This window comes from Hyperolius riggenbachi, chromosome 10 (genome assembly GCF_040937935.1).
Source record: "Hyperolius riggenbachi isolate aHypRig1 chromosome 10, aHypRig1.pri, whole genome shotgun sequence".
In the NCBI taxonomy this organism is placed as follows: domain Eukaryota; kingdom Metazoa; phylum Chordata; class Amphibia; order Anura; family Hyperoliidae; genus Hyperolius; species Hyperolius riggenbachi.
The window spans coordinates 220,521,631-220,593,719 of NC_090655.1; the positions used below are offsets into that span (position 1 = coordinate 220,521,631).

Consider the following 72,089-nt stretch of genomic DNA (forward strand, 5'->3'; position numbering starts at 1 on the left):
CAATCCTCAGAGGAGCTCACAATTTAATCCTGTCATAGTCTAATGTCCTACCATATTATTAGGCATTTAAATAGCACTTAAATCTGCTGCAGCAATTCACAGAGTAAATTATTATGCCACTGGCTGTCCTCAGAGGAGCTCACAGTCTACTCTAACCCAGGGGTGGGCCAACTTTTGACTCAAGGGCCACATTGGGGTTTTCACGTTTGACTGGGGGGGTTGGACCAGAACAAGGAGTGCTGCGCGCATAGTGCGCCGTGGCAAAAAAATGGTGTGGCCACGACAGGATGTGGGCTGAGCTAACTTATGTAACATAGTAACACAAATACAGTGGACCCAAGTTCTCTCCTAAAACACAGGTAAAGTGACCCTAAAAGTAATTAGACAGTGTTCCACCACCCACAAATAACAACCTAGGACAGCGAAGTACGTATGCCAAGCGCATGCGCATAGAATAGCTGTCTGAAAGCGCACTGGACAGCAGGAGCACACAATACAGGTATGAACAGACAAGTGATTTTGGGGAGCATTTGGATAGACAGTGCTTCTAAATATGGATGTTTGGCAACCCTGGTCAGCCATCTACCTCAGAGGGGTAGATTATTATGACATTTTTCATATGTCCAAATCTTGCCTTGGTGGTGCAGTGAGGTTTTATTGTAAGGTGCATTTATTTCCTATTATATAATTCACTGAGAAATGGCTGATATAATTTATGGATCTCCTTTATGAAACAATAATAGAAAATACATGCACCTCACAATAAAACAAACGTTTTGTGTGCAATACTAGACTGCAATAGTACACTAAGTTGCACAGCATTACTTTAGGGCAGATTTTCATCCATTATTAGCATTGTGTGAGACTTGCAGCCCTGCCTTGCTTGTCAGGGCTCTGCATTATGTCACACACACCATAAGCAGAGGAATTCTGTGTCATCTGCTCCTGGCTGCAGAGGTCATATACCCCCGGAGCAGACGACACAATCTCACAGGAATTAAACTAATTTATACCTGGCTGGCTGGCTGAGATCTAATGGCCCATACTCACGAGGGACTTTTGTCGCCTCAACACACGGCGCGCGCGTGTTGCGGCGACAGGTCGCTCGTGAGTATGGGCCGCCGCACGCGCGCGCACCCCGAACTGTCGCCCGCCGCTCTTGTCGCCATGCGATTGAAAGTTTCAATCGCATGGCGACAGTCGCCGCCGCACCTCCCCCGCAACTGTCGCTAGTCCGCGTGAGTACGCGGACTAGCGACAGCAACCTCCATTGTATCATATGGAGCTTCCGGCGGGGGGAGGAGGAACGTCGGCGACAGCTTCCGTCTCGCCGCTGGTCCCTCTTCCGCGTGTGTACGCGGAGGGACCTGGCGAGAAGCTGTCGCCGGCCTGTCGCTAGCACGCTCACGTGTGCTGGCGACAGGCCACTTCTGCAGCCCGTGAGTACGGGCCATAAAGAACACGGCTGTGAGCAGTAAGCAGTTCTCACTCCTGACCTGTTGTGCTACTGTCTGGCTGCAACTGTATAGACGGAGTTTGTGGAGGGCGAGCTCTGTCTGCTGGCTGCCTCCCTCATTGGCTGGAGGAAGGCACCAGCATAAAAAAGAAAGCTCCTGATTGGAGGGTGGAAGGGGAAAGAAGCTCCTGATTGGTGGGCGGGAGGAAAGGGGAAAATAGAAGCTCCTGATTGGTGGGCGGGAGGGAAAGGGAAAAAGAAGCTTCTGATTGGTGGGTGGAAGGCAAGGGGAAAATAGAAGCTCCTGATTGGGGGGCAGGAGGGAAAGGGAGAAGGTTTTGCTTAACAGGGCAGCTGCAGGGGACCTGGCTGCGTATAGCAGCAGTGCCAGCGAGTTATTTTAACGGACGCCTGTCCCAAAAGGACGGGCAGTACGGACAGGGGAAATTTCAGGTCTTTATTACGGACTGCCCGTCCATAGACGGACGGTTGGCAACATACACATCTGAGCTCGTTTTCTGCATTTTAACGCAAAGTCAATACTTTGCGTTAACCAAGGTAACATGAAAGTCCATAGACTTTCATTTTACCTTTCACATCGGACGCTGTGTTTTGGTGCGTTGCGGTTTGACGCACCCAGGAGTTTTTAATCATCCGGAGCTGGAGTTTTCCCGTCGGGTGAATTAATAACTACTGCCGCTGATTGTGTCGCACCACAACATCCGGACCACACGCCGCAGGCCATAACGCGTGCTGGAGAATGGCTCCTTCACGCATACTAGATGTGAAAGAAGCCTAAGACCTGTTGTTCAAGTGATTTGTAAATTCTCCAATATTTTCTCTCCCCATTTTATTACAACAGCTCAGACTCTTTTTTTTTTGTCATATGAAAAAGCTTTATTAGTCTGATGCAAAAAAAAGAAAAAATACAAATGGACGTGTTATGCATAGATACAAAAATGTGCCTGCAAGTTTAACTGGCAAATCTTGGACTTTATAAACAGTACAAAAGAAGTTCTTGAAAACATTAACAAAACTCAAGAATGCAATAAATCTATCACTCTGTGGGTGTCATATATAGCTTATCCATTTACCTGTTGGTTGAAGAAAGAAGTCTTCATCTTTTCATACATTCTACAATTCTGTTCATCACATCGCACTGTGAGTTTTAGACAAAGCTACTGAATAGGTGGTATATTCACAACATTCTCATATTCTACTGTATCCATAAGGCCCATGTGAGATAATATTTGGTGTACATATCTTTTTGCATGTGGGATAATACTTTGAACTTTATGACATTGTTATTATTATCAAACCAATCTTTGGTAGAAGGGATAGTGTGCCCAGACTCTCTACAGCTATAAGTCCAGAGCTGTGTGGTTTCTCTCATGACTTTAAAGGGCCCCGTTATTGCCAAAATATCCTCCACACTCCCAACAGTCATATGGTTTCTTTCTGGTGTGGCTCTGATGATGCTCTCTAAAACTTTTACCCCCACCCCTGATAAGGGACAGGATTCTTATTGCTGTGCCTCATCCTGTGCCTGATAAGCTCAGAGCTCACAGAAAATCTCTTTCCATATTTAGAGCAAGTAAAACTTTTGTCCCCGGTGGAGACGACAGTGTCGGACTGGAAGGTGGAAAAACTGAGGAAATCCACCAGCTGGCCAAGCAGCAGAAACCCTATGTTATCACTCCCAATAGAAACCTGTAGCAAGTCTTCACTGCGAGCCGCAACACCTGATTATTGTTGCTGGGCCAGCAAGTGGATTTCCTCAGCTTTCCCACCTCCCAGTCCAACACTGGGAGAAGACTATGGCTTTTATTTTAAAACCTTTCCCACACTGCGATCAACTATCAGGTCTCTCTCCAGTGTGGCCTCTTATATGGTATGCAAGGTCACAGTTAGGAAAAAAGAACATTTGCCACATTCAGAGCATTGAAATGTCTTCTGTTCGCCATGTTGAAATGTGCAATCATCTCGCCTTTCTGAATAAAAGACTTCCTACAATCTGGGCACTCAGATGGGTTTTCTCCGGTGTGAGTTCTCCAGTGGATAGTAAGGTGGGTTTTATATGTAAATACTTTGTGGCATTCAGAACATTTTATGTTGTTTTTTTTATGCGAGCCAAGACTAGATGTGGGTTTCTTCAAAGGACCTCTACTGACTGTATGGGCTGATATCTGAGCGTTATTTGTGTGCCTGGATATACTGGATGCTTGAGTTAATGTATACACAATAGAATGGTGATGATCTAGAGCTCTCTTACCATGAAACTGCTTCCCACACTCTGAGCAGGCATACTGCTTGTCACCTGTGAGAATGAGCATATGTGTTGTCCATGTGTCTTTTGTAGACATTTCCCACATTCTGTCCCATGTGACTACTTTCATGTACATTATGACTAGAAGGCATCTACATCCACATCTGGTGGAGGTGTTGGTTGGTGGAGTCTTCCTGGAGGCAGATTGAACTCTTCTATATAAGAGATCACCATTCCACTGGGACTTGGGACAGTCTGGGGATCAGTATAATTACATAGCCACAGCAGCTGAAACTGAATAATTAGACCTAGTGGAAAACCCATTACCACATTCATGGCACTCAAACGGTTTTACTCATGTGTGACTTCTCTCATGTACATGAAGACCAGACTTAGTGGTAAACCCCTTCCCACATTCACGGCACTCAAACGGTTTCTCTCCTGTGTGACTTCTCTCATGTACATGAAGCTCAAACTTAGTAGAAAACCCCTTCCCACATTCGTGGCACTCAAACAGTTTCTCTCCTGTGTGCATTCTCTCATGTCTAAGAAGATTAGCCTTAATGGAAAACCCCTTCCCACATTCACGGCACTGAAATGGTTTCTCTCCTGTGTGAATTCTCTCATGTACACAAAGATTAGACTTACAGGAAAACCCCTTCCCACATTCACGGCACTCAAACGGTTTCTCTCCTGTGTGACTTCTCTCATGTATAAGAAGTTCACTGTTCTGGCTAAACTTTTTCCCACATTCATGGCACTCAAACGGTTTCTCTCCTGTGTGACTTCTCTCATGTTTACGAAGCTCAGCCTTAGTGGAAAACCCCTTCCCACATTCACGGCACTCAAACGGTTTCTCTCCTGTGTGACTTCTCTCATGTACATGAAGCTTACCCTTAGTGGAAAACCCCTTCCCACATTCAGGGCACTCAAACGGTTTCTCTCCTGTGTGACTTCTCTCATGTAAATGAAGCACAGACTTAGTGGAAAACCCCTTCCCACATTCACGGCACTCAAACGGCTTCTCTCCTGTGTGACTTCTCTCATGTAAATGAAGCTCAGCCTTAGTGAAAAACCCCTTCCCACATTCACGGCACTCAAACGGTTTCTCTCCTGTGTGACTTCTCTCATGTACACGAAGATTAGACTTACAGGAAAACCCCTTCCCACATTCACGGCACTCAAACGGTTTCTCTCCTGTGTGACTTCTCTCATGTAAATGAAGCTCAGACTTAGTGGAAAACCCCTTCCCACATTCACGGCACTTAAATGGTTTTTCTGTTGTGTGACTTTTCTCATGTCTATGAAGATCAGACTTCCAGGTAAACGTTTTCCCACAGTCTTGGCACTCACATAGTTTTGCTTCCATATGATTTTTTTCATGTTGACAAAGGTGACTTTTAAGGTGGAAACCTTCTCCACATTCAGAACTCTTATAGTGTTTCTCTTTGCTATGTGTTGTCAGGTGGCTGCTAAGATGTGACTTTATAGAGAAACATTTCCCACACTCAGGGCACTCATGCAGCTTCTCTCCGGTATGGACAAGGTGGTGGGCTTGTAGTTTGCCTTTGGTGGGGAAGCTTTTTGTGGCTTCAGAACATGAAAATGGTTTGACTTCCATGTGTGACAGTTTATGAGTATGGAGTGCGCTATTTGTAGCATAACTTTTCCCACACTCAGTACACTGGAAAGGCCTTTCTCCTGTATGATATCTCTGGTGGGTTATAAGCTCTGCTTTATAATGAAAGCCCTTCCCACACTCATCACAGTGATGTGGCTTCACCCCAGTGTGGATACGCTGATGTCTCTGAAGAGCTGGTTTTTGAGTGAAACGTTTCCCACACTCTGAACATTCATAAGGCTGCTCTCCCGTATGAAGCTTCTGGTGGATAGTTAGTTGGGATTTACTTATGCAGTGTTTCCCACACTCATCACAGGAGAATTCCAGCTTTCCATTGGATGTTGTCTTTTGCTCTTGCTCCTCTGTGTCAGAGTGGGAGTCCAGCTCATCATTAGAGGGGTTGTACTGTGACTCATTGCTGCTGTCATCCTGTTTATCTGACGTCACTAATCTGTCAACTGTCACGTTCTGATCTTCTGGTCCCTGGTCACCATGGATGGAATCTGGGAGGTGTTCTGTTTTCTTGGAGGTCCTTTTGGAACGTGTAACAAAGGCTGTAACAGAAAACAACAAAATCACATACAACAAAACCCTCGATAATATATTTTTGTTTCTTTGTTACTTTTATTATGCTACAAGCAGATGTGAGATTTTTTTTTACGTGTTAAAGTTAAACCATTAAACCTACTGTATTTTTTGCTCTTTAAGGTGCACTTTTTCTCCTCCAGAAGTGAGAGGAAAAAAATCTCTGCATCTTATAGAGTGAATGCTGAAACTCTGCAGGGTCAATGTCAATACGAAGAGTGGATCCTACAAGCAGAAAGAGTGACACTTAGCTTCAGAATGGTGTGAAGTAAAGGCTGTGTAAATAGTGCAGGATGCACTTTCCCCTCCTGCTCTGCTCCTTTCTGGCTGTCTATTTAGTCCGGTGTAGTGTCTGATTACGCTGCCTGCTGATTTGCGCTGCCCCGCATGCGCAGTAGGAGACTGTGCGGCCACATTTCCTATAGAATGATGCTGCTGGAGGTAAAATACTAAATATCTCCGCTCCCACACCTCTTACACTCCCCAAATTTTCAGGGTAGGGAGGGGACCCCCCGAACGACCTCTATGCCAAATTGCAGCCCCCGAGACCCGCTGGTTCCCGGGATAGGTTTCTCTAATCTATCTCCTGAACCAGCGGTTCTCGGGGGCTGCAATTTGGCATAGAGGTCGTTCGGGGGTCCCCTCCCTACCCTGAAAATTTGGGGAGTGTAAGAGGTGTGGGAGCGGAGATATTTAGTATTTTACCTCCAGCAGCATCATTAACTTCACACTGAGCATGCGTGCTACTCAGTGTGGAAGGGAGCTTCCGAGCAGCGCAATCAGACATTACACCGGAATGGAATTCAGAGGGACTTCCAGTAGCCCCCCTCCTTCCCCAGAAAATTGTAATGACAGGAGGAGAAATGAACAGAGTTCAGAGCTTTTGTAAGCTGGATGTGCTGGACATAGTCCTCCATAGTAATGCCCACAGCGAAAAATGTTCTGTGTAAATGTCATATTTTCTTGACATAAAAAAATGAAAAGATGAAAAAAAGCCTTTGTATTGCTATTTGCTAGTAATTACAGCTTGGTGTATTTGCCTTCTTAAAACAGAAGGACATCTGCAATAATTCAGCTATAAGTGAACATTTGTGGTTACCCACAATGCACTACTACTGAATATGCAAATTATCCCTTTTCACCCTTGGTAAGCCAAGCAAGCATCCAGAACCGCTGGTGTATAGCAAGCCTATAGCTTGAAATTTTACACAGCCATGTCAAGCCCACATGTAGACAGCCTGTTTCGGACTTTTGGTCCTCATCAGTACATGGCAGGAATTGATAAGGCTGGTCCCTTTTATCCCCCTATACATTCCTAGTAGTTTGGGTCACCCTGAGCTGCTTGGTTACTCTCTAGTAATTACAGGAAATGTATGTGGCATTTAGAATTTTAGTTAACCTTGATAGTTGTCGTTTAAAGGGGCAGTTTAGTGAAAATTATTATTAACCATTAATGACATATCAGTTATTTAAAATAAAGTGCATATGTTTCTCCATAGACCTTATGTTAAAAAAAGTATCACTTAATTTGCTTTCCAGAGAGCTGAGCTCCTTAATTTGCATACTATGCGACGTACTTCACCGATACCAGACACTCCAGCTGATTATAACGCTGACTTATGCCGGGCATACACGGCATGTTTCTCTATTCAATTATATGACGGATGGAGCCAGCGGCTCGATGGCGGCGCATCCCAGCTCCTGCGCGCGGATCGATTGCCGCTCGTCCCCGCTGGAGCGGCTAATGAGCCGCTCGTTTCTGGGCATTGTTCTCGCCGCCGGTATCGAGCACAGTATCGATCCGGTGGGGTATCGGACACGTCGGATATTATCAATCGAGCCATCAGGCTCGATTGATAAGCCTCCCTTCCTGCCGTGTATGCCCAGCATCACACACTACAGAGAGCCCCGTGCTGTTCTCTGTAACTAGCTAAGTAAATAAACAAACAGGCTGCTACATATATAACTAATTAGCAGCCTGCTTTATCTATTTACTTAGCTAGTTACATAGGAGAACAGCAGCTCTCTGTAGTGTGTGAGTCAGGTTATAAATCAGCTGGAGTGCCTGGTATCAGTGAAGTCCGTCTGTCCGTCCCGTCGCATAGTATGGTAATTAACTACTTGCCGACTGCCCACAGCCGATGGGCGGCGGCAAAGTGGACGCCGAAAGGACTGCAATACGCCCATCGGCGTTGCGTCCTTTCGGCATGCCTGGGGAGCGATCGCGTCACTGATGACGCCCAACCGCGGCAACATCCTGCCAGCCATACGGAAGTGCCGGTGGGATGTTAACCCCCGATCTGCCGCATGCAAAGCGTATAATACGCTTTGTATTGTATACAAAGCATATTATGCAGGCTGCCTCCTGCCCTGGTGGTCCCAGTGTCCGAGGGACCACCAGGGCAGGCTGCAGCCACCCTAGTCTGCACCCAAGCACACTGATCCCCCCCCCCTGCCCCCTGATCGCCCACAGCAACCCTCAGACCCCCCCCCTGCCCACCCCCCAGACCCATGTTTGCACCCAATCACCCCCCTAATCACCCATCAATCACTCCCTGTCACTATCTATCAACGCTATTTTTTTAGGTTAGGTCCTAACTGCCCCCTGGGGCCTCCTGATCACCCCCCACACCCTCAGATCCTCCCCAGACCCCCCCCCCCTTGTATTGTATACATCTATTCTCACCTGTCAATCACCTGTCAATCACCCATCAATCACCCCCTGTCACCACCTGTCACTGCCACCCATCAATCAGCCCCTAACCTGCCCCTTGCAGGCAATCTGATCACCCACCCACACCATCAGATCGCCCGTAGCCCCGACGTCAGATCACCTCCCAAGTGCATTGTTTTGCATCTGTTCTCTCCTCTAAACACCCACTAATTACCCATCAATCACCCATCAATCACACCCTATCACCACCTGTCACTGTTACCCATCAGATTAGACCCTAATCTGCCCCTTGGGGGCACCCAATCACCCGCCCACACGCTCAGATTGCCCTCAGACTCCCCCTTATCAATTCGCCAGTGCATTATTTACATCTGTTCTTCCCAGTAATACCCACTGATCACCTGTCAATCACCTGTCAATCACCTATCAATCACCCATCAATCACCCCCTGTCACTGCCACCCATCAATCACCCCCTGTCACTTCCACCCATCAATCAGCCCTTAACCTGCCCCTTGCGGGCAATCTGATCACCCACCCACACCATCAGATCGCCTGCAGACCCGCCGTCAGATCACCTCCCAAGTGCATTGTTTACATCTGTTTTCTCTTCTAAACACCCACTAATTACCCATTAATCACCCCCTATCACCACCTGTCACTGTTACCCATCAAATCAGACCCTAATCTGCCCCTTGCGGGCACCCAATCACCCGCCCTCATGCTCAGATTGCCCTCAGACCCCCCCTTATCAATTCGCCAGTGCATTATTTACATCTGTTCTTCCCTGTAATAACCCACTGATCACCTGTCAATCACCCCCTGTCACTGCCACCCATCAATCAGCCCCTAACCTGCCCCTTGCAGGCAATCTGATCACCCACCCACACCATCAGATCGCTTGCAGACCCGACATCAGATCACCTCCCAAGTGCATTGTTTACATCTGTTCTCTCCTCTAAACACCCACTAATTACCCATCAATCACCCCTGTCACCACCTGTCACTGCTACCCATCAGATTAGACCCCTATCTGCCCCTAGGGCACCCAATCACCTGCCCACACCCCCAGAACGCCCTCAGACCCCAGCCCTGATCACCTCGCCAGTGCATTGCTTGCATCTATTCCCCCCTCTAATCACACCTTGAGACACCCATCAATCACCCCCTGTCACCACCTGTCACCCCCTAGCACACCTACCCATCAGATCAGTGTAAGGAGCGGCGGGGATACGACCACCGCCGTCTCCGCCGCTCAGCTCGGAACCCTGCGCGCTGGCTTGTCGCCGGCGCATAGCATCAGACCTTTACGCGTCTCGCAGGCGCGTGAGCTGACCCGCAGGTCGGCTGACGTCACAGGGAGCGCTCCTTACTCCTGATTGGCCGAGCTGGCGGGGGCGTGTTTGGGAGTCCCCTGCCAGCATAAAGACAGCGAGCTGCCACTAACTCGAAGTCTGTTGTTGCGAACACATCGTGCTAGCCCTCAGACCTTAGACTAGTATCCGGGTGTTGAAACCAAGGACTTCACACCAGACTAGGAATTGTATTTTGTATTTGATTACCTGTGTATGATTCTGGCTACTCTCTGACCCTGCTATTGCTAAACGATTCTGTGCCTCTGCCTATCTGTCTTAGTTGCTGAACCTTTGCCTGATATTCACTACTCTCTTGCCTGCCGATCTTGTACTGTCTCTGCCTGCCCGTTGCCGATTCTTGCCTGTCTGACTACTCTACTCACCAGTGGGCCCTAGCCACTGGTGAGGTGCTCTTTCTGATAGTACCCACCAGCTCCTCTGGTGAGGTCTCATAAAACCAATCAGTTACTGTTGCACCAAGCACTATACACCTTGCATCCTGTTAGCTATACTTGTATTATTGGTGATACTGCAGATCACCACATAATCAGGTATAGCGTCTGTATTATTGGTGATTCTGCAGATCACACATGATCAGACGTCTGAGTTGCAGCATCCGATCGTTACAATCAGGCCCTAATTTGCCCCGTGTGGGCTCCTGATCACTCGGCCAAACCCTCAGATCCCCCTCAGACCCCCTTCCGATCACCTCCCCAGTGCATTGATTGCATCTATTTTCCCCTCTAACCACCCCCTGAGACACCCATCAATCACCTCCTGTCACCCCCCTAGCACTCCTATCCATCAGATCAGGCCCAATACAACCTGTCATCTAAAAGGCCATCCTGCTTATGACCGGTTCCACAAAATTCGCCCCCTCATAAACCACCTGTCATCAAAATTTGCAGATGCTTATACCCCTGAACAGTCATTTTGAGACATTTGGTTTGCAGGCTCCTCACGGTTTTGGGCCCGTAAAATGCCAGGGCAGTATAGGAACCCCACAAGTGACCCCATTTTAGAAAAAAGACACCCCAAGGTATTCTGTTAGGTGTATGACGAGTTCATAGAAAATTTTATTTTTTGTCAAAAGTTAGCGGAAATTGATTTTTATTGTTTTTTCACAAAGTGTCATTTTTCACTAACTTGTGACAAAAAACAAAATCTTCTATGAACTCACCATACACCTAACGGAATACCTTGGGGTGTCTTCTTTCTAAAATGGGGTCACTTGTGGGGTTCCTATACTGCCCTGGCATTTTAGGGGCCCTAAACCGTGAGGAGATGCTTCAAAATGGGAAAATTCATTTTTGGCACCATAGTTGTAAACGCTATAACTTTTACCAAAACCAATAAATATACACTGAATGGATTTTTTTTATCAAAGACATGTAGCACAATAAATTTGGACAAAAATGTATACAGAAATTTTACTTTATTTAAAAAATGTAAGCACAGAAAGTAAAAAAAATCATTTTGTCTTTTTTGATGAATATAATAAAAACTAAAACTCGCAGTAGCAATCAAATAGCACCAAAAGAAAGCTGTATTAGTGACAAGAAAAGGAGGTAAAATTCATTTAGGTGGTAGGTTGTATGACCGAGCAATAAACCGTGAAAGCTGCAGTGGTCTGAATGGAAAAAAAGTGCCTGGTCCTTAAGGGGTAGAAAGACTGTGGTCCTCAAGTGGTTAAGGAGCTCAGCTCTCTGGAAAGCAGAATTAAGGGATATCATCTACTTTCTTTTAAGACAAGGTCTATGGAGAAACATATGCTCCTTATTTTAAATAACTGATATATGATTAATGGTAAATAATAATTTTCACTAAACTGCCCCTTTAACCACTTGAGGACCTAGGGCTTTCTACCCCTTAAGGACCGGCCACTTTTTTTCCATTCAGACCACTGCAGCTTTCACGGTTTATTGCTCGCTCATACAACCTACCACCTAAATGAATTTTGGCTCCTTTTCTTGTCACTAATAAAGCTTTCTTTTGGTGCTATTTGATTGCTCCTGCGATTTTTACTTTTTATTATATTCATCAAAAAAGACATGAATTTTGGCAAAAAAATGATTTTTTTAACTTTCTGTGCTGACATTTTTCAAATAAAGTAAAATTTCTGTATACATGCAGCGCGAAAAATGTGGACAAACATGTTTTTGATAAAAAAAAACCCATTCAGTGTATATTTATTGGTTTGGGTAAAAGTTATAGCGTTTACAAACTATGGTGCAAAAAGTGAATTTTCCCATTTTCAAGCATCTCTGACTTTTCTGACCCCCTGTCATGTTTCATGAGGGGCTAGAATTCCAGGATAGTATAAATACCCCCCAAATGACCCCATTTTGGAAAGAAGTCATCCCAAAGTATTCACTGAGAGGCATAGTGAGTTCATAGAAGATATTATTTTTTGTCACAAGTAAGCGGAAAATGACACTTTGTGAGGAAAAAAAAAAAAAAAGTTTCCATTTCTTCTAACTTGCGACAAAAAAAAATGAAATCTGCCACAGACTCACCATGCCCCTCTCTGAATACCTTGAAGGGTCTACTTTCCAAAATGGGGTCATTTGTGGGGTGTGTTTACTGTCCTGACATTTTGGGGGGTGCTAAATTGTAAGCACCCCTGTAAAGCCTAAAGGTGCTCATTGGACTTTGGACCCCTTAGCGCAGTTAGGCTGCAAAAAAGTGCCACACATGTGGTATTGCCGTACTCAGGAGAAGTAGTATAATGTGTTTTGGGGTGTATTTTTACACATACCCATGCTGGGTGGGAGAAATATCTCTGTAAATGACAATTTGTTAATTTTTTTTACACACAATTGTCCATTTACAGAGATATTTCTCCCACTCAGCATGGGTATGTGTAAAAATACACCACAAAACACATTATACTACTTCTCCTGAGTACGGTGATACCACATGTGTGGCACTTTTTTGCACCCTAACTGCGCTAAAGGGCCCAAAGTCCAATGAGTACCTTTAGGATTTCACAGGTCATTTTGAGAAATTTCGTTTCAAGACTACTCCTCACGGTTTAGGGCCCCTAAAATGCCAGGGCAGTATAGGAACCCCACAAATGACCCCATTTTAGAAAGAAGACACCCCAAGGTATTCCGTTAGGAGTATGGTGAGTTCATAGAAGATTTTATTTTTTGTCAAAAGTTAGCGGAAAATGACACTTTGTGAAAAAACACAATTAAAATCAATTTCCGCTAACTTTTGACAAAAAATAAAATCTTCTATGAGCTCACCATACTCCTAACGTAATACCTTGGGGTGTCTTCTTTCTAAAATGGGGTCATTTGTGGGGTTCCTATAATGCCCTGGCATTTTAGGGGCCCTAAACCGTGAGGAGTAGTCTTGAAACGAAATTTCTCAAAATGACCTGTGAAATCCTAAAGGTACTCATTGGACTTTGGGCCCTTTAGGCGCAGTTAGGGTGCAAAAAAGTGCCACACATGTGGTATCGCCATACTCGGGAGAAGTAGTACAATGTGTTTTGGGGTGTATTTTTACACATACCCATGCTGGGTGGGAGAAATACCTCTGTAAATGGACAATTGTGTGTAAAAAAATCAAAAGATTGTCATTTACAGAGGTATTTCTCCCACCCAGCATGGGTATGTGTAAAAATACACCCCAAAACACATTGTACTACTTCTCCCGAGTACGGCGATACCACATGTGTGGCACTTTTTTGCACCCTAACTGCACTAAGGGGCCCAAAGTCCAATGAGTACCTTTAGGATTTCACAGGTCATTTTTGTTTCAAGACTACTCCTCACGGTTTACGGCCCCTAAAATGCCAGGGCAGTATAGGAACCCCACTAATGACCCCATTTTAGAAAGAAGACACCCCAAGGTATTCCGTTAGGAGTATGGTGAGTTCATAGAAGTTTTTATTTTTTTGTCACAAGTTAGCGGAAATTGATTTTAATAGTTTTTTTTCACAAAGTGTCATTTTCCGCTAACTTGTGACAAAAAATAAAATCTTCTATGAACTCACCATACTCCGTACGGAATACCTTTGGGTGTCTCCTTTCTAGAATGGGGTAATTTGTGGGGTTCCTATACTGCCCTGGCATTTTAGGGGCCCTAAACCGTGAGGAGTAGTCTTGAAACCAAATGTCGCAAAATGACCTGTGAAATCCTAAAGGTACTCATTGGACTTTGGGCCCCTTAGCGTACTTAGGGTGTAAAAAAGTGCCACACATGTGGTACCGCCGTACTCAGGAGAAGTAGTATAATGCGTTTTGGGGTGTATTTTTACACATACCCATGCTAAGTGGGAGAAATATCTCTGTAAATGACAATTGTTTGATTTTTTTACACACAATTGTCCATTTACATAGAAATTTCTCCCACCCAGCATGGGTATGTGTAAAAATACACCCCAAAACACATTATACTACTTTTCCTGAGTACGGCGGTACCACATGTGTGACACTTTTTTGCAGCCTAGGTGCGCTAAGGGGCCCAACGTCCTATTCACAGGTCATTTTGAAGCATTTGTTTTCTAGACTACTCCTCGCGGTTTAGGGCCCCTAAAATGCCAGGGCAGTATAGGAACCCCACAAGTGACCCCATTTTAGAAAGAAGACACCCCAAGGTATTCCGTTAGGTGTATGGCGAGTTCATAGAAGATTTTATTTTTTGTCACAAGTTAGTGAAAAATGACACTTTGTGAAAAAAAAACAATAAAAATTAATTTCCGCTAACTTTTGACAAAAAATAAAATCTTCTATGAACTCGTCATACACCTAACAGAATACCTTGGGGTGTCTTTTTTTCTAAAATGGGGTCACTTGTGGGGTTAATATACCGCCCTGGCATTTTACAGGCCCAAAACCGTGAGTAGTCTGGAAACCAAATGTCTCAAAATGACTGTTCAGGGGTATAAGCATCTGCAAATTTTGATGACAGGTGGTCTATGAGGGGGCGAATTTTGTGGAACCGGTCATAAGCAGGGTGGCCTTTTAGATGACAGGTTGTATTGGGCCTGATCTGATGGATAGGAGTGCTAGGGGGGTGACAGGAGGTGATTGATGGGTGTCTCAGGGGTTGGTTAGAGGGGAAAATAGATGCAATCAATGCACTGGGGAGGTGATCGGAAGGGGGTCTGAGGGGGATCTGAGGGTTTGGCCGAGTGATCAGGAGCCCACACGGGGCAAATTGGGGCCTGATCTGATGGGTAGGTGTGCTAGGGGGTGACAGGAGGTGATTGATGGGTGTCTCAAGGTGTGATTAGAGGGGGGAATAGATGCAAGCAATGCACTGGCGAGGTGATCAGGGCTGGGGTCTGAGGGCATTCTGAGGGTGTGGGCGGGTGATTGAGTGCCCTAGGGGCAGATAGGGGTCTAATCTGATAGGTAGCAGTGACAGGGGGTGATTGATGGGTAATTAGTGGGTGTTTAGGGTAGAGAATAGATGGAAACACTGCGCTTGGGTGGTGATCTGATGTCGGATCTGCGGGCGATCTATTGGTGTGGGTGGGTGATCAGTTTGCCCGCAAGGGGCAGGTTAGGGGCTGATTGATGGGTGGCAGTGACAGCGGGTGATTGATGGGTGGCAGTGACAGGGGGTGATTGATGGGTGGCAGTGACAGGGGGTGATTGATAGGTGATTGACAGGTAATCAGTGGGTTATTACAGGGGAGAACAGATGTAAATATTGCACTGGCGAATTGATAAGGGGGGGTCTGAGGGCAATCTGAGCGTGTAGGCTGGCGATTGGGTGCCCGCAAGGGGCAGATTAGGGTCTGATCTGATGGGTAACAGTGACAGGTGGTGATAGGGGGTGATTGATGGGTAATTAGTGGGTGTTTAGAGGAGAGAATAGATGGAAACACTGCGCTTGGGTGGTGATCTGATGTCGGATCTGCGGGCGATCTATTGGTGTGGGTGGGTGATCAGTTTGCCCGCAAGGGGCAGGTTAGGGGCTGATTGTTGGGTGGCAGTGACGGGGTGATTGATGGGTGATAGGTGATTGGCAGGTGATTGACAGGTGATCAGTGGGTTATTACAGGGAAGGACAGATGTAAATATTGCACTGGCGAATTGATAAGGGGGGGTCTGAGGGCAATCTGAGCATGTAGGCGGGTGATTGGGTGCCCGCAAGGGGCAGATTAGGGTCTGATCTGATAGGTAACAGTGACAGGTGGTGATAGGGAGTGATTGATGGGTGATTGATGGGTAATTAGTGGGTGTTTAGAGGAGAGAATAGATGTAAACGCTGCGCTTGGGTGGTGATCTGATGTCGGATCTGCGGGCGATCTATTGGTGTGGGTGGGTGATCAGATTGCCCGCAAGGGGCAGGTTAGGGGCTGATTGTTGGGTGGCAGTGACAGGGGGTGATTGATGGGTGATAGGTGATTGGCAGGTGATTGACAGGGGATCAGTGGGTTATTACAGGGAAGGACAGATGTAATTAATGCACTGGCGAATTGATAAGGGGGGGGTCTGAGGGCAATCTGAGCGTGTGGGCGGGTGATTGGGTGCCCGCAAGGGGCAGATTAGGGTCTGATCTGATAGGTAACAGTGACAGGTGGTGATAGGGGGTGATTGATGGGTGATTGATGGGTAATTAGTGGGTGTTTAGAGAAGATAACAGATGTAAACGATACATTTGGGAGGTAATCTGACGGCGGGTTTGCGGGCGATCTAATGGTGTGGGTGGGTGATCAGATTGCCCGCAAGGGGCAGGTTAGGGGCTGATTGATGGGTGGCAGTGACAGGGGGTGACAGGGGGTGATTGATGGGTGATAGGTGATTGGCAGGTGATTGACAGGTGATCAGTGGGTTATTACAGGGAAGAACAGATGTAATTAATGCACTGGTGAATTGATAAGGGGGGGTCAGAGGGCAATCTGAGCGTGTGGGCGGGTGATTGGGTGCCCGCAAGGGGCAGATTAGGGTCTGATCTGATAGGTAAAAGTGACAGGTGGTGATAGGGGGTGATAGGGGGTGATTGATGGGTGATTGATGGGTAATTAGTGGGTGTTTAGAGGAGAGAATAGATGTAAACAATGGATTTGGGAGGTGATCTGATGTCGGATCTGCGGGCGATCTATTGGTGTGGGGGGGTGATCAGATTGCCCGCAAGGGGCAGGTTAGGGGCTGATTGATGGGTGGCAGTGACAGGGGGTGATTGATGGGTGATTGACGGGTGATTGACGGGTGATTGACAGGTGATTGACAGGTGATTGACAGGTGATCAGGGGGATAGATGCATACAGTAAACAGGGGGGGTGGTCTGGGGGGGTGGTCTGGGGAGAATCTGAGGGGTGGGGGGTGATCAGGAGGGGGCAGGGAGCAGGGGGGGGATAAAAAAAAAAATAGCGTTGACAGATAGTGACAGGGAGTGATTGATGGGTGATTAGGGCGGTGATTGGGTGCAAACAGGGGTCTGGGGGGTGGGCAGGGGGGGGTCTGATGGGTGCTGTGGGCGATCTGGGGCAGGGGGGGGAGAAATCAGTGTGCTTGGGTGCAGACTAGGGTGGCTGCAGCCTGCCCTGGTGGTCCCTCGGACACTGGGACCACCAGGGCAGGAGGCAGCCTGTATAATACACTTTGTAAACATTACAAAGTGTATTATACACTTTGTATGCGGCGATCGCGGGGTTAACATCCCGCCGGCGCTTCCGTATAGCCGGCGGGATGTTACGGCAGGCGAGCGGTGACAGTAGCCGGCGGAGGATCGCGTCACGGATGACGCGATCGCTCCGCCCATGCCCTTAGAAGGACCGCCGCCTCTGTGGGTGAGCCGGTCCTTCAGGGCTCCACTTCCCGGCCGCCTCTGTGCGTTAGGCGGTCGGGAAGTGGTTAAGGTCAACATTTGGATGGGCTTCCTCTGTTGCACCACTCCGCTTCCCGTTTATGGCTCTGACTGCAGATAGTCAAATGGAATCCAACAGAGTGGCACATGCTCTGTCCTCTCCACTCTCCCTGTATGTCAGTGATCTTGCCCGGCTCTGCACAGCTGCCACGGATGGGAGCGTTCTGGCCATGCTTAGTTCAGAAGCAGCTCCAGGCTGCGGCTGTTGCACACGCCAGGGCAGGAGCACTGACATTGAAGTAGAACTATATTGAGAGGTATATGGAGGCTGCCATATTTATTTCCTTTTAAGCAATACCAGTTAACTGGCTATCCTGCTGACCCTCTGCCTCTAATACTTTTAGCCGTAGACTCTAAACAAGCATGCAGCAGATAAGGTGCTTCTGACAACAAGATTAGCTGCAGGCTTGTTTCTGTTTGTGATTCACACTACTGCAGGCAAATAGCTTAGCAGAGCTGCCAGGCAACTGGTATTGCTTAAAAGGAAATCAATATGGCAGCCTCCATATACCTTTCACTACAGTTCTCCTTTAAAGGAGCCAGGAGAGAATAAGCTATCTTGACTTCAACTCAACTGCCTCCAGTCAAAGCCAGAGCCCGGAACAGAAACAAAGTGGTGCCAGGGAGGGGAGCCCATCCAAACACCTTAAAGAGAATCTGTATTGTTAAAATCGCTCAAAAGTAAACATACCAGTGCGTTAGGGGACATCTCCTATTACCCTCTGTCACAATTTCGCCGCTCCTCGCCGCATTAAAAGTGGTTAAAAACAGTTTTAAAAAGTTTGTTTGTAAACAAACAAAATGGCCACCAAAACAGGAAGTAGGTTGATGTACAGTATGTCCACACATAGAAAATACATCCATACATAAGCAGGCTGTATACAGCATTCCTTTTGAATCTCAAGAGATCATTTGTGTGTTTCTTTCCCCCATGCACTGAAGTTTCAGGCTGCTCTTTTCTTCTTGCAAACAGCTTTGCCCTTGTTTGTAATTCCTCAGTATGTGAAAGCCCAGCCAGCTCAGAGGACGATTTATCCAGCTGATTAGAGCAGCTTCTCTCTTCTCTCTTATCTAAATAACACACAGGCAGTGTGCATAGAGGGGCCAGAAAGGGTGAGTTCATAGCAGAATCACAACACTGAAGAACTTGGCAGCCTTCCAGACACAGGCCGACAAGTCTGACAGGGGAAAGATACATTGATTTATTACAGAGACTGTCATAGTAGAAAGTGCTGCAGTTAGCCAGAACACATTAGAATAGCTTTTGGAACATGTAGGATGATAAAAAACAGGATGCAATTTTTGTTACGGAGTCTCTTTAAAGTATAAGGACCCCACAGTACACACATTGGCAAAAAGGGGACGGTTTGGTGCAAAGTTCAATAATGTCCCACCCCTCGCTATCCAAATAGTATTTATGTTAACCCATTTTTTACCGTTGTGCATATTGAGGGTCTTCATACTTTAAGGCCTGCATTTGGATGGGCTTCTGTCCCTTGGGCTGTTCATGGCTCTGACTGAAGGCAGTGGAATGGAAGCTGAGAGAGTGTGGTATGTTCTGTCCACAATGAACTCTGTATCTCAGTGCTACTGCCCAGTTGTACCACTTCTGAAGTATTAATGGCCAGAGGGCTCCAGACTGCGGCTGCTGTGCACAGCTGAGTGGGAACCGTGATGTACAGAGAGTGTGGAACGGACAGAGCATGCCATTTTGGGTTTCCATTAGACTGCCTCCAGTCTGTGGCACAAATAGAGAGCAGAGCGGTGCAATGGAGGGAAGCCCATCCAAAAAGGAAAGTATTAGAACCCCATACTACATACGTTGGCACATGCAGTTTACACTGGAGGTACTCTTTAACTGGTATAGTGCCACTGTATCATGTATGTACACCCCTGTAGAATTCACTACAGCACCAGGGGAGTAGATACATGAACCCCCCCCCCCCCAGGCAAGGTACTGATTGGTGAATAGGAACGTATGCCCCCAAAGCCGATCAAAGTGCCCAAAGTAAATGAGCACTGGCATCAATGAGATGCCTGTGGTCATTTACAAAATGAAAGTAAAAACACAGGTTTACACTTCTTCCTGTGTACTGTTCAGTACACAGGGTAGTGTGGGGCCATATAGTGGCCAAAAGGTAAACACCTAACATCATATATTAAAATAAATAAAATATAAATCCCCCATTAATTTCAACCCCTTATTTCCACCCTCCCCTATTATTACCAAAATAAAACTTTTGTTAAAGAAAAAAAAAATGACAGCATTAAAAAAATCTATAAATAGTTACATTAGGGACTCAACTTTTTTTTTTATATGTGTGTCACTATTATTTTTGCAAATTAGGGCTTGCAATAATTACTATAGTAGAAAGAAATATATAATGAAAAAAAAAATACACCTTTATTTCCAAAGAAAATATTGTCGCCATACATTGTACTAGGAACATAATTTAAATGTTGCAATAGCTGGGACAAATGGGCAAATAAATTGTGTGTGTGTTTTATCTATCGTAGCACATTTTGTTTTAAAACCATATTGGCTGAAAACTGAGAAATAATGATTTTTTTCTTCTTTTTTTTTCTTCTTATTCCCTTTTACATGCAGATAAAATAAAATAATTTGTAACAAAAAGTATCACCCAAAGAAAGCCTATTTTGTGGTGAAAAAAATCTATAGATCATTTTGGCGTCATAAGCAGCAATAAAGTTATTGGTGAATGAATGGGAGGAGTGTGATGTATGAAAATTGCTTTGGTTTTTAAAGGATACCCGAAGGGACATGTGACATGATGAGATAGACATGTGTATGTACAGTGCCTAGCACACAAATAACTAGGCTGTGTTTCTTTTTTTCTTTCTCTGCCTGAAAGAGTTAAATATCAGGTATGTAAGTGGCTGACTCAGTCCTGACTCAGACAGGAAGTGACTACAGCGTGACCGTCACTGATAAGAAATCCCCCTTTTTATCTCTTTCTTGCTCTCAAAAGCCATTTTCTGCTAGGAAAGTGTTTTATAGTTGGAATGTCTTATCAGTGAGGGTCACACTGTAGTCACTTCCTGTCTGAGTCAGGACTGAGTCGGCCACTTACATACCTGATATTTCACTCTTTCAGGCAGAGATAGGAAAAAAGGAACACAGCATAGTTATTTGTGTGCTAGGTACTGTGCATACCCATGTCTATTTCATCATGTCACATGTCCCTTCGGGTATCCTTTAAGGGGAAATAACCTGTGGTGGAGAACTGGTTAAAGCTCCTAGTATTTTTTATTTCATACAAAAAGTACATGAAAAATATATCAAATGTTGAACTTTAACAACTTCACCACCATTAGGCCCATATGCAGTTAGAGTTTTCTCCTAGGGGATAATTTTTCATCTTTGATTTAAAATAACTTTCCAGCATTTTTAAACTAAAAAAAAGTACCAAAAAGTAGGTGAAAAAGTACTATCAAAATTATTTTGAGTATTTCTTGCTTTCTGGCGGCTTAAAAGGCATTTCATTGACAAGTTTAAAATTAACACCTAGGAGAAAACTCAGGTGAAAAAGTGAATTGCATATGGGCCTAAGGGTTTTTCCCCTTATGGACCAGAGCAATTTTCACATTTCAGAGCTCCTTCCATTAATTCGCAAAAAAACTTTATCACTACTTATCACAACAAAATAATCTATATCTTGCTTTTTTTCCCACCAGTTAGGCTTTCTTTGGGTGGTACGTCTTGCTAAGAATTATTTTATTCCAAATGCATTTTAACTGGAATAATAAGAATAAAAATGAAAAAAAAAATCATTATTTCACAATTTTCGGCAATCATAGTATTAAAATAAAACATGCTACTGTGGATCCTTTAAGGTTCTTGGATGTTAATTTAACGTCCAAGCAAGTCCCTATGTAGCTTCTTGGTCATTGAAGTAACATCTACTGTAAGAGTAAAATCCACTGCTGCACAGTCCAGCACTTGCACGAGCAAGTCCCCCCCTCCCCCCGCCCCAGAGCCCCCCATACCATGGGCCATGAGGGCTGGTATAGCTCAGGATGCGAAGCCCCACACGGCCAGGGCTTCGCATTCTGGCTATCCCAGCCTACATGGGGACAAGGGGTTAAAGCGACTCAGGAAGGGGGACCCAATGTCATTTTTTTTATTTCCCACACTCTGAATATATATTAAAAATATATTTATTTACATGTAAATACATTATCCGTCATTTTACCACATTTAAATATAGACTTTTTTCCTGTAGCTTTAACATGGATTTTCTCAAAAACTACAATGTCTTTTTGAATTTTTAATCCTCTTGTACCCACTGTCCTCCTCAATATACCCTGCAAATGCGGTGTTTCTCGTACATACGGGGGCTTTGCTATTAACTGGTAAATTCAGCGGCCATTAAACTTTAAAAATAACCATTAGAAAGGCGTTTCAGCATAATACGTATTTTTGGGCGACTATATCACAGTTGATTCTCCTCCGCCATGCCACTGTCCAGGTTTTGGTACACTTTTTACACTTTTTTTTTTTAAGAAATTGTGGCTGCAGAGATGCCCTGAAAGTTTTGAAGTTCACCTTCCCATTAAAATCTATGGAGCCTGTCTACTCATTTAAATAAGACGCAGTTTGCTAAAAAAAAACCTTCTTAACTGATTATTTACAATATCCAATTTTGAGACCACTTCCATGAACAACATCAAAATTCCAACAAACAGCAATGCTCTCTTCCCCATTTTGTCAAATTTTACATATTAACCCCAGAAAAACATAATACAAAACTAAAGAAAATCTACAGTGTTGTGCCTATTAAGTTGGGCAGCTGAATCTGGATGGGGGTTCCCAACTTCCCCCGAAGGCTTCAACTAAAATATAAAACAATAATCCAGACATCGCTCATATAAAATCAGAATGTTTAATAATAACAACAATCTCAGTGTATAAATACGCTGAAAATCACCAATCTGGTGAACCAGCTTTTAATGTTCTACTGCAGTAGAAAAATGGCCATAAAATTATAAAATATAAACAAGAAAATGGTTTGCCAATAGCACAAACCTAAAATCTGTAATTAGGAAGGAAAAATTGTCCCAATTTTCCAGTGTGTTGAGGCTCCTGTAATAGAACTAGGACCCAATGTTCTAGTAAAACCGTATATAGCTGTACTGCTTCTTGTACTTAGGCAATTACTAATAGCACAAAACCTAAAATAAGCATTGAGCGGGGAAGGTGGTCCCGATTTTCCAGATGTTTTGGGACTTCTTAACCTCCCTGGTGTTATGATTATTTCCCGATTTGGGGTCTAAAAGCCGTAAAAAATTTTCACAAGCTTTTAGACTCTAAAAACAAGAAACACAACATACCACAGAGAGATCTGCAGCAGCTCCTGCATTTAACTCACTCAGGCACGGGATCACCACTCTGAGCTGTGAATTTCTGTCCCGAGCCTGACTCTGAATATTGCTAAGGAGGTTAATGTGAATAAGACCCAGTTTTACAGTTGCTCCGGATCATGTACAGTTATCCTGTTCCCTACACTTTAAGCAATGCTTGATGTTTTACAGGCAGGATCTCATATGCATATATATAGTGTCTCAGATATACTCACACACCTTGTGTCCGTTGAGTGTGTTATTATGCTTATACTCACAGTCCTTCGTCTATGGCAAAGTGTCCTTACTTCTCAAGTGTAGAGCTATAGCTCTAGTGAGTATGACCAAAGTCTCCAGATAGTGCTTGGATATGGTCCTCGCAATCCCGGATTGGAATGGCACTGACAGGAGCCGCTCAATCCCGCTCGCTCCGGCCGGTAGCTAAGCGGTAGAAACTTAGACAGGCTGCTTGCTGGAGGTAGCAGTGTTGGGCAATCTGCCCGGCTCCCGGCAGGGATGGAGGGAGTTAATCCACAGTGTTACTCAAGCGGATACACTCAGAGAGCGCTGATGGTACACGCCTCCTGCCCCATGGTGTTGTGACATCACAGAACTGTAGCCAATCGCTGACGTGTTTTGGAAGGTCCGCCTTCCTTTCTCAAAGCTAGCTACGGGGTGCATGAGGCTTGTATTTAAACTAATTCAACCAAAAAAAAAAACAATCCCTTCCTCCTCCTCCTCCCAAACTAAACATTGTAATCCTCACCTTATCCAACCCATAATATATCATACAAAAGGACTCTCATCCTACTAATTACAACAGATAATCACTACTCCACCATATTCCCATATTCCACCGTATCTTGAAACATATTCCACTTTTCCCATTTATTATTAAAGATCTCCGTTCTGTCCTGCTGTAAAGCAATCTGATTCTCCATATTCTTAACCATATTCACTCTTCCAATCCATTCTTTGAGAGTAGGAGAACCCTGGCATCTCAACTTAACAGGAATAAAACTTTTAGTAGCTATCAATAGTTGAGGAGCAAGCAATTTCTTATACCTACTAATAGAAACTGACGTTCCATGATGTAACAACACTTTCACTGGATCCCAGTCATCACATTCCTCACACAATCTTCCAATACACTCCAACACACCATTCCAAAAACTAGAGATCACCGGACACTCCCAAACCAGATGTATCAATGTACCTTATGCCCCACAACCCCTCCAACATCTATCACTCACACACTGATACAGAGCAGCCAACCTATCTGGCATTCTATATCATCTAGTCAATAATTTAAAATGAATCTCTTTTATTCTAGAACTTTTTTGACTACTACTCAAAGAGATGCCAGAATCCTCCTCCTACCTAGCCAAATAACCTGAGAAATCTCCACCACCCATCAAAATCAGGTTTTTATACAGGAACGATATCAGAGGTGTGGGAGAAGCCTCCAACATAAAAAGTTGTTCAAACTCAGATAAATCCATATTAAATCGAAACACTCTCTTCTTCTCCACCAAAAAAATGTTCCAACTGTCTGTGTCTCCAAAAATCAAATGGAAACTGACCAAACTAGTCACGTAACATATCAAGAGATTTTATATTTTTATTAATCAAAATATACCCCAAAGTTAATCCACCTCCAACCCCCCATAAGTCAATAAAAAAACCCTTCTCCTTACCAGGCAGACAAAAAGAGAATCCCTCGAGAAGAGACATTGGAGAAATACCCTCAAACCAACCGCATTTTTTATTCACCAAGTCCCAAACCTTAAACACATTCCTAATCCAAAAAGGAATCCACTTTGGTAAATCCCTAAAATTACCTGGAAGCCAAAAAAGCTCTAGCCAATTCTATTACAACTAGTGCCTTTTCAATTTTAACCCAACTCTTCACACCTCCCCCATATGCCCAATCAAACAATTTCACCAAAACACAAGCTCTATAATATACTCTTAGATCAGGAAGTCCCAGCCCCCCTTTCTCTTTAGGACAAGTCAAAATCTCATAGGCTAACCTTGAGGCCTTCCTCTGCCATACAAATCTGATAAGAATTGATTTCAACGATCTAAAAAAAAGTTGCAGGCACACAAACCGGAATCATGGACATACAGAACGCCAATCTAGGTAAAACATTCATTTATTGATATCTATACACCCACCCTTCCAAATCCCTTTTATAGAGTTTACCAATGGGAGATAATTAAGGGGAAACAATCTAGACAAATCACTAGGTAACATTATTCCCAAATATTTGATTGCATCACTTCTAAAGGGAAATTGGAAACATTAAGCGCCTCAGATTTAGACACATTCATTTTAAAATTCGAGAAAAAACTATATCTCTTGAATTCGTTGATCAAATTAGGCAATGACACCAGTGGCTCCGATGCATAGAATAAAATATCATCAACAAAAGCAGACAATTTGTGCTCCTCATTCCCAACCTTCACCCCATGAATACTCCCAGCCCTCCTTATAGTGCACAAAAATACTTCCAAAGTCAAAATAAATATAATGGGTGACATAGGACAACCCTGTCTCGTGCCATTGGACAGGAAGAATGCATCCGACAGGGGCCCATTCGCTCTAGGATTGGAATATAGTGCATTAACTCATTTTAACATATAGGGCCATTTGCAATTCACTTTTTCACCTAGGAGATAATTTTTCATTTTCAATTTAAAATAACTTTCCAGCACTTTTCAACTAAAAAAAAGTATCAAAAAGTTGGCGAGAAAGCACTATTAAAATTATTTTGAGTATTTTCTTGCTTGCTGGTGGCTTAAAATGGATTTTACTGACAAGTTTAAAATTATCACCTAGGAGAAAACTGAGGTGAAAAAGTGAATTGCATATGGGCCATTATCCCCAAATCCCACAAATTCCAAAGTAGCCATAATAAAATCCCAATTCACCCTGTCGAATGCCTTCTATGCATCCGTCGACAAAACCATCATAAGAACCCCCTCAGTGAATCAGTGAAGGCTATCTAAATAATGCCACCGCTTTAGCCACGTTATCCCTCCCTGGCACAAACCCCACCTGATCAAATTTAATTACTGATCCCAACCAAGGCTTAATTCTTTCCACTAACATTTTTGCAAAAACCTTTATGTCCAGATTCAACAATGAAATAGGCCTATAACTTTGACATAAAGCCGGATCTTTTCCACTTTTATGAATAACGGTTATATGTGCCTCTAGCCTGTCTCTAGGTAAAGCCTTACCATTTTTAAGAGAATTGAAGAATCTGCACATAGAAGACACCAACACGTCACAGAAAGTGGAAAAATATTTTGGGGAAAAAACATCAGGGCCCGGTGATTTACCCAACTTCATAACCTTTATCATAGCTAAAACTTCCCCCTCAGTTATTTCCTTCTCCATAACATTCCTACTATCTTGTGATATTTTTGGCATACCTGACTCCTCCAAATATTCCCACATCCCTTTTACAAAGTCACTCGACCTATTCTTGGGAAGATAATATAGAAGAAGAAGAATCTTTAAATATGGTAGCGATTTTGTGTGCCTGCAACTCCACGACCCCCATTCGAATCCTTTATCTTAGGGACATACATACTTTTATTTGTCCTTTTAAAGCCCTAGCAAGCCATTTACCACTTTTATTAGCATATTCAAACCATTTGGCAAAAAATATCCTATTTTTTCCCTCAATCTTCCCTCCAACAAATCAAATAGTTTACTCCTTACCCCATTTAATTTAGCTAGGACTTCCTGATCCAACGTACTCTTGTGACTCAATTCCAATATCCTTATTTCAGACAATAAAGCTGTACTCTTTCCATAATATTCCCTCTTCTTTCTGGCTCCCAAAGAGATAAGAACCTCCCTTATCACAGCCTTATGGGTCTGCCAAACTGATCCAACTCATTTTATCAAAATATTCTATAATATCTTTTATCTTATCTTTAACATCAGGATCTTCCAGAAGATTGCAATTGAGTCTCCAATGCCAATCCCGCGTACTTGTCATCCAGGTTCTCAGACCCAATTGCAATCCCCTCCAAATACCACACACCCTTCCATAAAACCCTCCAATTTTTCCAATACAGGTCTGAAAAAAAGTTGCCTGAGACCCATTAGGTGCATAAATGTTGGCAAAAGTATATATTTGGGGCGTGGCTTGACGCTGTCTCCAGATGGCCGCTTAATTCAGAGCTCCGACACGCTGTCCGCCTAGAGCTTCACCCCACAATCCACTCAGCTGTCCTTACGTGGCTATGAGAAGCGCCCGAAGACAGCAATCCACCGCACTGCAGGAAAAATCCACTCCGGTCCAAATCTGCAGAACGGTTCCCGATCTATTCCGCTCGCACAGCCTCAGATCCCAGACTCCCAAGATGGCGCCAGTAAAGGAGACGGCCACTCCAACAACATCGTCGGACTCCTCTCCGCCAGCCTCTACATCTAATAAGGTGGGTGAAAAGCTGAAAAAAGCAACCACGCTTGCGGACATGAAGGCTATGGCGGAGGACATAAAAGCCTCCTTCCAATCAGCAATTGCGGAAGTACGCCATGATATGGCCGCAATCGGAGCACACATATGCACAATAGAGGCCGCAGGCTCCAAAAGGGACTCTCAGATTGCATCCCTACAGAAAACCTCCGTCTCACACCACGAGAGATTTACGGATCATGCTAGAAGTAGTGTTGGGCGAACAGTGTTCGCCACTGTTCGGGTTCTGCAGAACATCACCCTGTTCGGGTGATGTTCGCGTTCGGCCGAACACCTGGTGGTGTTCGGCCAAACTGTTCGGGTTCGCCCGAACGGCTCATTGCCTGGCCGAACAGGGCCCCTGTTCGGCACGAACAGGGCCCTGTTCGCCCGAATACTGGCCCCCTATGGGGTCGCAGGCATAAGGGGGGAGCATGCCCCGATCGCGGGGGGGGTCGGAAATTCCCCCCACCCCCTCCGCTAGCGCTCCCCCCTCTGCCCGCTTCCCCATTCAAAAGTTAGGAAGTGAAACTGTACCTGTGCGGCCGGTAGTGGGTGACTGGCAGTGGGCGGCACTATGGAGAGACTGAGGAGGAGGAGGAGTCCGGAGAGTGACGCGTTGAGGGAGGCCGGGCAGTGGGCGGATCAGCAGTAGTACCGTACTACTGCTGATCCGCCCACTGCCCGGCCTCCCTCAACGCGTCACTCTCCGGACTCCTCCTCCTCCTCAGTCTCTCCATAGTGCCGCCCACTGCCAGTCACCCACTACCGGCCGCACAGGTACAGTTTCACTTCCTAACTTTTGAATGGGGAAGCGGGCAGAGGGGGGAGCGCTAGCGGAGGGGGTGGGGGGAATTTCCGACCCCCCCCGCGATCGGGGCATGCTCCCCCCTTATGCCTGCGACCCCATAGGGCCCCCAAAAGCGGGATGTTCGGGGAGTTCGGGGTTCGGCCCGAACATGCCGAACATTGCGGCCATGTTCGGCGAACTTTCCCGAACCCAAACATCCAGGTGTTCGCCCAACACTAGCTAGAAGGCTGGAATACCTTGATAATAGAGGCCGCAGAGCTAACATCCGGGTGAGAGGGGTACAGGAAAACGTGGCGTCTTCAGATATTACTAAGGCCCTAACAGCCATCTATAATGACTTACTGGAGAGACCTGCAGATACTCAGATAGGCTTTGTCAGAGCTCACCGCGCTTTGAAACCGAGAACCCTTGATGGTGAAAAGCCGCGTGATATAATCTGCTGTATGGAATCTTTCCCTTTGAAAGAAGAGATCATGCGAGCAGCGAGAGAACAGGATGAAATACTCTTTAATGGTAATCCGATTCAACTATATCAGGATCTCTTACCTCTTACCCTTGCTAAATGGAGAGCTCTTAAGCACCTGCTAACTGCTTTAAAGAACAAGGGCCTAAGTTATAAATGGCGCTTCCCCTTTGTACTTGCAGTCCAACAGGGCAGTAAACTTTTCATCATCAGACATGCCTCAGAAATAACAGGCTTCTGTAAGGATCTTGGTCTCCAGCGCATCTCCATTCCTGACTGGGACATAGATCCGGACAGTTTAGAAACCTCTACTAATAAACACTCTAAGGTTGATCGTGATCAGGGGGCCTCAGAGGAGGCGGAACAAGACACCACAGGGGAACAAGAAATTTAAGAGGGCGCGCAACACCCCAGCCCTGACCACACACTCTCGGATGAGGACTAAAGGATCTAGATGAGTTGACTATTTCTTTACCTACCCCCGCTATGCTTATACGCCAGGTTACTTTGCTGGGAACTGCCTGATTTTACTGACCTATTTTTTCCTGATCTGTTGATGCCCTGTCTACCCCTCCTCTCAATATAGATCAAAACTTAACGTCTGAAGTTAAGTTTATACTGGTCTTATATTAGCCAGGACACACATCTGATTAACCTCCCTGGCGGTTAATTTTTTTTGCCAAATTGGCAAAAATCTTTTTTTTAATTTTTTTTTTGTTTCATGTAAAGCTACCAGAGTGGTAGCTACATGAAACACCACTAGAGGGCGCATGTGTCCCTCTAGTGCGATCGTCGCCGGCACTAATAGCAAACAGGAGAGCGCGTATATAACGCGTTCCCCTGTTTGGCTTCTCCTGTCGCCATGGCGACAATCGGGATGACGTCATGGACATGGAACATTCTATAGACACATCTGACATGACGGCAGGCAATAACTGTCTTGGCATAGCTGATTGGGCACAGTGCCTACTAACCTAAAGAATTAAGACTCTGTTGCAACCTCTGATGCTCACTATGCATAGGTTTGGGGAGATTTGAGTAAATTGAGGTTGTTTTGACGGGCGAGGGCTCGGCTGTCGTGCCCTCCCTGGTCGGACCCCACGTTTTAGCGGGGCCCTTCTTGGGAGGGCGGGGCGGGGAGCGCCATCCCTAGGGAATTGTGTTCATACTGTTCCAGTTTATGTTGCTATTTAATGTGGAAACTCGATAGGATTGATGGAGAGGGGGGGTAGGGGCGACGGCTTAGAAGTCAGAGGATATGACAGGCATAAGACCCATGGTCTGAGGTAAACCTGCAATGATGAACAAGCATTTAAAAATTCTCTGGGGGTGATGGGATAGTTAGCTTTATAACCAACTAGATATGTGAATTATAAATGTCGCTTTACAGGTTTATATATCCATTAGATGTCTTCCTGCTCTCGCCTTTAAATAATGTATCTTTACTTACCTGTTAAATGCTGGACGGTCTAACTGTCTAGGGCAGTCGTATATTGATAGCTGAGGGGATGTACACTTAATTAATTAATATATGGGCGGACGGCGTGGATGGATTTTGCACCTGGTGTGTTTTCAACCACTTCATTACTTTAATATGTGTACGCACTGTTGTTCAGACAGGCATATACGTATACAGACTCTCGCTATTGCCTCCGGAGGTAAGAGCCATCCACACGTCTTACACTTACCCCAAACAGTGTCCCGGATACACTGGTTACTCATCCCACATTGGTTGTGGGCGCACCCCCCCTTGGTGCGCCCGCGTGGGTTAGTTTTGCTCCTTACCAAAGGTGCATACCAGCTATTTTATGGGACCCTTTCCCACAGGTCACCATTTACTCTTTTTACTCACTTCTTTCTTACTCAGTCTCTCCTTTCTCGCTTGGGTGCCTCAACATTACGGTCTTCTTATAATGTCTGCTCATTCTCCTTCTGGGTCTGGAATGCCGCCCAGATCATGTAAAACTGTCTCCTCAATAAGGGACACTAGAGAGAATATATATTTGTCTTCATAGAAATTTGTTAGCTGGAACGTTAATGGTCTCAATATCCCGGAGAAGCGATGTACTGTATTTAACTTTTTACAGAAAGAAAAAGTCCAGGTAGCTTTTTTGCAGGAGACACATTTTCGAACGAACCATGTGCCAGCTAAGTGTGATCACAGGTTTCCACTATCTTTTCATTCTGCCTCCTCTGCGTCCAAGACCAAGGGAGTGTCCATTTTCATACATAAGGATTTTCCTTTTGTGGTGGATGAGGTGGAATCAGACTCAGAGGGACGTTCCATATTTGTTAAAGGGACTATCAGTTCCCAAGTAATGACCTTTGCTACACTTTATGCTCCTAATAGGAATCAGCCGTCTTTTGTTGCCTCCACACTGTCAAAACTTGCTAACTTCACTCAAGGAGTTCTTGTTTTAGGTAGGGATTTTAATGTACCCTTACAGCCCCTGCTGGACTGCTCAAATGGCTGATCTGTCCTGTCGTATAGAGCAATTAAATTCATTAGGCAAAAACTACAACAACTAACTTTAATGGACCTATTGTCATGATCGCTGCTGCAGCAGGTACTGCTGGCAGTAGTAGTGCTGCAGCTCAGGCAGTTCTGATCTCTTTCCATGCAAGCTGCATAGCTTTGTCTGCCTTTCCCTGCTGTCAGCTTGTGACTGATTATCATTTACCTGTGTGGGAATTTGCATGTCTGCTCCCATTGGATGACCTCAGTATAAAGATCTGCTTCCTGCAGGGCTCCTCGGGCTATCATAGCTTCAGTTAAGCCTGTCTTGCTGTTGCTTTAGTCCCGGATCGTGTTTCTTGTTCTTAAGATACTTTGCTGGTCTCGCATCATATATTGGTTCATTGCCAATATATATGCATACCAGCACGTTTATTATTTTCCTTGTATTTGTGTTACGTTGATACATCAGTGACACTGATATATACTTACACGAACTGTTTATATCCTGTGTTCAGTTAGTCAGCTTTCCAGCACGTTTTGGTAGTTTGCGCGTATCGTGATCACCCGTGCTGAGTTAGTTATCCTGCTCCTGGTTCTGTCTGTGGATTGCGTTCATCTCTGCGAAGAGATAGCGAATCCTTCTGAGTCCTGTTCCCTGTATTGCTCCAGTCCTAGTCAGTGTTCCTGCTTATGTCATATATCGGTTCATTGCCGATATATACATATGTTAGTCAGACGTTACAAATAGTTTCATTGATAGCTGTAATTGTAATACGCTAGGAAAACATACTTATTGTATATTTATCTGTGTTACGTTCATCTATCTTGATCCTGCAAACGCATTGGCTGCCGCATTCCAGTCTGTCTTGTTGTGGACGCTTGCTGTCACTAAGTAGCGGCTAGCTAGCAAGGGTTCATTCTGTTTACCTGTCCTGATCTCCTCAGTTCTGGTTTATGCGCTCAGCGCTACCTTGCGCTGAGACGTTATCGCGAAAGTATTGTTTGTGGCTGTCGGATCTGCACCGGCTCTGTGCGCCACAATCTCCTTTTGGAGTCAGTCCTCCCCTCCACTATACTAGGGATAGCCTGTTTCCTTGTGCTAGTGTGTGTACCTCCTCCACGTCAGCTCATGCGTTGCATGCTGACTGTGGAGAATACACCACCAAGCCTTACATTATGATAGCCCCATTACCAATCCCCATTGTGGGGGGGATTCCCAGAAAGTATGACACTGTTAATTATGGTTCCTGTTCCTTTAAGAAATTTGAAGAACTTAGCTCTGAAACAGAAAATGAGTTTTTCTCTGAATGTGCCAGGTTCCTGGCCAATCCCGATCTCCAAGCGACTCCTGTTTCAACCTGGGCACTCCAGCTAGTTTATATTTTGTTTAAAGGGGAATTGTTTCAGTGGGCTTACGATGTCCTCGATCATTCCGATTTGAAAGCGAGACCGCTGGAATTTCTAGCGTTTGTGATCCATAACTGGTTGCGCATAGATCCATTGCCCTTTCCTCTAAATGAACTCCTGGCAGCAGGCCAATCAGCTGCCCCTTCAATTGTTTGCAAAAATGATCAGCAAGCAGAGAGTGTTCCTGATAATTTTCCTGCAGCTTTGAATAAATCACCAAAGGCAGCAGGGTCTAAGGCAAAACGCAAACGTTCTAAGAAACGTGTCCAATCTGCAGAGTCGTTATCCTTAGCGACTGAGACCTGTAATGAGATTCTGCCATTAATAGATAATGAAATGCAATTGTCTTTCAGGGGAGTTAAATGGACTTATGAAACTACTAATGAACTTTCATCACTGGCTAGGGAAAATAAAGATTTTTGTTTAAAAGAATTACCTGAGTATGATTATGAGGAGATATTACAGAGTATTGAACAAATCAACTTATTTGTGAACCAAGGGAAGTTTGCATACACTACAGTTCAACACTTGCTACAGGTATTGGAGATTCTTAAGAATAAGGAATCTGCCAATCACCTGCTAATTAACCCAATACATGTCCCTGCCACAATCATATCTGCAAACTGTGATCAGCCTGAATGTTTCGCTGTTAAGTATGCATGGGATCCTCCATTCGAGAGGGGAGAGATGGAAGCCCTGGTCTGTGAATGGAAGAATGATTCAAGATCATTTTGTCAATTTTACAGTGCAAAAAGTGAAATGGTATTGAATGCATGCATTAAGTCAGCCTATAACCTAATAGAGACTGGTGTGTGTAGGTATGACTGTGTGGCTCCATTGATTGATGTGTGGGAACTGATTTTGGATGATTTTTATGTGACTCCGAATTCGCAAATTTGGCGTTCTGACCCGCCTGCTTCAGCACCTTTGGCTGATTCAGCAGGTGATTCAGAGCTCTTTTTGTGTGAAATTGAAGTTCCTGCAATTCCACCCTGTACCATGGATAACTCAGTGTTACTTCCCAGTAAAACAGAAGCCACTGATACTTTCTTAACCTTGCCCTTCACAAATTTCTCAGCAGAGAATCCAGAGGTCCTGCTGACTTCTGAGTCCAGCCTAGCCAGTACTCATGAGTCTTTGTTCAGTGAAACAGACACCAGAAAAATCTTGCCTGCCTCTGCAAACACTTCTGCAGAAATTACCTGTGTTAATAAAGTTCAACTCCTGTCTGATCCAGCAGATGCCAATAGATGCACTACATCAGTTTCCGAGTCCCAGCAATCCTGTCTAGAAACCTCAGAACCCCAGCATCTGAATTTTCCAATTTTACAAATGAATGGTGATTCAGATGCGCAAACATTGTGTCTTGATCTTCCTGTTTCTACACCTCACTCTAGTTTCGTGAATAGCTCAGAGCATCTGCTATGTGAACCCGAAATCGCAGAATTATTACCTTGTTCAGAAAATGTTCCAGTAAATTTGCCCTGTACCATGAATTGTGCAGTAGATCTCTCCAATGAAACTCAGGTCACAGAATCATTATGCTGTCCAGCAGGTGCTTCCATGGTTTTGCCCTGCAATATGGACTGTTCAGTGATCCTGTCCAGTGAAGCTGTGGTCGCAGAGTCTTATGCTTCACCCAGTACTTTGGATACTTCAAACCCTCTAGCACAGGAGTCTGAGGCACTGCTTACCTCAGTTGGTGTTGCAGTAATATTCACTTGTTTAGCAGCTGTTTTGGAATTACAGTCTGCTCTAATAAAACTTGATGAATCTCTGCCCAGTGAAGCAGAAGCCATTGAAATATTGTCCTCGTCAGCAAGTGTGTTAGATACCTTGCCCTGTACACAGTCTGATTTAACCAATGTTGTTGAGTCCCTCTCCAGTGTTGTAACAGCCGAGGAACTCCAGCCCTGTCCTCTGAATGTTTCAGAAGTCTTGCCCTGTAACATGGATAATTCTGATTCTCTGGTCAAAATAATAGAAATCTCAGAATTTCGGTCCGGTCTGATGAGTGTTCCTGAAACCCAGCCCTGTATCCTGAAAGATTCTGGTTCTCTGGCTGCTGTGGCAGAGGTTCCAGAGTCCCCTTCCTGTCCAGGGAATTTCTCAGTTTTGCCTAGTCCAGTGGGGGCTGCTGCAATACTGACTTGTTCTGCAGCCCCTCATGAGCTCCAATCCAGTGTATTAGATGAGTCTCTGTGCAGTCCAGAGGAAGTTGTGGAATCCCTATCTAGCTCAGTTCATGCATCAGAAGACTTGTCCTGTCTTGTTTGTGCCCCTGAACCTGATTTAATAACCTTGCTAGAATCCGCGACATCTAAGTCTGTTCCTGCATTCTTTAGTGAGAGTCCAGTGCTTGTGAAGTCTGGTCGTGATGAATTTTTGGCCAGTCCTGGTTTCGGTCCTGTCTTGGCTGACCCTGAGGCTCACAGTTCCTTGATATGCCCAGAGGTTTCTCTTGTGCCAGTGTGCCCAGATGTTCTTTGTGTGCCAGAATGCCCAAGTGTGTCTAAGGTGTTGGCGTGCTCCAATGCTTCCTTAGTGGGAACATGTTCTGATATGGCCAGTCTGCCTGCATGCCCAGAGGCGGTTCTGCTCCCTGAAAACCCTGATCTTGATGTTTGTCCTTGTGGCCCTGACTCGGGAATTGCCCTAGGTTCCATAGGGGTTCTTGATAGTTCTCCATGAGAGCCTAAGGGGCGTTCTGGCCTGTGGGGATCTCTTTGGAGCTTCAAAGTGTTCTGGGAGATCTCTGAGGAAACTTGTCCTGGTGCCTTGGACTGGTTCAACAGTGGTTTTTGTGTTGGTAGAGACAGTTCCGGTGGGCATTGCAAAGGCTTTTGCGTTTTTGAACGGTTCCTGGAAGGCGGTGGGTATCGCTCAGAGAGTTTCGGAGGGCTTTCTTCTGGAAATCATGGTTCTGATGGGTGTTACACTGAGGCTTGTAGTACTGATGGGCATGGTTCCAGGGGAGGACTGGGACCTATTGGCCTGGGGGGACACCACAAACTAGAGGCCCGTTTCACGGCATCCCCAGCCCAAAGCCATATCTTTCTTGTGTGCAAATTTTCAAATTGTGATGACTAACAGCCCCAGCCACACACACACACACACTATGTGCCTGATGCCTAACCCTATTTCTCCGCACAATCTACCTGTCTGTGTCTGATGCCTAACCTTAAAGGAGTTATCAGGCTTAATGCTACTTACCCAGGCCTCATCTAGCCCCAAGCTCCCAGCATGTCCCTTGCCGCAGCTCTGCAGTCAGCTGTTCGCTGCCGCTGCCTCCCAGCCCCCGCCGATGACATCAGGCCGACTGCGCCTGTGCGAGCGGCGCTGTCAATCACTGCCACATGGACCAGAGCGCACTGTGCAGACGCAGAACTACTGCGCCTGCGCAGTACACTCCGGTCCACGTGGTGGTGATTGACAGTGCTGCTCGCACAGGCGCAGTACAGGCTGACATCCAGGTCAGACTGGTGCCATCGCCGGGGACTGGGAGGCAGCGGCAGCGAATGGCTGACTGCAGAGCTGCGGTGAGGGACATGCTGGGAGCGTGGGGCTGGAGGAAGCCCCGGGTAAGTAGCACTTATTTAATTAAAAATGCCTTATAACTCCTTTAAACAACCCCCCCCCCACACACACACACACACACACAAACCTACCTACCTGGTGATGCCTAACTCCATTCCTGCCCACCCACCATACAAACTACTTGTCTGACACCTACCCCCCCCCCCCCCCTCCAACTACCTGTTTGACAGTGCCTAACTGCCTGCCTCCCCCCTCCCCTGCCGCCAATCACACCACAAGAAGAAAAAACGTTCCCCCTCAGGCCAGGGTCAGAATGGGGATGATTATCACACAAAAAAAAATCAGCGGGCACTGGCCTGGGCAGAGAATTGAATTTGACAGCAGTAGCAGGCAGGCAGCAAAGTGTGAGTAACTCAGTGACAAGAAGGGAGAAGAAGTACAGAAACAAAATTTATAAAAACCACCTTCTCCTCTGGCAACCTGGACCCGACCTCCTCTATCCTCCTGTCTCCTCAGTCCTACACCTCCTCCTCCTCCACAGCAGCAAGCAGCTATAGGTGGCATCTCCAACTCCCAGCCCCCAGAGTGTCCGACTCCTCCAGCCAGGACAGCCAGCCAGCCACTCGTAGCTGCAGCTCCAGGCCCCCAGCCCCCCCAGCACAGAAAGCTGAAGAGAGAGACAGCTCACTCCGATGACACCTCAGGCACAGCAGCACAGGGGAGGACCGTGTCCGACTCCTCCAGCCAGCCACTCGTAGCCACAGCTCCAGGCCCCCAGCCCCCCCAGCACAGAAAGCTGAAGAGTGAGACAGCTCACTCCGATGACACCGCAGGCACAGCAGCACGTTGTGGGCGGCAATGGCTCCAGGTGGGGGGCGGAGTCGAGCAGGGTCAACTCACCGGGCCGGAGAGGACCTAAGCTATTTGTGTCCTTGTGCCGCTCACATCCACCGCAGGCGCAGTCACGCACAAGGGCATACCACGGCCCGCCGCCTCAGCCCCTTCTCTGATTGGATACTTCAACTTGCCGGGAAATATCGCACGAGGTTGCGATCCCCACTGCGAACCTGTCACCTGTAGTATGTTTGCGGCCGCTGTGTATAGCAGCGGCCGGCCCTAATTACTTAAGATTCGGGCGGCCCGGGGGGCAGTTGCCCCCCCGTCCCCCTGGGCCAGTCCTCCCCTGCATGGTTCTGTAGGTTCTGGTTCTGATGGGTCCAGTCTTGTGGGGACTGATTCTGGAATTTGGTCTTGCCGGGCTGTCCCGGTCATCATGAATTATCAGTCAGATTGTTTTGTTGGGAATTTCAGTTTTGAAAAGCGTCTGGAATCCGCTTTTAAAGGGGGGGGGGGGGATACTGTCATGATCGCTGCTGCAGCAGGTACTGCTGGCAGTAGTAGTGCTGCAGCTCAGGCAGTTCTGATCTCTTTCCATGCAAGCTGCATAGCTTTGTCTGCCTTTCCCTGCTGTCAGCTTGTGACTGATTATCATTCACCTGTGTGGGAATTTGCATGTCTGCTCCCCTTGGATGACCTCAGTATAAAGATCTGCTTCCTGCAGGGCTCCTCGGGATATCATAGCTTCAGTTAAGCCTGTCTTGCTGTTGCTTTAGTCCCGGATCGTGTTTCTTGTTCTTAAAGCCACATCTACACCATGGGACATTGTAGCGATCCGGCGGCTCGATTAGCCGCCGGGATCGCCTCTTCCGCGTGCCCGCCGCGTGCCCGCTCGCCGCACGTGCACCGCATTCGATTCCCCGCTCGTGCCCGCTCGTCCCCGCTGGCGCCGCTTATCTCCCTCACGATTCCCTGCCATTGTCCCCTCGCGGGGAGCGAGCAGGGAATCGGCGGTGCGGAGATCCGTCCTGTCGGATCTTATCAATCGAGCCGCATCAGCGGCTCGATTGATAAGGAGCATCGCGGCCGCATCTACTCGTGTAGATGCGGCTTAAGATACTTTGCTGGTCTTGCATCATATATTGGTTCATTGCCAATATATATGCATACCAGCACGTTTATTATTTTCCTTGTATTCGTGTTACGTTGATACATCAGTGACGCTGATATATACGTACACGAACTGTTTATATCCTGTGTTCAGTTAGTCAGCTTTCCAGCACGTTTTGGTAGTTTGCGCGTATCGTGATCACCCATGCTGAGTTAGTTATCCTGCTCCTGGTTCTGTCTGTGGATTGCGTTCATCTCTGCAAAGAGATAGCGAATCCTTCTGAGTCCTGTTCCCTGTATTGCTCCAGTCCTAGTCAGTGTTCCTGCTTATGTCATATATCGGTTCATTGCCGATATATACATATGTTAGTCAGACGTTACAAATAGTTTCATTGATAGCTGTAATTGTAATACGCTAGGAAAACATACTTATTGTATATTTATCTGTGTTACGTTCATCTATCTTGATCCTGCTATTTCCTGACTATCCTGTCCTGTCTTTGTGAGGCACGCCATCGCTGCAAACGCATTGGCTGCCGCATTCCAGTCTGTCTTGTTGTGGACGCTTGCTGTCACTAAGTAGCGGCTAGCTAGCAAGCGTTCATTCTGTTTACCTGTCCTGATCTCCTCAGTTCTGGTTTATGCGCTCAGCGCTACCTTGCGCTGAGACGTTATCGCGAAAGTATTGTTTGTGGCTGTCGGATCTGCACCACAATCGCCACAATCTCCTTTTGGAGTCAGTCCTCCCCTCCACTATACTAGGGATAGCCTGTTTCCTTGTGCTAGTGTGTGTACCTCCTCCACGTCAGCTCATGTGTTGCATGCTGACTGTGGAGAATACACCACCAAGCCTTACACCTATGGTGCATTTCCCATCCGACGGAAAGAGACTTCACATTCTTCTCACCGCTGCATAACAAGTACTCTAGGATAGACTACTTATTTATCGCTCAAAGAGATTTGTCGTTGGTACTGGAATCTAAGATCGGAAGCAAATCTATCTCAGACCATGCCCCAATCTTCCTCACCATTAAATCTGCACAGAATGTATCTAAATCATGGTGTTGGAGACTCAACCCAAATATTTTAGCAGACAAATCTAGAATACAAGAGATCTCTCTTGCATTGTCTTCCTACATTGATCATAATGACACTCCAGAGGTTTCCAAGCTGACAGTGTGGGAGGCACACAAGACGGTGGTCAGAGGCAGATTCATCCAATTAGGTTCTAAATTGAAAAAAGAACGTAATGAGGGCATTCAAAATCTCTCGGCCGATATTGCCAGACTGGAAAAAATACACAAGCAATCCCTGGCAGCTAATACCCTTGCAGAACTGACTGAATGTCGTGCCAAATTACATAAACTACTGTTCTCTGATGCCAAAAGAAAGATTCTAATGGGGAAACATATTTTTTATGAAACTGGTAAGAAGAGTGGCAAGTACCTGGCCAGGGCCCTACGAAAACAGTCTCTCCAATCTAACATTTCCTGCCTGATAAATCCCAAAACACAAAAGAAACTGGTAAAATCTGAAGAGATAGCGGAAGAATTTAGAGTGTATTACAACTCCCTCTATAACCTGAAGTCAGAATCACCTAATTTGAATCCAGAACTGAGAAAGGCCAAAATTAATGAATTTCTTAAAAAGTATGCCAGGCCTCTCGGGCTTTCTGAGGGGGACAGGGAGGACCTGGAGGCTCCACTGGCAGTAGATGAATTTTTAATTGCAGTAAAATCCCTTAAACCAGGCAAAGCCCCGGGTCCAGATGGACTGACAGCTCAGTATTATAAAACATTTAAACAGATCTTGGGCCCACTTTTTGTGGAGGCTTTCAACGGGATCTCTTCCTCCACTGTCCCCTCTAGACAGTTTCTTGAGGCGCATATCTCAGTCATCCCTAAGTCAGATAAAGAGACCCAATGTTGCTCTAATTATAGACCAATTTCGCTGCTTAACTTAGACGCAATGCTACTTGCTAAAATCCTAGCAAACAGAATATTACCTTTTATACCGAACCACATTGAACTAGATCAGTCAGGCTTTGTCCCAGGCAGAGAAGCTAAAGATAATGTCATGCGTACGATAGGTGTAATGGCATATGCAAGGGCCCATAACATCGATTTGTTCCTTCTCTCCACTGATGCCGAAAAGGCTTTCGACAGGGTGGCATGGGATTATATACATGCCACCCTGTCGAGCCTTGGACTGGGCACTCCCATGTTACAGTGGATTGGGCTCCTTTATACCAACCCCTCGGCCAGGGTTAAGGCTAATGGCGTTTTATCTGAGCCATTGCTTATTTCAAATGGAACAAGGCAGGGGTGTCCCCTGTCCCCCCTCATATATATTCTCACTCTGGAACCATTCCTCAATGCTGTGAGGGCAGACGGGGACATTAGGGGGATACCAGCTGATGACACCATACATGTGGTCTCAGCATTTGCGGACGACCTTCTGTTTTACCTCCAGGACCCACTGGTGTCCCTGCCTGTCCTAATTGGTAAATTCAAGGAATTCGGCATTATCTCAAATCTTAAAATAAATTTTCATAAATCCCAAGCCCTAAACATTTCCCTAGAGAACTCCCTTATCCAACAATGTAAACACTTATTTGCCTTCAAATGGGCCAGAGACTCCCTCAGATATTTAGGGATTAACATTCCAACAAACCTAAATAACCTCTACTCCTTGAACTATGTTACCCTGGGGACCTCCTTGAGAGATGACTTACTGAGATGGGGCCAACAAAAAAGCCTCTCATGGTTTGGCCGTATGGTATCAGTCAAGATGAACTTATTACCACGCTTCTTATATATTAGTCAATGCATTCCCATTTCCTTACCACCTAAATTTATCAAAGACCTTCAAAGCCAAATTACTAAATTCATCTGGGGCCACAAACCCCCGCGTTTAAAAAGATCCATTTTGTCCTTGCAAAAAGAAGAGGGTGGTATGGCCCTTCCAGATCTACACAAGTATCATATCGCTGCCCAAGCCTGTCGTGTGGTCGAATGGGCCAATACTATATCAACTAAAAATTGGGTTAAAATAGAACAGGCCTCGGCCGAATGCAATATTCAAACCCTGGGTTGGTTTACCTGCCCAGCCAAGATTCAATCCCAATGGGGTAACCCCCTCATGACGGCAACCATTAAAACCCTAAGGAAAAACCTCCGATCGTTAAACAAGTCTCATTTCCTAGTAGGCTGGAATCTCTCATAGATAACCCAGAGTTTTGTGTGGCCTCAGACATCCCATTCCTGAGGAACTGGCCGGGTGCTTGCTGCCCTAGAATCCAAGACCTTCTCAGTAGAGGTGCGGTACTTTCATTTCCACAGATGACAGCTTTGAGAAAAGATGTCAAGCTTACACAGTGGCAATACTTTGAGATCAGACACTTCCTCAATGCTAGACGCAAATCCACAGACTGGACTAAAATGCCCACAGACTTTGAGAATCTTATCTCCAATGCAATTAAGCTGAACCACCTGATCTCTATGATTTACAAGATGCTAATAGCTGGCACTGAGGAAGTTAAACTTAAATTTCAAGCTCAGTGGGAAACAGATTTGGGTAATGAGATTGCCAATGATCAATGGACAAAAATCTGTTTGTTAAATCACAAGGGGTCTCTTAATGCTAATACTCAAGAACTAGGGTACAAAATTCTAATACGCTGGTATAAAACTCCATACATCATTCAGAGGGTGTTTCCATCTGCTTCTGTTGGCTGTTGGAGATGTAATTCAGATGTGGGCACTCTCTTTCATATCTTTTGGTCATGCTCTTTAATTGCATCCTATTGGACAGAGATACATAGGCTGATGGAACATATTCTGGGTGAGAGCATTGTTTTCTCTCCAAGCCTCTTTCTGCTTCATGACACATGTGACCCCGTCAAATCATATAAAAAAATCCCTAAAAATCCACCTAATCAATGCTGCAAGGGCCCTTGTCCCATTGAATTGGAAAACAACAACTTCCCCTACAATTGGGTCAAACGGGTTGAGGCAATTGAGACTATGGAGCACATTATACTGTTGGCACAGGATCGTAATGAACAATACACTATTACCTGGTCTCTTTGGAACGAATTCCAGTGCTCTCAAAAATATAAAGATATTATGCAGATTTGAGGCTCAAATATCCAACCTCTTTTTTTCTATTCTTGCCTTTTCTCATTTTCTCCTCTCTATTTATCATTCTCCTCTCTTCCTTCCATCCTGGTGGCCCTGTGGGAGGGTCCCAAACTAAAATTTATATCACTTTTAATATCGCTTTATGGCTTCTGACTTTACAAAACGGCTTTGCAATTAAAGAAGCCTATATGCTTCGTTATAGATATGTTTCTGCTATTTAGGCTTTGTTTTGGTAGTATTTTTCTGCTGCCAAAAGGTCTTGTTCTAGTTATGTATCTCTCATGACTTATCAGTGTTCTTTTGTTTGACTTATGTCTCAAAACAGCAGTGTATGTTCTGTATCTTCATTTGGCAAATAAAAATTCAATTGTGAAAAAAAAGTATAAATTTGTCCCATTAATTGACCTTTCAAAAAAATATATCTACCCAATTCATCACGCTTCTTATCCAGAAAAACAAATGGACAATTCTTCCCCACTGCAATAGGAACCCCCTTAGCCTTTTTAATTGGGGAATAAAAAAAAAAAAAAAAAACCTTTATCAAATATGGACAAGGGCATGCCCGGCACTTTATCCCCACAAAAATTAGTCTCTTGCAAAAAAAGAATCTGAGGCTTGATCCTATGCAATTCCATCCATAATTTACCTCTCTTAATTGATGAACATAGACCCTTTACATTGTAGGACAGAATCAAACAATCATCCATCCAAGGATTTTTATCCATACTACATTATTTTGAGGAAAGAAGGAGAAAAAAGAAAAAACATAGCACAAGAAACAAGAAACACAAACCAACCCCTTCCCCCTCTATACCCAATTATCCTCTTAGGACATCCGTCTCCAGAGAACCCCGTTCTACTATTCTCCAACCCCATAGAGAGCTACCTTAGAAAAGTCTAAGAAGACTAGGCACTCTGGACAATCGCACCAGACTCTGCACATGCCGTCTCCCGACCTCCTCCACACAGACCACCCAGACTTTCCAACAAGGTGTCCCCAGCTCCGGCGGAATCCGCACACTCAAACCCACCGCCGCATAACACGCTGCAGCCTGCCTCCAACTTCCTGGTAAGGGGACGGATCAGAGCGTCCCCCTCCTCACGTCATTTTTTTTATTTTATACACTACTTCTATTATTCTAAATGGCATGTGCTGACGCCTATAGCAAAACATCCCTAATATGGCACTATAGCCTATACTTTAAAATAGTCATACACCTCCAAACTAAACAAGTGATTTGAACTACAGTTCTCCCTATTTTTCTCTTTCTTTGCAGAGGCCTCATTCCTTTACTGAGAGCAGTTGGTCAGCAGTGTCTTATATTACACTGGGGGGAGGGGAAGGGTCCTTGAGCCAACTCTCTCATTCTGCAACTGGTGCAGGGAGAACAACCTAGTTCTCAACACAGCAAAGACTGTTGAACTAGTTGTAGACTTCAGGAGGAACCCTCCCCCCCCCTCTCACCTGTCCTCATTGGAGAAACAGAAGTCTCTACGGTGTCATCGGTTCGGTTCCTCGGTAGGACTCTCACCAATAACCTGAAATGGGGGCAGAACACCACTAAAATTCAAAAGAAATCCCAGCAGAGGTTGTTCTTCCTGCGCCAACTGAAGAGATTTGGCATGCCACGGGAGCTGCTGGCCAGCTTCTATACTGCCACCATAGAATCCATCCTCTCCTCCTCAGTCATTGTTTGGTACGCGGGTGTAACGGCCAGTGATAAACATAAATTGCAGAGAGTCATAGCTGAATCATCGGGTCCCCTCTTCCACCTCTTGATCTGCTCCACTCCGCTAGATTGAGGAAGAGGGCCACCATGATCTCCCGTGACCCCTCTCACCCTGGCAGCCGCTACTTCAAGCTCCTCCCGTTGGGCCGCCGCTTCAGGACTATACCATCCAAAACCACCAGGCGGAAGAACACCTTCTTCCCCCAAGCCGTTCGGTCACTGAACTCTGACCTTTCCCGGTCCGGCTTGCGCTCGTAGTTGCCGGGTCGGTCAGCTGGTCCCCGTCGCTGCCTCCCTCGGTTCTTATCCGGAAACGGGGGCCTTTTACTAGTGTTTACCGGCATCACTATCTGTATATCTGATTACTGCATTTCAAAGTGTATGTGTTGTATGTCTTTACTCTGTCTTTGCCATGTGTACCACAAATAATTCCGATTATGGCTCTTGCTGTTCTTGGCGAAATAAAACTGATTCTGATTCTGATACATGATACACGCAGGGCAACCATTGCTGCCATTTTGCTGCGTACGTTAAAAAAGGGCGTCGGGAAAAAAGGGCGCAGGGTTTTAAACGATAAGCATGAATAACGTTTAAAACAAAATTGTGCTATATTTCGTTTAAAAATAATGTTTTATACATTTATAAGTCATTAAATAATGTGTATGAAATCGGCAATTGTAAAAACACGTTAATCTTCCCTGTTTAAAAAGCGCAATGTATAATAACGTTTTATAAAAGATTAATAAGAATTTTACTAAAACTATACCTAACCCTACTCTCACACAGAACCCTCCCTGAACCTACCCCTAAGCCCTAGACCCCCCTTGGTGGTGCCTAAACCTAAGACCCCCCTGGTGGTGCCTAAACCTAAGACCCCCCTGTGATAAGCATTAATTAATAATGTTTTTAAAAAATATTGTACTATTTTTCGTTTAAAAAAATATTGTACTGTTTTTCCATTAAAAATAATGTTTAAAAAATTATAAATCATTAAATAATGTGTAATCATGAGAAGCAGTTATAAAACATTAAAAGTCTCCGGGCGCCGCTTATAAAACGTTATTTTTCTCCGGCGCCCTTTTTTCCTGTTGGGCGTCCATTAACCACTTTACCCCCACGCGTACGGATTTCTCCGCCCCTTTTTTCCCTCCTAAAAAACCAAGGACGGAGAAATCCGTACCTTCCGCGCTACCGCCGCTGTCCGCGCTACCGCCGCTCGTGTGCGCGCACCCGCCGCTCGTGCACGCCGCCGCCCGCTCGCCCGGAGATCAATGAACGGGAAAATCCATTCCCGTTCGTTGATCTAAGCCCCCGCAATGATCTGCTGCTTCTTTCAGAAACAGCGAGATCATTGTAAGTCTCCCAGCCTCCTACTGCTTCCTGTAAGCGTCCTTCCGGACGCTTACAGGTCGCATGTAAACAAACACTCTGTGGCCATCTTGTGGCCAAATAGTAAACTACACCCTAAAAGCATTTTACATATACAAACATTACATTTACACAATAAATTAACTCATTACCTCCCACACTCCCCAATTTTTATTTTTTTTTGTAATTAAAAAAAAAAAAAATACAATAAAAAAAAAACATAAATAGTTACCTTAGGGACTGAACTTTTTAAATATTTATGTCAAGAGGGTATAACACTGTTACTTTATAAACTGCGGGCTTGTAATTAGGGATGGATGCAAAACTGAAAAAAATGCACCTTTATTTCCAAATAAAATATTGTCGCCAAACATTGTGATAGGGACATAATTTAAATGGTTTTATAACCGGGACAAATGGGTTAATACATTTCATGGGTTTTAATTACAGTAGCATGCTTTATTTAAAAACTATAATGGCCGAAAACTGAAAAATAATAATTTTTTCCCACATTTTTTCCTATTTCCCCATTAAAACACATTTAGAATAAAATAATTCTTGGCATAATGTCCCACCTAAAGAAAGCCTAATTGGTGGCGAAAAAAACAAGATATAGTTCATTTCATTGGGATAAGTAATAATAAAGTTATAGACGAATGAATGGAAGGAGCGCTGAAAGGTGAAAATTGCTCTGGTGGTCAGGGGGTAAAACCCCTCAGTGGTGAAGTGGTTAAACGATATATATTATGGGAGTGAATGGCGGCGCCCTTTTTGTCTACCTGCCTCATGCGCCCAAATTTCCTGTTACCCATTTTGCTGATTGCAGCTGAAAGGCACTCATCATGTTCTCCCTACTCCTTGAAGGACAACTGTAAAGAACTGTAAAGAGAGGGATAAGGAGGCTGCCATATTTATTTCTTTTTAAAGCCATACCAGTTGCCTGGCTATCCTGCTGATCCTATTGTAATACTTTCAGTCATGGCCCCTGAACAATCATGCAGCAGATCAAGTGTTTCTGACATTATTGTCAAATCTGACAAGATTAGCTGCATGCTTGTTTCTGGTGTTATTCAGACACTACTGCAGCCAAATAGATCAGCAGGGCTGCCAGGAAACTGGTATTGTTTAATCTATATATATAAAATCGATGTATGTGTGTATGTATGTGCAGCGATCACTCAAAAACGGCTTGACCGATTTGAACGAAACTTGGTATACAGATCCCTTACTATCTGGGATGATATGTTCTGGGGTTCTCGCGTCCCCCCTGCGCACCTGGGCGGAGCTACAAACAGCAAATCAGATTTCACCCATTCATGTCAATGGAAAAAATGGAAAAGGCTGCCATTCTCACAGTAATCAAGCCAGAGTCCCCACACTTGGCACAGGTGGTCACTTGGTGACCAAGGTTACAAATCCAGGAACAGTGGGCGGAGCATAAAACAGCCAATCACATTTCAGCCATTCATTTTAAATGGGAAAATGTAAACTGCAGCCATTGTTACACTGTTAATTGCAGGGATTTCAAACTTGGTCACTGAGCGAATGAGATTAAGATTCAGGAAAGTGGGTGGAGCCTACAACAGCCGATCAAAATTCACCTATTGATTTTTAAGGGGAATATTTAAACTGCTGCCATTCTTACATTGTTAATGGCAGAGGCTTCAAACTTGCTACTGTCGGTCTTTGGGTGACTGGGGTCCAAATTCACTAAAGGGGCGGGGCCACAAACAGCCAATCAGATTTCCTTGGTGAATAAACTACTTCTATTCACACATTTTTGATGCCAGGAACCTGAAAGCTCACAAACTTGGTCATTGAGTGACTGTGTGTCAAGGTTACAAAAAGTGGGCGGAGCCAAAAACATAAACTGTAGCCATTCTTACACAGTTAATGGCAGGGTTCTCAAACTTTGCACAGTTGGTCACTGAGTGAATGAGATTAAGATTTTGGAAGGTAGGTGGAGACTTCAACAGCCAATAAAAATTCCCCTTTTCGATTTTCAAAGGGAATATTTAAGCTGCTACCATTCTTTTACTGTTAATAGCAGATGCCTCAAACCTGGTACAGTTGGTCACTGGGTGAATCGGGTTCAAATTCAGAAAGGGGGCGGAGCCACAAACAGCCAATCAGATTTGTTTATTTTTCATTGGGAATATACAAAGTATTGATACCAAGGACCCCAAAGCTGATAAACTTGATAATTGAGTGACTGTATGTCAAGGTTAGAAAAAGTATGCGGCGCCAACAACTTAATTTTTTACATGGCAGGGTTCCCAAACTTGACACAATTGGCCACTGGGTGACTGGGATTAATATTCAGAAATGTGGGTGGAGCCTAAAACAGCCAATCAAAATTCACCTTTTGATTTTCAAGGGGAATATTTACATTGCTGCCATTCATACACTCTTAATGGCAGAGGCCTCAAATCTGGTACAGTCAGTCACTGGGAGACTGGGGTTTAAATTCTGAAAAGGGAGCGGGCCAAAAACAGCCAATCAGATTTGTTTAATTTCAATGGTAAAATGCAACTTATTGATGCCAAAGACCCCACAGCTGATAAACTTGGTCATTGAGTGACTGTATGTCAAGGTTAGAAATAGTGGCCAGAGCCAAAAACAACTAACTTTTTACATGGTAAAATATAAATTGCAGCTATTCTTACACTGTTAATGGCAGGGTTCTCAAACTTAACACAGTTGGTCACTGGGGAACTAGGATTAATATTTGGAAAAGTAGGTGGAGCCTACAAGAGCCAATCAAAATTCACCTATTGATTTTCAAGGGAAATATTGAAACTGCTGTCATTCTTACACTGTTAATGGCAGAGGCCTCAAACCTGCTACAGTCATCAAGTGACTGGGGTTGAAATTCACTTAAGGGGTGGAGCCACAAACAGCCGATCAGATTTGCTTTTCTGGATAAACTGCTTCCATTCACAAAATGTTGATGCTAGGAACCCAAAAGCTCACAAACTTGGTCATTGAGTGACTATGTGTCAAGGTTACAAAAAGTGCGTGGAGTCAAAACAAATTGCAGCCCTTCTTCACTGTTAATGGCAGGGTTCTCAAAATTTGCACAGCTGGTTACTGGGTGACTGGGATTCATAATCAGAAAAGTGGGTGGAGCCTAAAAAAAGCCAATAAAAAAATCACCTGTTGATTTTTAAGGGGAATATTAAAATTGCTGCCATTCTTGCATTGTTCATGGCACAAGCCTCAAACCTGGTTTGTCATTGGGGTTCAAATTCAGAAAAGGCGACAGAGCCACAAACAGTTTCATTTCTTGGGAAAATACAAATTATTGATGCCAAGGACCCCAAAACTCACAAACTTGGTCATTGAGTGACTGTGTGTCAAGGTTACAAAAAGTGGGTGGAGCCAAAAACAAATTTCACTGGGAAAATGTAGACTGCAGTCCTTCTTACACTGTTTATGTCAGGGTTCCCAAACTTTGCCCAGATGGTCACTGGGTGACTGAGGGAAGTGGGTGGAGCCTATTATAGCCAATCAAAATTCACCTGTTGATTTTCAAGGGGAATATTTAAATTGCTGCCATTTTTACACTGTTAATAGCAGATGCCACAAACCTGCTACAGTTGGTTATTGAGTGACTGGGGTTCAAATGCTGGAGAGGGACGCAGCCACAAACAGCCAATCTGATTTGTTTAATTTCTATGGGAATATACAAATGATTGATGCTAAAGACCCCAAAGCTCACAAACTTGGTCATTGCATTAGGGTTAGAAAAAGTGGGCGGAACCAACACCAGTCAAATCAGTGGGTGGAGACAAATACAAATTTCACTGGGAAAATGTAAACTGCAGCCATTCTTACACTGTTAATGGCAGGGTTCTTGAACTTTGCACAGTTGGTCACTCAGTGAATTGGATTAATATTCAGAAAAGTGATTGGAGCCTATAAAAGTGAATAAAGCTTCACCTATTGCTTTTCAAGGGAATATTTAATTACTACCATTCTTGCACTGTTAATGGCACAGGCCTCAAACCTGGTACAGTTGGTCATTGGGTGACTGGGGTTCAAATTCAGAAAAGGGTTTGGAGCCACTAACAGCCCATCAAATTTTTTTAATTTCAATGCAAATTATTGATGCCAAAGACCACAAATCTCACAAACTTGGTCATTGAGTAATTGTGCGTTAGGGTTAGAAAAAGTGGGTGGAGCCGACACCAGCCAAATACATACCCGGGCAACCAGCTAGTAGGAAATAAATATGGTGGCCTTCATATCCCTCTTGTTAAAGTTGTCCTTTAAAGGGAAGGTTCAGGGAGGGTGGGTAAAAAATAAAAATCAATTCTCACTTACCTGGGGCTTCCTCCAGCCCGTGGCAGGCAGGAGGTGCCCTCGCCGCCGCTCCGCAGGCTCCCGGTGGTCTCCGGTGGCCGACCCGACCTGGCCAGGCCGGCTGCCAGGTCGGGCTCTTCTGCGCTCCAAGGCCCGGAACTTCTGCGTCCCACGCCGGCGCTCTGACGTCATCGGACGTCCTCCGGGCTCTACTGCGCATGCGCAGTAGTTCTGCGCCTGCGCAGTAGAGCCCGGAGGACGTCCGATGACGTCAGAGCGCCGGCGTGGGACGCAGAAGTTCCGGGCCTTGGAGCGCAGAAGAGCCCGACCTGGCAGCCGGCCTGGCCAGGTCGGGTCGGCCACCGGAGACCACCGGGAGCCTGCGGAGCGGCGGCGAGGGCACCTCCTGCCTGCCACGGGCTGGAGGAAGCCCCAGGTAAGTGGAAATTGATTTTTATTTTTTACCCACCCTCCCTGAACCTTCCCTTTAAAGCAGAGTTCCCCAACCCTGTCCTCAAGGCCCACCAACAGTGCATGTTTTGTTGAAATCCACAGAGGTAGTTAATCATCTCTGCTGAGACACTAATTACCCCACCTGCGCATCTTTGTGGTTTTCTGCAAAACATGTACTGTTGGTGGGCCTTGAGGACAGGGTTGGGGAACTCTGCTTTAAAGGACACGTGAACTGAGAGGGAGATGGAGGCTGCCATATTTTCTTTTCTTTTAACCTATGCCAGTTGCCTGGGAGCCCTGCTGTCTGGATCGCACACCTGAAACAAGCGTGCAGCTTGCAACTAAAGTTTAATTAGATTAAGTCGGATTTCGGTCAGAAATGTCTGATCAGCATGCTTGTTTAGGTCTATGTCCAAAAATATTAGAGGCAGGTGATCAGCAGGACTGCCAAGCAATCTGCATTGTTTATAAGGAAATAAATATGTCAGCCTCCATATCACTCTCAGTTCAGCTGTCAGTTATAGAAAAAGATAAGGCCTGAAATACAAAACAGAGGCCCAGTGCACACCAAAACCCTCTAGCAGATCTGCAAAACGCTAGAGGTTTTTGAAGCAGATTTCAGAGCGATTCTAGGCATGTTTAGAGAGGTTTTCTAAACATGCCTAGCGTTTTTTGGAGAGTTTTTGTGTAGCAGATATCAAATATCATTACAGTAAAGCTGTTACTGAACAGCTATTGTAACAAAAAACGCCTGGAAAACGGCTCTGATGTAGGGTTTTTCAGAGCGGTTTTCCACTTTCCTATACTTTATATTGAGGCAGAAACGCCTCAGAAATCTAAAAAATGCTGCAGGACGCGGGTTTGCGTTTGTGGAAAAAATGAACCGTTCTGGTGTGCACCATCCCATTCACTTTCATTAGCCAAGCGGTTCTCCCCTGCAAGCATTTTAAAAACCGCTTCAGAACCGCTCTGGTGTGCACCAGCCCAGACATAATAAGATAGATATTTTACTCAGTAACCACTTCTTAACCACTTGAGGACTGCAGGGCTAAATCCCCCTAGTGACCAGGCAATTTTTAGCTAAATTGGCCACTGCAGCTTTAAGGCCAAGCTGCAGGGCCGCACAACTCAGCACACAAGTGATCCCCCCCCTTTTCTCCCCACCAACAGAGCTCTCTGTTGGTGGGGTCTGATCGCTCCCCCCATGTTTATTTTTTTTTTTATCAATATTTGTGTTGCTGCTTTTTTTAAAAAAACAAACTGTTGCTTTAAACCCCTTCCCTCCCTCCCTCCCACCCCACAGCCGGCCAATTACGGCGATCGGCTGTCATAGGCTTCTGCCTATGAGAGCCGATCGCTCTCTTGTCCCCCATGGGGACAGCCGTGTCACACGGCTGTCCCCAGTGCAGCGCTGCTGCTCATCGCAGCGCTGCACCTAGTAAATAGACGGCGTGATCGCCGTCTAACAGTCTACCGAGCGGCAATAGCCGCTCGGAGACTGAAGGCGGGGCGGAGCTCCGCTCTCCGAGCATGGGATGCGCGCGCACCATGCGCGTGATCTCATGCAAAACAGAGCCCCAGGACTTTACGCCAATTGGCGTTAGGCGGTCCTGGGGCTGCCGCCGCGGCCACGCCTACTGGCGTGACGCGGGCGGCAGAAGGTTAAACATTTCCCCCACAAAATAATTTTGCAGCATGCTCCCCCCCCCCCCCCCCCCCTTCTAAACACATTATCAATATTTTGTGCATATGCCTGGGCCCCAATGCCACCTAAGGGCTAGTTCACACTGCCTCATTGCAGAATAGCTCTGCATGTCAGCTCACTGCCCATACAGTTCTCTGGGGCTGTTCACAGTATTGTGTTGTAACGGATTGCGTTACTCTAACTCGCTGCATGCAGGCTTTATATTAAAGTCTATGTCCAGTCTCCATTGCAGTTCACAGCCATTGTAATGTGTGTGTATGCAACCTGCACAGTGTGAGTCCAGCCTAAGACATTTAGTAAGAATTTTAATAATATTGTTGCTGCCATTCCTAGAGAGTGCAGCTGGCTGCTGGAAGGCAGAAGAAAAGCTGATGAGCTTCTCTTGTGCTGCACAGTAGTGTTGTCCGGATCATGAACGATTCGGATCTTTGATCCGAATATATTTTGTGAGTCGAATCATCTGAATCATCAAATTGAGTGATTCGGATCGCAAAAGGGGCGGGGCCAAGAGCGACACGCCCCCTCTCAGCGGGCAGCGGGGTCCTGGAAGCAGAGCAGAGATGGATCGCTCTGTTGGAGGGGACTCAGGGGAGCCAGCCTTGCAGGGACAGGTAGAGGGGACATGGGTGCCACTGCCAGAGATGTGTAGAGCACACATACTGGCTATAATGTGCTGCTCATTGCAGGCTGTCTGTTCCGTAGTTGTGCACAGTGATCACATTGGAAGCTTTTGGCTCAGCTCAGCACAGCTCAGTAACTTTGCAGGCACTGTGATTGCAGCGCAGTATGATCCTCCTGCACTCGGCACTAAACAGCTGCACTTATCTTTGGGGAATGCTTTGGGGAATGCTTTGGGGAATGCTTTGGGGAATGCTTTCTTTCACTGTACGACGTTTCCATTCAAGGTATACAAATGAACATGTAGGTGAAATATATGTAAAGCATGATTGCAGCATGTGGGTATTGTGTGCAAACATTTCTGCTCTCTGCTCGTCCCTCCTCCCTTCTCTGTCCACTCCCTGCCCTCTGTCCATCTTCTCCCCTTCTCTGTGTGTCCACCCCCCCTCTCCTTCTCCTGTCCTGCTAGTCATTTCACCCCCCGAATGCTTCCCTTGTAAAATGATCCGAGATTCGGATCAAAGATCCGGATCTTTTCAATGATTCGATTCGAATCATCCGGATCATTGAAAAGATCCGAACTTCCCATCTCTACTGCACAGTAGAGATGGGAAGTTCGGATCTTTTCAATGATCCGGATGATTCGAATCGGATCATTGAAAGAGATCCGGATCTTTGATCCGAATCTCGGATCATTTTACTACCAGAAGCATTCGGGGGTGAAATGAACAGCAGGACAGGTCTGTGGACAGGAGAAGGGGAGGGAGTGGACACACAGAGAAGGGGAGAAGATGGACAGAGGGCAGGGAGTGGACAGAGAAGGGAGGAGGGACGAGCAGAGAGCAGAAATGTTTGCACGTAATACCCACATGCTGAAGTCATATGCTTTACATATATTTCACCTATATGTTCATCTGTACACTTTGAAAGAAAAGGTCGCACAGTGAAAGAAAGCATTCCCAGAAGATAAGTGCAGCTGTTTAGTGCCGAGTGCAGGAGGATTATATTGCCTTTCAATCACACTGTCTGCAAAGTTACTGAGCTGTGCTGAGCCAAAAGCTTCCAATGTGTTCACTGTGCAGCACTACGGAACAGCCAGCCTATAATGGGCAGCACGTTATAGCCAGTGTGTGTGCTCTACACATATCTGGCAGTGGCACCCATGTCCCCTCTCTCTCATCTACCTGTCTCCCTGCAAGGCTGCCTCCCTTCCAACAGAGCGATCCATCTCAGCTCCGCTTCCAAGACCCCGCTGCCCGCTGAGAGGGGGCGTGTCGCTCCTGGCCCTGCCCCTTTTGCGATCCGAATCACTCATTTTGATGATTCGGATGATCGACTCATAAAATAGATTCGGATCAAAGATCCGAATCGTTCATGATCCGGACAACACTACTGCACAGACTGTGGGATAAGTTTAGAATCAGGATGAAACCATTTACTGGCTGACTTCCACTTCCACAGTCAGCCAATAAATGGTATCATCCTGTGAAGCATAACACAGTACAACACATACCAGTGCCAACCCCCTAATAGTGTCCCAGTTAGCTGAGCAGCCTCTGTCTACTCACCAGTGGGCTGTGAGCTGCCTGTCTGCTCTCCTGTCCTCTCCTGCTCTTTTCCTGCAGATAGAATGTAACTTGTATCTGCTCCATCCTGCTGGCACACCGTCACCATCACACTGCGCACTCCTCTCATCTCAGACCTGCACAGCAATATACTGCTCAGAGATGTATAACCTGTGGGGCCAGGCAGAGATCTGCACACACAGCCTGCTCTGTGATAAACCAGAAGAGCCAGTGAGAGCGGCAGGAAGCTTACTACACAGCAGAACTAGTGTGCAAGTACATTGCTGTCCCACTGAGCCCACCTATAGAACTGCAGCCCTGATTTACCCCCAAAGCCATAATGCACAATGAAGGCTAAGAAAAGCCATGTGTCTTGAAAGAAGTAATCAGAGCTATGCTCCTCCCAAATCCACACCCCCAGGTCCTAAAGAATGCCCAGATAAACACACCACAGCCAAGAGCAAAGAGACTATGGCCTCGATTCATAAAAGGCTTTGCGATAACAAAAATCTGGTCAGGAAAATACTGCATTCGGTATTTTAGACTTTTGTGTGCTAATTTAAAAAAACATTTTCACAGCTGCTATAGAAATGCAGGAATTTACCGAACTGTAACATGAGGAATGTAGCTAGCTGAGTTGTTACATTTGGCTGTTCTCTGTGCAGAGACAGCCTTACAATAACAGAGGCATCCGAGCTTCAGTTTAGATGTGCATGTTTAGTTTTACTGGCTCTCCTTGCCCTGAATCTGCGCTGTATCTATCAGTCTTTCTAAACACTCTAATTTCCAAAGCGTAGAAGAACTTCAAGAAACTTTGCACATGTCACGCTTGATGTTCACCTCCAGCAAATATACATCTGAAAAACAGGTACTCAAGAGGTTAAAAACACAGCATAGGGTATTCAGGGAAGCCTTGTTTGTTCTGTTCTCACAGCTGCTGCTGCCACACTGGTGTCTCACTGCTTCTGCTGAGTCTCCATTCATCCCTGCACTTATCACCTCTTCAAAGCAGGCGGTATTCTCCATGCCATTATCGCCTGCTCTAATCTTTATGAATTGACAATTAGTGAGATGTGTTGAGATAATCACTGCACAAGGCGGTAATTTACCTCACTGCTCGGGAATTTCAGCTTTTCATGCGGTAACTGCTTTTATGAATTGACATTTTGCTAAGTGCTCGGTAAAGTCAGCTGTTGTCTGCATTACCGCATGCGGGAATGCTTTATGAGGATAAATGGAGGAGTGAAATAAAGCAGCCACAAAAGATAACCATATACTGTACAGGTGCCCATAGAACTATTGGTTATGGGCAGATTCGACATAGAGACAAATTCATGTACATGTGGTGCCCCCAGTATAGGTAGTAAGCTATAGGTGCTGCAGTATATAGGTAGCCAGGTACAAGTGGTGCCCCAGTATAGGTAGCAAGCTAGGTGCTGCATTATAGGTAGCAGGTACAGGTGGTGCCCTCAGTATAGGTAGCGACCTATAGGTGGTGCATATAGGTAGCCAGATACAGGTGGTGCCCTCAGTATAGGTAGCAACCTATAGGTGCTGCAGTATAGATAGCCAGGTACAGGTGGTGCCCTCAGTATAGGTAGCGACCTATAGGTGCTGCATATAGGTAGCCAGGTACACGTGGTGCCCTCAGTATAGGTAGTAAGCTATAGGTACTGCATATAGGGAGCCAGGTACCGGTGGTGCCCTCAGTATAGGTAGTGAGCTATAGGTGCTGCAGTATAGGATGACAGATACAGGTGGTTCCCTCAGTATAAGTAGTGAGCTATAGGTGCTGCATATAGGAAGCTAGATACAGGTGGTGCCCTCAGTATATGTAGTGAGCTATAGGTGCTGCAGTATATAGGTAGCCAGGTACAATTGGTGCCCCAGTATAGGTAGGAAGCTAAAGGTGCTGCATTATAGGTAGCCAGGTACAGGTGGTGCCCTCAGTATAGGTAGCGACCTATAGGTGCTGAAGTATAGATAGCCAGATACAGATGGTGCCCTCAGTATAGGTAGTAAGCTATAGGTACTGCATATAGGTAGCCAGGTACAGGTTGTGCCCTCAGTAGAGGTAGTGAGCTATAGGTGCTGCATATAGGTAGCCAGATACAGGTGGTGACCTCAGTATAGGTAGTGAGCTATAGTTGCTGCAGTATAGGATGCCAGATACAGGTGGTGCCCTCAGTATAAGTAGTGAGCTATAGATGCTGCATATAGATAGCCAGGTACAGGTGAGGCCCTCAGTATAGGTAGTGAGCTATAGGTGCTTCAGTATATAGGTAGCCAGGTAGTATTGGTGCCCCAGTATAGGTAGCAAGCTATAGGTGCTGCATTATAGGTAGCCAGGTACAGGTGGCGCCCTCAGTATAGGTAGCGACCTATAGGTGCTGCATATAGGTATCCAGGTATACATGGTGCCCTCAGTATAGGTAAAAAGCTATAGGTACTGCATATAGATAGCCAGGTACAGGTTGTGCCCTCAGTAGAGGTAGTGAGCTATAGGTGCTGCATATAGGTAGCCAGATACAGGTGGTGCCCTCAGTACAGGTAGTGAGCTATAGGTGCTGCAGTGTAGGATGCTAGATACAGGTGGGGCCCTTAGTATAAGTTGTGAGCTATAGGTGCTGCAGCATAGATAGCCAGGTACAGGTGGTGCCCTCAGTAGAGGTAGTGAGCTATAGATGCCTATAAGTGCTGCATATAGGTATCCAGGTACATGTGGTGCCCTCAGTATAGGTAGTGAGCTATAGGTGCTGCAGTATAGGATGCCAGATACAGGTGGTGCCCTTAGTATAAGTAGTGAGCTATAGGTGCTGCATATAGGTAGCCAGGTACAGGTGGTGCCCTCAGTAGAGGTAGTGAGCTATAGGTGCTGCATATAGGTAGCTAGATACAGGTGGGGCCCTCAGTATATGTAGTAAGCTATAGGTGCTGCATATAGGTAGCCAGGTACAGGTGGTGCCCTCAGTATAGGTAGTGAGCTATAGGTGCTGCAGTATATAGGTAGCCAGGTACAATTGGTGCCCCAGTATAGGTAGGAAGCTAAAGGTGCTGCATTATAGGTAGCCAGGTACAGGTGGTGCCCTCAGTATAGGTAGCGACCTATAGGTGCTGAAGTATAGATAGCCAGATACAGATGGTGCCCTCAGTATAGGTAGTAAGCTATAGGTACTGCATATAGGTAGCCAGGTACAGGTTGTGCCCTCAGTAGAGGTAGTGAGCTATAGGTGCTGCATATAGGTAGCCAGATACAGGTGGTGACCTCAGTATAGGTAGTGAGCTATAGTTGCTGCAGTATAGGATGCCAGATACAGGTGGTGCCCTCAGTATAAGTAGTGAGCTATAGATGCTGCATATAGATAGCCAGGTACAGGTGAGGCCCTCAGTATAGGTAGTGAGCTATAGGTGCTTCAGTATATAGGTAGCCAGGTAGTATTGGTGCCCCAGTATAGGTAGCAAGCTATAGGTGCTGCATTATAGGTAGCCAGGTACAGGTGGCGCCCTCAGTATAGGTAGCGACCTATAGGTGCTGCATATAGGTATCCAGGTATACATGGTGCCCTCAGTATAGGTAAAAAGCTATAGGTACTGCATATAGATAGCCAGGTACAGGTTGTGCCCTCAGTAGAGGTAGTGAGCTATAGGTGCTGCATATAGGTAGCCAGATACAGGTGGTGCCCTCAGTACAGGTAGTGAGCTATAGGTGCTGCAGTGTAGGATGCTAGATACAGGTGGGGCCCTTAGTATAAGTTGTGAGCTATAGGTGCTGCAGCATAGATAGCCAGGTACAGGTGGTGCCCTCAGTAGAGGTAGTGAGCTATAGATGCCTATAAGTGCTGCATATAGGTATCCAGGTACATGTGGTGCCCTCAGTATAGGTAGTGAGCTATAGGTGCTGCAGTATAGGATGCCAGATACAGGTGGTGCCCTTAGTATAAGTAGTGAGCTATAGGTGCTGCATATAGGTAGCCAGGTACAGGTGGTGCCCTCAGTAGAGGTAGTGAGCTATAGGTGCTGCATATAGGTAGCTAGATACAGGTGGGGCCCTCAGTATATGTAGTAAGCTATAGGTGCTGCATATAGGTAGCCAGGTACAGGTGGTGCCCTCAGTATAGGTAGTGAGCTATAGGTGCTGCAGTATAGGATGCCAGATACAGGTGGTGCCCTCAGTATAAGTAGTGACCTATAGGTATAGTAGCCAGACACAGGTTGTGCCCAGCCCAGCAGAGTGACTTACTTGTAACCTCGTTCTAATGCAGACTCCTCACAGCGCACTCTCCTGCTCTAACCGCACTCTCCTCTTGTCGCCTCCTCACCGCATCCTATGCCATGGTTACTTCCCACGGCACCTCTGACAACATTAGAGATGCCGCTGGGTAACCATGGAAACAGGATGCCAGCGGCGGCGACAGGAGGAGAGAGCAAGCAGCCCGGCGACAGGAGGAGAGAGCGAGCAGCCCGGTCACAGGAGGAGAGCGCAGCGAGAGGAGTCCGCGCAGGAGCGAGGGTGAGTAAGTTTCACTGGGGACCCCCAGGGGGCGCACAGAGCAGGTCGGCAGCCGCCAGCAGCAGAGCGAGGCCCCCTGCCACAGTGAGGCCCAAAGTGGGCGCTTGCCTTGCTTGTACACTGGCGGCACCCCTGGCATTATCTAGAATGTTTGTGCACAATTGAGAGAGTCAGTGTATGAAAATAAACTAGATTATATGGAATTAATCATTTCATTATAAAGAGAATAAAAATTATAACTGAAATAAAGAAAATCGGCTGGTACATGATTTTATATTACAGTATTATTACTAAATGATGTGATCATGGTAGCATAGGAAGTTTTTTTGTTGAAGTATTATTATTATTTATTGTATTTATAAAGCAACCAACTGGTGGGTAAAGATTTCTGTTGTAGAGCTGGTGGTGGCCTGCTCATCCACCATCAGCTCCATCACAGGCTCGGCGTCTTTCTCCTCTAATGTGCGCCGACGACCCTGCTGGAAAATGGCCGCTACACGCTGCTGCACCTCTGCAATGTGACTCCCCCTAACAGCTGGGCATCCAGTGCGACCACGGGCAGTGGTTAACGGCAGAATGGACACTAACGCAGCAGAACTGCTGACGGTGGTGGCAATGCTGCTCCCTCTCCTTTTGCCCTTGCTTTTCATGCTGCCCCTCCCCTGGCTGTTAGTGCCAGCAGACATAGTACAATGTTATATGTGTCCAAATGAAGTGGGATACTTGTACTTTATTCAAATCAGTAGTACTAGTAGATAGTAGCAGTAGTAGAACTTCAACTGATGGAGTGACAGCAGAGTAGCATACACTGACACACTAACTGTCTGTCTAACTGTCACACTGTAACAGCACTGCAATTAAAGTAAGCTAACTCAATACAAATTAACTATATATAACTGGTAATAGTAGACTAGTTGTAGTAGTACTAGTAGAACTTCAACTGCCGGAGTGACAGGAGCACACACTAACTGTCTATCTGTCACACACTGACTGACTCTAACAGCAGCACTGCAGTAACTATCTGTAGTAAATGAAGCTAACACAGTAGTAGTACTCTCTCTAACAACTAACTACACACAATATAAGACTAGTAGTAGTACAGTAATCTAATCCCTAATAACCTACAAGCTATACTGTGCACACAGCAGGCCCTAACCTAGCCTAGCAACTGCAGCACTGAGTCTGACTGTCACACTCACTAAAATCAAAATACAAGCTAGCTAGCTAAATAAAAAAAACAATAAAATACTGGTGTAGTACAGGTGTTTAGGAGCAAAAACGGTAGGTTTAACTCAGTAATACAGCATTTGCTTAGCCAACAGCACTGGAGATGTCTCTCAGTGAGAAGCCACAAGCAAGAACGAGATTCTCATCATAGCCCCCACCTTATATACTGGAGGGGCTGGCCAGGGTTCCCCTCTGTGATTGGTTGCTAGGGCTTCGGCTGGGAGCCCTCTGATTGGCTCAATGAAGTCATGGATGTCATCTTCGTGGTTACACTATCCTGACCTGGGTACCCGAACTAGGTATCTGGACTGATTTCCGGATACCTAATAGGTATCTGAGTTAGCTCGGATAGTGCATTTCGGATTTACCCAGGTATCTAGAATCCGTATCCAAGTTCGGATACCAGAAAAAAGTTCGGATATCTGGATAGTTCGGGTATCTGGAATCTGGATGAGCATCACTGCATATTACACAGCGATGGACAATAAATACGTACAATGATACAAAGGATGACAGATGTAACAAGGTTGTACAACATAGGACAAGCTGTACAAGGCAAACAGGGTACATGTGATCATGCGATTATGGGCTGTAACGATCGGTGTCAGCACACAGAGAGAATCTGATTATTGGTGATCTGCAGTAGCACCAAGAATACAGATATATACCTGATTATTGATGATCTGCAGAATCACCAATAATACAAGTATAGCTGAGCTAACCTCTGGACACCTGTATAGTGTGTGTTTGGTGCAACAGTAATAACTTTGAGAGGGACCACCTGAGGAGCAGATGGTCCTTGGCCGTATGAGAAATACCTCCCTTTGGGAAGTGCAGGGACCTTGCAGCAGCCTTGGGCATCCAAGGGGCGGAGCCCCAGGCTGGAACAGCAAGAAGGCCCTGTGTCTGAGTGACACCTAGAAGGTGGGCGTCACCAGCAGGTTTAGAGACTGAACTCTCAATAGAGAGAGAGAGCTCTCAAGGTCGGGCAAGCCAGGTCGGCAACACACGAGCAGATAAAGTACAGAGACGGAAAGCTGATTCGGTAACCAGGGACAGGCAGGGTTGGCAACAGGTGATCAGATATGCGTAGGTACCGAATCAGGAAGCAGAGGGATAGTCAGGAATGCAACAGGTCATAACAGATATCAAAACAATGCCTAGTCTTGGGTGTGAGGTCCGTAGTCTCAACACCCTGGAACTAGTCTGAAGTATAATATGATAGTAACACTGATTCCCTAGTCTGGGGTGTAAGGTCCGTGGTCTCAACACCCTGGAACTAGTCTGAAGTATAATATGATGATAACACAGAGTCCCTAGTCTTGGGTGCGAGGTCCGTGGTCTCAGCACCCTGGAAGTAGTCTGGAGTATAACACAATGATAACACAGAGTCCCTAGTCTTGGGTGCGAGGTCCGTGATCTCAGCACCCTGGAACTAATCTGGAGTATAACACAATGATAACACAGAGTCCCTAGTCTTGGGTGCGAGGTCCGTGGTCTCAGCACCCTGGAAGTAGTCTGGAGTATAACACAATGATAACACAGAGTCCCTAGTCTTGGGTGCGAGGTCCGTGGTCTCAGCACCCTGGAACTAATCTGGAGTATAACACAATGATAACACAGAGTCCCTAGTCTTGGGTACGAGGTCCGTGGTCTCAGCACCCTGGAACTAGTCTGAAGTATAACACAATGATAATCTGGCTCAGTGTGAATTCCCAGGTCCTACTGGTTCAAAAACACTGTGGGATCTGACTATGGTCTGAGTGCTTTCACGTAAGTGTTCGCAACGGCAGACAACCTGAGACTAGCCAGCAATAGGTATATATAGAGCGGCGCTCTCCTGCGCCACCCACCGCTAATCAACCAATGGCCAGTAGTTCCGTGATCAGCTGACCAACCTGGTCAGCTGACCCCTCTTCGTTTGTCATAAAGGTTCTGCCTCTCAGCTAACCTGTGTGCACTAGAAGGCTCAGCCAGATCAGACGCACGCCGCCGCGTGTAAACGGCCGCGTTGGACGCGGAATCAGCCGCCTCGCCGCCAGTCTGCGCGGAGGCTTCTCCGCAATCTATTACATGGGCTAGTTAGATAGGCCAAGTAATACAAGTATGAGGCTGTCATAGGAAAGGAGCACACAATCATGTAGAATACACTAGGGAAGGGAGGAACCTGCCAATCTGAGGGGGGGGGGGGGGGGGGGGGCATACTAGGTAGCAGGGATGCTCAAATACCAAATTAGGATGAAATCCGAATAGGTGTTATTCGGATTTCACCCTGCTAATTAATTCACCTGTGCGGGTGGGCGAGGGAGGGTTAATCTTACCCATCAGCCGTCTTCTTTGCTCGTCCCTCGGCACCTCCCACGATGTGTTCCAATCCGGCATCATGTGATTACAAACACTTCCTCCTTCCGGGTTGAAGGAGGAAGTGTATAGTCACATGACGCGGGATTGAAAGGCAGCGTGGGAGGCACTGAGGGACGAGCAAAGAAGACGGCTGATGGGTAAGATTAACCCTCCCTCGCCCACTCGCACAGGTGAAATAATTAAAAGGATGAAATCCGAATAACACCTATTCGGATTTCATCCAAATTCGGTATTTGAGCATCCCTGCTAGGTAGGGCTGTGGAATAAATATTCTATTCTAAATATTACTATGTGATAGCGGGTGGATAGGCCATCTTAGTGTCTTATTGGTGCATGTTCATGAGACGTCTGCATAAGAGTTGTCTCTTTATTAAGATGGAATAGGGTCACTAACTGAAAAGAATAACTGTAGTCACTTGAACAGAAATACAATGCAGGTACAAACTATTAAAGTTATACTTGAAAATGATATTTACTTTAAAATACATCAGAAGATCCATTATAGGTGATGTATTGGTGAGTTTTTAGATCAACTGAAGTAAGAAATAAAAAAGTATACACAAGGTAATATCATTTTGATTAAGGAATCACACAGTTTATGTTCAGAATATACCTGTAGGTCAGAACATAGTAAGTAAACTATTTATGAAAAGACATAAAAATACACATAGAAAAGCAAGGCTAAGGGTTACAGACCTTGCCAATTTTCTGGCCACACCCCCTTTAGCATCTGTCCTAACTTGAGGCAATGTCCCCGAATCTATGTTTTTGTTTTTTTAAACGCAACATAAAATCATTTAAAAAATCACCAAAAAGCAACAGGGACATAGTGATAACCAATTGACACATTAACCGCTCCCCCTCCCCCGGGACAAGTAACTACATCCCTGCAAAATGCTTCTTCTCCTTGCAGGGAAGTATCTGCTCCCACACTCGTTATCGCTGCCGATCGTTAGACGGGAGATCAATGAATGAATCATTTATTGATCTAAGTCCTTGTGTGAATGACTGCCGCCATCAATGAGATGGCTCCATCATTCACAAGAACCGATACTAATACGCCCACGCATTACTTTGCATAGTAATATTACGCACAAGAAAGTTATGCGCAAGGACATCTTGTGGCCAAGTAGTAAAATTACATCTACAAACTTTTTTTTATTAACAGGCATTTTTTACATTTAAAATATTATATATATATATATATATATATATATATATATATATATATATATATATATATATATATATATATACACATACAGGTCCTTCTCAAAAAATTTGCATATTGTGATAAAGTTCATTATTTTCTGTAATGTACTGATAAACATTAGACTTTCATATATTTTAGATTCATTACACACAACTGAAGTAGTTCAAACTCCCAGCCTGGTTCATTACTCAAAACCGCAATCATGGGTAAGACTACTGACCTGACTGCTGTCCAGAAGGCCATCATTGACACACTCAAGCAAGAGGGTGAGACACAGAAAGAAATTTCTGAACGAATAGGCTGTACCCAGAGTGCTGTATCAAGGCACCTCAGTGGGAAATCTGTGGGAAGGAAAAAGTGTGGCAGAAAACACTGCACAACGAGAAGAGGTGACCGGACCCTGAGGAAGATTGTGGAGAAGGACCGATTCCAGATCTTGGGGGACCTGCAGAAGCAGTGGACTGAGTCTGGAGTAGAAACATCCAGAGCCACCGTGTACAGGCGTGTGCAGGAAATGGGCTACAGGTGCCGCATTCCCCAGGTCAAGCCACTTTTGAACCAGAAACAGCGGCAGAAGCGCCTGACCTGGGCTACAGAGAAGCAGCACTGGACTGTTGCTCAGTGGTCCAAAGTACTTTTTTCGGATAAAAGCAACTTTTGCATGTCATTCGGAAATGAAGGTGCCAGAGTCTGGAGGAAGACTGGGGAGAGGGAAATACCAAAAGTGCCTGAAGTCCAGTGTCAAGTACCCACAGTCAGTGATGGTCTGGGGTGCCATGTCAGCGGCTGGTGTTGGTCCACTGTGTTTTATCAAGGGCAGGGTCAATGCAGCTAGCTATCAGGAGATTTTGTAGCACTTCATGCTTCCATCTGCTGAAAAGCTTTATGGAGATGAAGATTTCATTTTTCAGCACGACCTGGCACCTGCTCACAGTGCCAAAACCACTGGTAAATGGTTTACTGACCATGGTATTATTGTGCTCAATTGGCCTGCCAACTCTCCTGACCTGAACCCCATAGAGAATCTGTGGGCTATTGTGAAGAGAGAGTTGAGACGCAAGACCCAACACTCTGGATGAGCTTAAGGCCGCTATCGAAGCATCCTGGGCCTCCATAACACCTGAGCAGTGCCACAGGCTGATTTCCTCCATGCCACGCCGCATTGAAGCAGTCATTTCTGCAAAAGGATTCCCGACCAAGTATTGAGTGCATAACTGAACATAATTATTTGAAGGTTATTATTATTATTTATTGTATTTATAAAGCGCCAACATATTACGCAACGCTGGACAATAAATATATACAATGATACAAGGATGACAGACATAACAAGGTTATATAACATAGAACAAAGTTATACATGCAAATTGTACAAAATACATGATCATGCAATATGGGCTGGTTAGGTAGGCCCAGTAATACAAGTACAGGCTGTCATAGGACAGGAGCACATGATCCTGTAGATTACATTAGGGAATGGAGGACCCTGCCAGCAGGGGTGGACTGGCCAGGGGGGAAGGGGGGCAATCTCCCCCCAGGCCGCCTTTCATTCAGTGATTTAGGGCTGGTCCAGTGCCTGGTGTATTTAGGTTTGTTGTTGTAAGGCTGGCAGGCTGATAAAAGTGCAATTAGAGGGCAGGCAAGCTGGTAAATATACACAGCATGATGCAGAGTTTGCCTGGAGGGTCCGTGGGAAAACATCTGTCTGGTCTCTCCCCTATGTTATAATGACTGCATGTACAGATAAGGTGTTAAACAGGTTGAAAAGTTTTGACAGTCCCTAGACTCCAGGAGGACTGCTTTCTGACTTGTGTGAGAGACCAGCAGGGACAGGAGTCCTATTACAGGCAAGTAGCCTCTGTGTAATGTGGGACTGCAATACAGATTAGCTCTCTGCTCCATCTCATGCTATTCTAAGTTTCTCTCCACTCCTCCTCTCTCTGGGCTAGTGCATGCCAAAATCGCAATAACAATCGCTAGCAATTTGTGAATGCGATTTTCTGAAGCAAATTTTTTTAGAGCGATTTTTGAATAAATCGCTCCAAAAAAATGCTACATGTAGCGTGTTTGCGATTTTGAAAAAAATCACAACGCTTCTGTGAGAACACAGTCATAGGGTAACATTAGCCAAGCGCTTTTCAAATCACTGGCGATATGAAAAACGCTCTGAAGCCCTCTTGGTGTGCACCAGCCCTCCCTCATTCACCTTTGTTTCCCCCCTTCCCCTAGTGCTGGCTGGCTGTGTCTTCTTGTCATACAGGAAAGCTAAATAAAAGTGCAATCCTGGTGAGGCAAATTATTATTATTTAGTATTTGTATAGCGCCGCCATCTTCCGCAGTGCTGTACAGAGCATATTGTCTTGTCACTAACTATCTTCTTCCTTCTCTTTCAGCTTTTCTTCCCTCACCGTTTATCCCCTTCTCTGCATAAGGGTTCAAACACACTATAAGGGCCCTTTTCCACTAGCGTTTGCGCTAAATGCCAGAGATTGCGATTCAGCAAGTCCCAAATTTTTCTTGGCGATTGCAATTTTGCTATGCAGTGCATAGCATAGCACAATCACAGGAAAAAACGCTCCAAGACGCGATCGTGCTTTGGTAAAAAACGAATCGCGGTAGTGGAAATTACCTAGTGCGATTCTTATGTTATTTAGCAAACCCTAGCAATTTTAAAATTGCTAGCATTTTGCGATTCAGCATGGCAATCGCCTCAAGTGTAAAGGGGCCCTAAGTGCTTTTCTGAGCAATTTTACCACGATCGCAATTTTACCATGATTTTAATGTAAGTCAATGGGAGCCCTTTTTAAAAAGCTCTCAGAAAGTCTTGATGGCTAAAAAGTGCTCATAAAAGCGCTTATAGTGTGTCTGAGCCCTTAGTATTTGTACGCTGCGGGTGAGTTGGGCGCCAGGAGCGCTGAATGACGGCTCTTCCTGCTGCCACTAAACTCCCTGGTGGTGTTAAATATTATTCCCCCTCCGAGTCGTTGCAACTCTGAGGGAGGTGTAATTTGTGGTACGGCAATCACCGGAGCCCCGAATTACCCTTACGCGCCCCGCACAGCTTATTATTGCTGCTATGGGGCTCCTGGTTTGGGTAAGCAGTGCTGAGCGCCGTGCACCAAAACCACCTGCTTTGCCTTCTCTCTCCAATTTTGTTATTAGAAACCATAATCTATAGCTGGCCATACATGCATCAATTGTTACCGACAGATTCTGTCACTATGATCGAATCATAATGGCTTTTCCACCTGTCAGTACCGAGTATGGATGTGGCCTATAGGGTTTCATACTATAGTAAAGTGGGTTGTGTGCAGGCAGTGATGCACTGCCACTGACTACCAATAAAAAGCAGGTAAGCAAGACATGCATGTTGGTGTGGGGGGGGGGGGGGGAGTTAAAACTGTGATGGAAGGAGGGGTACCGAAACTTTGGAAATTAGTATTAGTGAGGCGGGGATCATAGTGCCAGGAGAGAGGTCAGTAAAGATGTTACCTGACTGAGGAAGATGGTGGTCGGTAAGGGGGGGAATATCCAAGGTGGAAGAGTGGCATATTTGAGGGATTAGTAGGGATGGTGGTGAAGGGGAGGACATAAGTGGGGGGGGGGGGGGGGGGGAATGAGCTTTGGGGAATGAAAGTTGGCATACATCTGTTCACTTGACAGTTGATCGACCAATCATTTCGATATTATCGAATCGGATAAAAATTTTGGGTGGAAATTGGTTGAATGTATCAATGTTGGGAAATCTCGGCCCAATGTGGTTGTCAAGTGCGATAATCACGGCGTACGATGACCACAAATGATAGACACGACAGAAACCCCAGCTGTTGCCCCTCAAAATGTATTATGTGCCCCCCCCCCCCCCCCCCCCCGGTGCCTGTTCTTTACCTGTCCCACTGTTCCTCGAGTGTCCGTGCTGTATTTCCGCATTGACGCTCCTTGTGACTACTGGCATATACGGCGTGGGGTGCGTGTGTGACGTCATTTGAGCTGGGGCTGTCATGATAACGGGCCTCTAGTTTGTGTTTCCCCCTAGGCCAAAAGGTCCCAGTCCTCCCCTGCCTGCCAGAGGCTTACAATCTAAAGGGTGGGGTGGAAACACTAGGTGGGGCTGTTAAGGTTGACTTTTTTTTGTTGTAAAAACACTTTTCTTTTATTGGTCGAATGAAATATGCTAATTTTTTGAGATAGGAATTTGGGGTTTTCATGAGCTGTATGTCAAAATCATCAATATTAAAACAATAAAAGGCTTGAACTACTTTAGTTGTCTGTAATGAATCTAAAATATATAAAAAAAAGTCTAAAGTTTATCAGTACATTACAGAAAATAATTAACTTTATCACAATATGCTAATTTTTTGAGAAGGGCCTGTATGTATATATATATATATATATATATATATATATATATATATATATATATATATATATACAGTGGCTTGCAAAAGTATTCGGCCCCCTTGAAGTTTTCCACATTTTGTCACATTACTGCCACAAACATGGATCAATTTTATTGGAATTCCACATGAAAGACCAATACAAAGTGGTGTACACATGAGAAGTGGAACGAACATCATACATGATTCCAAACATTTTTTACAAATCAATAACTGCAAAGTGGAGTGTGCGTAATTATTCAGCCCCCTTTGATCTGAGTGCAGTCAGTTTCCCATAGACATTGTCTGATGAGTGCTAATGACTAAATAGAGTGCACCTGTGTGTAATCTAATGTCAGTACAAATACAGCTGCTCTGTGATGGCCTCATAGAAGAGAATCTTGGGAGCAACAACACCATGAAGTCCAAAGAACACACCAGACATGTCAGGGATAAAGTTATTGAGAAATTTAAAGCAGGCTTAGGCTGCAAAAAGATTTCCAAAGCCTTGAACATCCCACGGAGCACTGTTCAAGCGATCATTCAGAAATGGAAGGAGTATGGCACAACTGTAAACCTACCAAGACAAGGCCGTCCACCTAAACTCACAGGCCGAACAAGAAGAGCGCTAATCAGAAATGCAGTCAAGAGGCCCATGGTGACTCTGGATGAGCTGCAGAGATCTACAGCTCAGGTGGGGGAATCTGTCCATAGGACAACTATTAGTCGTGCACTGCACAAAGTTGGCTCTTATGGAAGAGTGACAAGAAGAAAGCCATTGTTAACAGAAAAGCATAAGAAGTCCCGTTTGCAGTTTGCCACAAGCCATGTAGGGGACACAGCAAACATGTGGAAGAAGGTGCTCTGGTCGGATGAGACCAAAATGGAACTTTTTGGCCAAAATGCAAAGCGCTATGTGTGGCAGAAAACTAACACTGCACATCACTCAGAACACACCATCCCGACTGTCAAATATGGTGGTGGCAGCATCATGCTCAGGGGGTGCTTCTCTTCAGCAGGGACAGGGAAGCTGGTCAAAGTTGATGGGAAGATGGATGAAGCCAAATACAGGGCAATCTTGGAAGAAAACCTCTTGGAGTCTGCAAAAGACTTGAGACTGGGGCGGAGGTTCACCTTCCAGGAGGACAACGACCCTAAACATAAAGCCAGGGCAACAATGGAATGGGTTAAAACAAAACATATCCATGTGTTAGAATGGCCCAGTCAAAGTCCAGATCTAAATCCAATCGAGAATCTGTGGCAAGATCTGAAAACTGCTGTTCACAAAAGCTGTCCATCTAATCTGACTGAGCTGCAGCTGTTTTGCAAAGAAGAATGGGCAAGGATTTCAGTCTCTAGATGTGCAAAGCTGGTAGATACATACCCTAAAAGACTGGCAGGGGGCTGACTCAGGGGGCTGAATAATTACGCACACCCCACTTTGCAGTTACTGATTAGTAAAAAAGTAAAAAATGTTTGGAATCATGTATGATTTTCGTTCCACTTCTCACGTGTACACCACTTTGTGTTGGTCTTTCACGTGGAATTCCAATACAATTGAATCATGTTTGTGGCAGTAATACGACAAAGTGTGGAAAACTTCAAGGGGGCCGAATACTTTTGCAAGCCACTGTATATATATATATATATATATATATATATATATATATATATATATGTATATGTATATATATATATATATATGTATATGTATATATATATATATATATATATATATATATATATATATATATTTATATATACACACAATTAAAAAAAACTCCCACACTCCCCATTAGTTAGTCAAAAAATGTATGAAAAAAAGAAAAAAAATATCTATCTATCTATCTATCTACACTTACCTCCCAAGGTACCCCCAGGGTTTTTTTTTAAATTACAGATACAGCTGCAGCAGCAGGGTGAGCCGTCATTCTGCTCACCGGCGGCTGAATTAAATGCACGCCCTCCATCCTCCTCCACCGGGAAGTTCCAGCACTGAAATGACTGAAGCCTGATTGAAGCCCGCATGTACTGCGCATGCACGAGTGGTCAATGGTTTTGCCAAGTGCTAGTACGGGCTGGTGGATAAGGACGGGGGAAGCCTCTAGAAGTGCCTTTCTCATGGTTTTTACCCTGGAGGAACCCTGCAAATACTTTTTGAATCTCAAGGAACTCCTGAATTTATTTTGCAGGTGGCATGGTCTTTAAAAGCTGCTGTGGCAGTTTATGCCCTATTACAGTATCCATCATTATGATATCTCTTTATTCTAGTGCTTTTTATTAATGTGTTCATTATTATACTGCCCACCAATTTAGTACTTCTTTTTACAGTAACCCCTTTTATAGTGTGCTCTTTATCATACTTCCCTCAACACCCACAATGGGGGAAAATGCCAGGGAACCCCTGCAGAGTGCTCAAGGACACCGGCGTAACCACCGGGGATGCGACCCCTTCAGCCGCAGCCCGGGGCCGCTCCGGGGCCCGCCAGACATGTGCAGGGGGGGAGCGCTGCCGCCCGCCCGATTCAAGGACCCCCCCCCACCCAGGTGTGGAACTGGCCGCAGCGTCTAACAGACGCCGGGCCAGTTCATTCCCCGCAACAGCAGTCTGTCTCCCGGGAGGCAGAGCAGGGCTACGGCAAGATGGCTGCCGAAGCCCTGCTCTGGAGACTATTTGTGTCTCCAGTACAGGGCTTCGGGAGCCATCTTGCCGTAGCCCTGCACTCTGCCTGTCAGCGCGGGAGACTGCCGGAGGATCATCGGGGGATCTGAGGACAGGAGAGGAGACTTCTGCCAGGCAGGTGAGTGAATTTTTTTTGTTTGTTTGTTTTTACAGGTGCTGCCCACTGCACTATTTTCTGTTGCCTGCTGCCCACTTTGCGATTTTCTGATGACTGCTGCCCACATTACGATTTTCTGGTGACTGCTGCCCACATAGCGATTTTTCTGGTGACTGCTGCCCACATAGCGATTTTGCTGGTGACTGCTGCCCACATTGCGATTTTTCTGGTGACTGCTGCCCACATTACGATTTTCTGGTGACTGCTGCTGACTGACATTGCAATTTTTCTGGTGTCTGCTGCCCACATTACGATTTTCTGGTGCCTGCTGCCCACATTGCGAATTTCTGGTGTCTGCTGCGCACATTGCGATTTTTCTGGTGACTGCTGCCCACTGTACGATTTTCTGGTGACTGCTGCCCACATTGCGATTTTTCTGGTGCCTGCTGCCCACTGCACTATTTTCTGTTGCCTGCTGGCCACTTTGCGATTTTCTGATGACTGCTGCCCACATTACGATTTTCTGGTGACTGCTGCCCACATAGCGATTTTTCTGGTGACTGCTGCCCACATAGCGATTTTTCTGGTGACTGCTGCCCACATTGCGATTTTTCTGGTGACTGCTGCCCACATTATGATTTTCTGGTGACTGCTGCTGACATTGCGATTTTTCTGGTGTCTGCTGCCCACATTACGATTTTCTGGTGCCTGCTGCCCACATTGCGAATTTCTGGTGTCTGCTGCGCACATTGCGATTTTTCTGGTGACTGCTGCCCACTGTACGATTTTCTGGTGACTGCTGCCCACATTGCGATTTTTCTGGTGACTGCTGCCCACTGCACTATTTTCTGTTGCCTGCTGCCCACATTGCGATTTTCTGTTGCCTGCTGCCCACATTACGATTTTCTGGTGACTGCCTCCCACATTACGATTTTCTGGTGACTGCTGCCCACATTGCGATTTTTCTGGTGACTGCTGCCCACTGTACGATTTTCTGGTGACTGCAGCCCACATTACGATTTTCTGGTGACTGCTGCCCACTGTACGATTTTCTGGTGAACGCTGCCCACATTGCGATTTTCTGTTGACTGCTGCCCACTGTACGATTTTCTGTTGACTGCTGCCCACTGTACGATTTTCTGTTGACTGCTGCCCACTGTACGATTTTCTGTTGACTGCTGCCCACATTACGATTTTCTGGTGACTGCTGCCCACTGTGCGATTTTCTGGTGAACACAGCCCTCATTGCAATTTTCTGGTGACTGCTGCCCACTGTACGATTTTCTAGTGAATGCTGCCCACATTGCGACTTTCTGATGACTGCTGCCCACTGTACAATTTTCTGGTGAACGCTGCCCACATTGCGATTTTCTGGTGACTGCTGCCCACTGTATGATTTTTCTGGTGCCTGCTGCCCACTGTACGATTTTCTGGTGAACGCTGCCCACTGTACGATTTTCTGGTGAACACAGCCCTCATTGC

General features: G+C 45.5%; 1 protein-coding gene across 1 annotated transcript; it reads right to left on the reverse strand.

Moving 5' to 3' along the window:
- Window positions 1-2,369: 2,369 nt before the first annotated feature.
- On the reverse strand, window positions 2,370-54,170 carry LOC137534540 (zinc finger protein 23-like). The gene is made up of 2 exons (XM_068256083.1): window positions 54,141-54,170; window positions 2,370-5,897 (listed from the first exon to the last, which is right to left on the reverse strand). Exon 2 carries the CDS (start codon window positions 5,341-5,343, stop codon window positions 4,078-4,080), a length of 1,266 nt encoding a protein of 421 aa, XP_068112184.1. The 5' UTR covers window positions 5,344-5,897; window positions 54,141-54,170; the 3' UTR covers window positions 2,370-4,077.
- Between the last annotated feature and the right edge of the window lie 17,919 nt (window positions 54,171-72,089).

What these genes read in the sequence shown, in the direction of transcription:
- LOC137534540 (XM_068256083.1), bottom strand. Translation starts at nt 5,343, where the DNA reads ATGGAAGTCAAACCATTTTCATGTTCTGAAGCCACAAAAAGCTTCCCC.